Source organism: Daphnia pulex, chromosome 7 (assembly GCF_021134715.1).
Source record: "Daphnia pulex isolate KAP4 chromosome 7, ASM2113471v1".
Lineage (NCBI taxonomy): Eukaryota > Metazoa > Arthropoda > Branchiopoda > Diplostraca > Daphniidae > Daphnia > Daphnia pulex.
Window position 1 is genome coordinate 4,634,591 of NC_060023.1, and position 66,240 is coordinate 4,700,830.

Below are 66,240 nucleotides of genomic sequence, written 5' to 3' on the forward strand. Positions count from 1 at the left end.
CAAACTGTAGGCAACCTGATAAACAATCGAGAGCAGTAGGATTTAGTGGGAGGGAAACGAGACCCTTTTTTCTATTAACCTACCTCCAGATGATACAAAATGGTCGAGGGTGATGCCGCTACGAAGATAGATTCCAATTCCGAAGGAGATTGGGTAGGCCCAGTTTTCTCGCTACTCGTCACTGAAGGCGAAGACGAAACGACGGGAGGAATTTGGCTAGCGGCTACAAGGCGCTCGATAGCCTGCGGATCAGCCGGCAACTGCCGTAGAAGATTGCGTGCTGCGTCACGCAACTGAGCATGCTGTAACTGTGAGCCCAGATCCGCCAATTGACACAAAAACGGATTGATGCGCTTGTCTCTCGACATTAACACTCCCGGTAGCATAATTTCGGCGGAAGCGGCTGAAATCGGATGATGCTGCTGACCTCCCAAGCTACCTTGATAACTGCTTGGCGCATGCTGAGGTGAACCACCCGTGCTACTATCACTGCTACTGTCTGGTGATCCCGCCACAGCAGTATTCGATTGCGACAGTTTAGCTGTCAACATCTAAAGAGAAATACAATGAATATTCATTCTAAGAGAAAAATTTGTTTTAAAAAACGCAAACCGTTTTATCCCTGAGTGGTAAGTCTGCCACTAAACGATATCCTTCGGAAGGTTCTATGAGTTCATTATTCAAGTAGAGATCCAGCTTGACTCCACTCTGTTGCTGCTGTACTGGCGGCTGCTGGTGGCCCACTACTTGAGGCTGAATTAAAGACGAATTTACTCCAGCAGTTGCAGACAGGGCAGCTGTCTGGTTGGTAGATTTCACTCGAGCCATGATGCGTCGCCGAACGGTGGCGAGGGTCTCGTTACTATGGGTCCATATTTCGATATCCTCCGGTTGGCGTCCTTGGTTAGGAAACCGGACAACCAGTGTAAAGCATTTCCCCCTAAGTAATGATTGGCAATGTTCAAATTCTCAAATTGACTCCCAAAAATAAAATGTGTCAATATTACCTGTGTGCTCTTCCCAGAGGGAGCAGAGTACGCTCCTCCCTCATCTGAAACTCGCAATCGTAGTCGCTAACATACTCCTGTAATAGTTTCAACAGTCTGCACATGCGTGTTGTCTCCTGTCTGCTTCGATTGGCGAAATCCTTCTCGGTCACTAAGGCTTCATGTGGCTGCTGCTGCTGCTGTTGTATCATGTACGCACGCAGAGTATCGTGTGAAGCTCGAAGTCTGTCACTACAACTGCCTATGAGATCTTCGTGAATCTCAACTTGGTTGTTGACCAATCGGGGACCTAAACTGGTGTAGGTCTCCTTCAGCAGATGAATAGCTCTACATGACAAAACATTCAAACGGTTACACAAAAGTTAAATTGAAAAGGAAAGAATAGTGATTTAGATCGTACTTTTCAGCAACTGGATCACTTCCAAACAGAATGACACGCCACAAATAATCAAGTCCGATGAGCCCCACGTCGTTCATCTTGCGTCGGGCTACTAATTTTCCTTCTTTAGCGTTGACAGCCTTAAAGAAACGATCGAAGCACTTCATCCCACTCTCAGTCATGAGACTAGGATCCAGTTGAAGAATCTGTGCCTCGAAGAACTCGCGATTTACTTCGGGATCAAGATCAGGCTCCTCGCCCATCAATTTCGAGAACCATTTGAAGCAGGCCTCTCGATCAGCAACAAATATAGCCCGTTCAACCAGGCAATGCCAGATCTGACGTGCCTGAGGCGCACAAAGCCACAACTGCCCGTCTTTCAGCAAAAATCTTAAAAAACTCAAGCGTTCTTGAACCTAAAGGGCAAATTTGATTACAAAATTAGAACCATGATTTAGAACCTCACACCATTTCAATTTACCTGAAGAACGTGGCTGTAACGACCGTCTGGCAAATGCGTGAGCGGATCGTAGTTGGCTGGACTGTCTTTTACGGTGCTTCGCACACGCTCCATGTAAGAACAGAGATTGTCAGTTATAAGAATGACTAGTGCGTGCTGCTGCTGGAGACGATTGACCACTTCTTGTCGATAAAGGACGTGCTGAGCACGAGCTGCGTGGGCGTTGGCGGCATGGTTGTAATTGGCCGGAGTCTCGGCATACAGGCAGCATATATCTCGAATTTGTTTGAGCGCCTGGAGTACCCACACGTTGTGACGAATCTCTTCGACGCAACGATCGAGCCAAACTGTTTTTTGAGTGTCACGATCTTGAGAGCAAGAATAGTCAAGGATCTTCACATGAGCATTCATGGCCTGGTCGATGATTTCATTCGGCACGTCGGGTGAGTGCGCAAGGTTCCAGAATAACGTCAACACCTTCATTTCAAACAGATGATTTAAATGATTTGGTGAAAAACATGTGAAAGGATTTTAATAAAAACGATATGTACCTTGTGAGCCATTACACCGTCTTTATCGTCCTCAGCTAAGCGGCGAATCAGCTCTAACAGCTTTTCTCGTTGTTTCTTCCCTGCAGTTGTCCAACTTGCCTGAAAATAATTTTTTTTAAATATTCATTAGTCGAATTCTTTAAATCGTCAATCCTATAAAATACCTGAAAACATTCAAATAAATGGTCCAATTGTTCGGGAGAAAAATCCCATGCTAGTTTGGCAAGCAAATCATGAACATTCTTGACTATGGCTTCGTGCTTGCCGGCTTGAGAAGCCCAAACACGGTCCAAATCTTCCAGTGTCAGTGCTTTCTCCTTAATAACAAAGCGGAGGATTTTCTCAAGTTTCTCAACATATTGAGGCTGATGCAACGAATCGGCTAGGACGATCTGTAATACCCTATGCTCTTTCAGCCATCCAGCCATCCTGGAGAATAGAATATAAAAATTAGTAAAAAAAAAAAATTCAAAAGACTCGAGTTTTTTCTACCTTTCAGCTGTAAGCCACTCTTCGTCAGTTTCGTTGGCACCCGTAACGACGCTGTTGCCCGTTGTTCGGTGGGGATACGAAGCTACACTCGCAATAACCTTATTGATCTCGTTGAGGGCGTTCATTTTGCCATTAAAAGATGAAATTTGCAATAGCCGAAGGATCATTTTAAGTCGAAACATTTCCAAATTCTGGAGCGTTTCTTCCTGACCGGGGACACGTTGCGCAAGATTCTTGAGAAATTTGACAAGTGCTGATATTAAATCATTTTTGCCTTCGTTCTTCGATTCTTTCTTAAGTTCTTCGTCGGTTAAATTATCCAAGAATGCAGGGATCACCTCAACAATAGGCAGGAAATATTTAGTAATGGTGGGGATGGTCAACATTTCATTGCAGAGTCCAAATGGCCGAATAAGAGCAAACATCACAGGCAGGCTCAAGTTTTGCTCGCTTTGAAACCGTTCCAACAACAGTTGAAATCCATTCAATTTCCCAAAGCGATTAATAAGGTCCACTAACCAGCCCCTTGGAGCTCGAATGTCGGGGGACTTTGCAAAAATTTCTTCATCACCTCCATTTGCATTCAACGGGTAGAGCTCGGAGGGCCGGGTTAAGTTGAAGGTGTGAAATTTGCATTGAGGATTCAAAACTACAGCTAGCAGCTCCAGCAAGGGAAACCAGTCTTGACTCAGCTTTGAGACACATAGTTCTATTAGTTTTTCACAATTCCTCAAGATGCAACGATGAATCTCAAACTTCCAACTGCTGACAGCATCATCAGTCAAAATCTTAGTGAAAGACTTTGTCAGGCCATCCTGGAAGAATCTCTGGCAAGCTTCACTTCTTGTATCCAGTTCTCTCCTACATAAGTTGATGGATGCATCCAGAAGGATTTCAAGCTCACACTTTGGTAGGACAGGGACTACCCAACGTGTCCTACTAATCATTTCTTCTAGCCTGGCCAGTTCACTAACTGGGAAATAAGGTTCACCTGTAGTTGGATCCAACCAGGCTTCCTCGTCATCTTCTTTCTCTTTTGCATTTTGACCATTTGTGTTTCCATCTATATTTACAGCAGCAGCAGGACTGTTTTGATTTGGAGTCTGAAAAACAACATTAGATTCAGACAGTTAAACTAGCAGCAGTGAAAGTGAAATTGATTTGACTTACAGTATTTCCAATAGCAGTACTTTCTTGCATGGACTCATTTCCCACTGGAGTCCCTCCTTCTCCACTGTTTTTCATGGCTATTGTCATTTCACACTTTTCCAAATGCACAGTATGATCAATATGTCAGGTTGTTCAAAACAGCCAAACAACTCCGCTAACATGTCATGTTCTGAAAATAAATAAAATTTTATTATCACAAAACAATAAAAGCAACTAGGTTTTTAAATATACTGATAATATCAGGAGAATTATGTGATGAACAAATAATGAAAAATGCATATGAATAAATGGAAATTTAGCAAGAAAAATGCTATGTTAAACAACTCATTTGATTTAGTTACTTTAAAAGAGATGTTTGTGATAAGAAAATAAAAGGCAATACGTATCGCGGAAAATGTTTCGACAAATAAACATTCCCTGGTATCTGCAAAAAGCTTAAGGCCATGGCCCAATATGGCGGCTATCCCAACAGTGATTTGTCATACACAAATATGCCGGTAAATAAACTGGTGTCACAACTACTAACTTTTTCAGGTTTGTTTGATCATCTCTTTTCTTTGACCGAAAATTATTTTAATTCTCTATATTTTTATAATATTTACCTTATTAATTATCAATCGTGAATAGAGAAGACTCTCAGTTAAGTCAGAAAAAACGGAACAGACGACAACGATTTCTGCGTTGCCAGACGTTATTATTGAATTTAGTATATAAAGGTTGGCTGTTTGAAGTTTTGCAGCCATTGATCCTGAGAAGAATCATATTATGTAACACGAATCTTATTTTTCTTCCCATTAGTTTGCAAGGTCAAGTTAGTTTTCATCAGAAAACAAATTATGTGAAACATACCAACACCGACCTGTCACCGACAGATTGACGCAGCAGTTTCAGTCAGGTTTCAGTTATTATGTGTTTACGAAATGCTACTCGACTGTTCGTCCATAAAAGCCAAAAGCATCTCAGTAACTAGCCTATTTCTCTGCGTTTAATCTTAAAGTGTTACTTAAAAACCGCTGAATTCGATAGTTGAAAATTCTTCTATGATAACAATTTACGAATTAATTATCAAAATCGTTGCCCGTTAACAAACAAGCAAAGAGGTTTAGTGCCTGTGACCAAGCGCATTTTTAAGTTATACATTTGAATTCAAATTCGGACGGTTTTCCTGAATCCCGAGTATTTTGAAACATAAAAATAATATTCATCTGAAACATGAATGTAAAAAATGACAATTTTTTTATTATTATTCTAGAATAATTTGTTTCATATTAGCTCAAATATGTTATTAGTTTAGAATATTTTTGAAATGTCATGTACCGAATACGTCAATTCAATTTCAGGAGAGAACGGATTCTTCCTGGAAACCGTCGTCAGCAAAGTGTCCTAGACGCTAGGTCGTCTTGACAAGGAACAAAGGATGAACTTCACGGAAAGGAATAGCTCCACTATATCAATAGTTCAATACACGGCCAACAATGGAGGTTCAGCAAAATCTCCTCTTATCCGAAAAATGTATCTTTCCAATTCGTTTGAAACGTGTTTGAATTATTTTTGAATTGCCGACTTCATTGGAATAGCATTAGCACTTTTAGCAGACACTTAAGGCAAAGTTTATTGACCACAGAAAACCCCAAAATTCAGGAACGCGCCAGTAAAAAAATTCTCGAGATTACATCTTAAATTTACCGAGGCCATTTTTGTTTTTATGAATTTCCACCAGAAATACCTGCTTTGAACATCTATAATTATCTTAGAACAAATCCTGGCCTATCCGATTATGGGTGTTGCCTAATAACAAAATCAGCGAGGGAGGGCGACATTAGTTCACGTGTCACAGAGTGAAAAAGGCTGAGTAAGAAATAATAAAAACAAAAGTCACTTTTTTCTCAATTATCGAATGACTACGTTGTTTTCGTCATTTGGCAATGCAAGAGACATAGTACAAACAATGCGAATAGCTATGTATAAGTAATGACGAAAAAAGTCCTTAGCTGTAAAGATACAAAAGATAACAGCTTATAAGGCGTAACAGCGGTAAGGCGATGCTATGGGTTGACAAGAAAAATTTTACAACTCTATATAGAGCTAATATCATTACATACGAATTGCATACAGGAAGGACAAATGGCTGATTCAGTAAGACATATAGCTATTAGTGAGCTGAAGACGCAGATAAGTGAAGTTCATTTTCGAGAGGGCTGAGTACATATCCGGAGTACATAGACGGCAAAACGGAAATACAAAGGCGCGACAGAATATTTCGACTTCCGATATTTATCTCGGAAGTTCAAAAAAAATTCCCACACTCTGCCGACTGAATGGTTAGTGTTATCAATATTGAATTATTGAACAATACCACCTGGCGAGAATTTATTCCAATCCACTTTTCTGAGTTGTCTCCATTGAAAGCTTATACCGTTCAAAACGTCGATATAGATCTTTATGTTGGTAGGACAAAATTAACGTTTCAAAACATTACTAACTGTGTTAAAACAAATTTAATTTTAAATTAGGAGAACGCAGTGAACGACCGTATTTTTCTAGCGGAGCCACACTCCAGAGATTACCGGATTCGCCAACGTTCTCCAGCTGCTCGTTTACACAGTAGACTACACACCCACGACGCTCAAGCCGAAAATTATTGTATCATGGTATCATGTTCGTAAAAATAAAACAAATAAAGAAATGATATAATATTCTTCCGCTTAAACTAGAAAATGTATTTTTTTAAAAAGTTAACTAGTTAACTAGAATGAACGAGTGCAAATAGTGTTGACGTCAATGACGTGATCCGAGCTTATATAAGGGCGCATGAATTTGATCATGATAGGAATAAGTTTCAGTTCCAATTCAGTGTTATAATAAGTGTTTCTTGAAAATTCGAAACGAAACTCTGCTGTTGTCAATCCGTGTACACTCAAAACAACGCTACATACGCAAATAAATTGTTATTTTGAACATATGACATTCGGACTGCGGGCGAGTCATCGGACTCGGTGGAACTAATATCAAGACACTCGAAGTATGAAGTAAGTTTCCTCAAGGAAAATCTTCATATCACCGAAGTACATCTACTTCGGTGTACTTCGCTTGTAGCGACGTTATTAAAAATCTACCTGTACCGATCGAATGCAGGAAACTGGATCTCACTAGTAAGAACGTTTTTTTCCAGCAGTTATTTTTTTTCTTCAACAGCTCATAAGCTGTTGAAGGTATAGCTTCAAACACAATGTGCGCATCCATCGCCCATCTCCCGAAAACAAATTCGTTGCCATCTGAGAGACTTAAGACATGTGCCGTACAGTGTACCAAATACTTCAAGCCGGATCTCGATAGCTTTTCCTTTTTTTTTTAAATTAAAGTTAAATGATGATTGCTGGACGGTCAGCCTTGCCATCGGTAGTTGTTGTCTTTGCATGACGCGCTCCCTCCTCGCGACAATCCGAAGGAATCGGTGAATGAACCCCGTCAACGGAATTGCTGCTGGTCACTGGTGTGTGCGTGCGGACTTCCTAAATTCTTGGCGCTGTATGAGTTGCGTTGTATGGGAAAACACGAAAGTGTCGAACCATTAAACTCCTCTACGGTCAAAGGACTAGGTCGTCTTCACTCTATTCCGGTGTTTACAGGTTTACAGGTGACTACCTTGAAGGGGGGATACCCTAAAATGAGTCCATCAGTTCTCGACGTGCGTTGCGGTGGAGACAGCCGAGCAAGTTATTGGCGATTATCGATTGTAGGGCTGGTCCAGTTTCTTTTTGTTTTTGCTTTCTTTCTCTTTTTCATCATTTCTTTAACTTGTTTTGTCATTCATTTTTTCCGATTTTTTCTCTACGAAGCGGAAGAAAATAACAAATTCCTAACTGATTTATCGATGAATACTAAAAAAAAAATGGTACACAGGAAACTTAAGGTTTTTCTATTCAACTATTTTGGTTTTGTTCATACAGAGATTATGCAAGATGTCATCCGGTCGAATAGGAAGGCTTCAGGAACTGGAGGAGGGACAGACTGGCGTATTCTTTTGGTAGATCAACTGTCCATGAGAATGGTTTCAGCGTGTTGCAAGATGCATGAAATCGCAAGTGAAGGAATCACATGTAAGTTCATTGCTCCATTCATGTAAAAGTTGTGAACTAATAAATTGGTATTGTAGTGGTGGAAGATCTAAACAAAAAGCGGGAGCCTTTGCCTGCCATGGAAGCTATCTATCTTATTACTCCATGTGATAGTTCTGTAAGGGGATTGATGAATGATTTCCTTTCCCCTAGCCGTGCCAAATACAAGTGTGCCCATGTTTTCTTCACTGAAGGTAATAGTTAATATCATCGTCAAAGTTGAATGAACATTGTTGTCTAATTGTCCAATTTTTTTAAGCCTGTGCCGAAGAATTATTTAATGAAGTTTGCAAGCATCCAGTGTCCAAGTTTATATTTTTTTTAAATAATTCACGACACTGAAGTGTAGACATCGATTAACCGATTTATTTATCCGTAAAAATCCCAACAAATGAGATCATCTGAAATACGAAACACTATATTGGATTGAGAAAACGCAGGTGACATTCGATCTGTTATTTCAGTCGTTAGGTTAGATATAAAAAGAATACTACGTAATTCGATAACTTTTTTATCAGTGCCATAATTATCAATCAGCAAATTCATTCCGCTATCGCTATTACAGACTAATTATTATAGATGAACAACACAAAATTCTAGTTAAAACCAGTTAAACAAATGGTTGTTGGGTAATGAAGAAACTGAATATTAATTTTTGGTTATTTCGATTAATTCTTCAAATAGTCGCTTGGCTGGTGGCACAAAATGGGTCAAGGCAGCCATGTCGAGCCAAAATAATAAATGAACAAATCAGAATTTGTAATTAGCTTCATAACAATTAATAAACTCGATCGAACGATCCTGAAAGGATAAATGGTTTCAAAAGGCACACATTTAAAAATTTGAAACTCTTAAAACGAAACTGTAGGTCTATCCACCTAGGCGTTTCTAAGGATGGTGAAGTTTAATCAAATAAAAAATAGAACTCCACGATAGACTGATTCTTCAAGAAACAGCTATTTGGAGATGAGAAGAAAGGGGTCGAGCAGTATAAATAAATATCGGCTCCATGCTCGGGGTTACAATATTAACGCTATATTTATGAAGATCTCAGAACTATTGTTTATTTAATGAGGTTTCAACTGGTTTGATAGCTGCACAAGCGCCTAATTTTTTTTTTTTTTTTTTCGATTACAGATTACCTAACAATATATAAACGAAATTTTAGAAGCGCTATTAAGTTTTGGAGGGTAAGGCATGGCTTAATGTGCTCCAAATATGCGACAGCATGTCTGCTGTCCGCTGGCTTATTAAGCTGCCTGATTCAATCCATAGCACCCCAATATCAAGCCATAAATTAGAACAAGGTATTTTAAAATGTCTATGTTGAATTCTTTACGTGTAAAAAGTTGCAAAGTCTACTTCATTTTCTTTATACTCACGAAAATAGCACTTTTAAAAATCAATAAAAATGATAGCCGACGTATATCAAAATACGAAATGATATTCCGATATAGTTTCCACATTTTGTGCATGACACTGCAAGACAGGCTGGTTACGAATGCCAAAAACGTAAAAAGGTCTTTGTCATAGTCACGTCTTGAGGTGAAATAGCTATACCTAGTTATAATGCGTCTCAGAAAATCAGGTGTTGGCATGCATTGTGATAAATTAGTGCACGGTACATTAGCTACGGATCATCGTCTTCTGTTATATATACTAGTTGACTTGACTCGGGCAGACAAAGTCTTTAAATAGCCAACTCGACTCTTCTCAGTCGACACTATATAGGAATTGGATCCCGAAACGGAACATAGTTATATAATGGCGCCGGTCAATAATTCAACCAGGTCCGCTTGGAACTCGAGTGATGAAGTGAAACAACAGGACGAAGAATTGCTCTGCGTTGACGGAATCATTCTTCCGGCCTGGATGCCGCTGCAGAACGTGAGCACGGGCGTTCTGGCATTTCGCGGAATAGTGTATATCGCTTCGCTGATTTACCTGTTTGTCGGAGTGGCCATTTTGGCCGACAAATTCATGGCTTCCATCGAGATGATTACGTCGAAGAAGAAAGTAGTCAAAGTCAAAGATGAAAATGGCAAGACCCAAACGGTGGTGGTCCGGGTGTGGAACGAAACGGTCGCCAATTTGACGCTGATGGCCCTCGGTTGTTCCTGCCCGGAGATTCTTTTGTCCAGCATCGAAATTATCGGTAAAGGCTTCGAAGCAGGTGAAATGGGTCCGGGATCGACAGTGGGCAGTGCGGCTTTTAACCTGTTCGTCATTATAGGCGTTTGCAATTGGGCCATTCCGGACGGCCAGGTGATTCATTTGAAAAATTATTTGATGACTGCAAATAATCTTTTGATGTGTTATTGTTAACAAGCAGGTGCGTAAAGTCAAGCGGGTATCTGTGTTTTTAGTCACGGCAGCTTGGTCGATTTTCGCCTATCTGTGGCTCTACTTGATCACGGCCGTCATCTCGCCGGGCGTGATCGAAGTCTGGGAGGCACTCGTCACTTTCGCTTTCTTCCCCATGACGGTCCTCTCCGCCTACGTGGCCGACCGACACGTCCACATTTACGACTACATTTCAAAGACTTACCGTATGGGTCGAAACGGCGTCATCGTCGAAATGACCACCGACGAGGCCGAAGTCGTCAACTCGGAACCCAACGACCGAATCAGCAATTGCTTCAAAAAATTCGCCGAAGAGACTGAAAACGAAGAAATTCGTGAATTCGAGAATCACCGACGGGCGTTCATCATTCTTCTGAAGAATTTGCGGCGCAAGTATCCCATGCTGAAATCCAATCAGCTCGAATTAATGGCCACCAAAGAGATGCTCAATCGAGGATCCAAGAGCAAAGCTTTCTACCAAGTGCTGGCCTCCAAGATGCTCACCGGTCGTGTAGTCGAGCACTCATCCCGCCGACCCAAATTGAATCTGACGGAACTCTTTCAAGAATTCCATCCGTCCAGCACCTCGCCGGCCGTTCAGCCGCGGAATATTGACCGGCAAATAACCAAAGTCTTTTTCAGTCCCGCTCACTACACCGTCATGGAAAATGTCGGCCAGTTCGACGTGACGGTTGTCAGGGAGGACGGCGATTTGGAGAGACTCGTGTTCGTCGATTACACGACGGAAGATGGCGAAGCCACGGCGGGAAAGGACTTTGAAGTCAACCGTGGAACCATTTGTTTTGAACCAGGAGTTACTTCACAGACCATCTCCATCCGAATTATTGATGATGATCTCTACGAAGTAATATAAGCCAAATATTTTCGCTGTTATCATGATTCTTATTTTGATTTAATTTTGTTTTTCTACAACATTTAGGAAGATCAACATTTTTACATTCGGCTGTTAAACATTAGGACAGGCAACCGGTTCGAATACCTTTGCGGGAAAGGTGAAATTGCGGACGACGCTTATTTGACAACGGTCGAGATTCACGGCGAGATTGCGCCATCCTATTCCATGACGTTGGATGTTGAAAATTTCGGAGATACGGCTCCGCCCCGATATTCTGTCACTGCTCGCGAAATCCTCAGCGCTTTGAAGTCAAATAAAAACCTGAGAAGACCTTCGTGGTTTCATTACGACGAGAGCGACGGGGAACTCTCCACAACGGGAGATGACGACGTTTTCGTCGATGCCGTGTCTCAATTCGACACCAGCACCATCGACGAAAATGATCAGGTTTTTCAGGGAAATCGAGTTAAATGCTCCGATTCAAATAAGGGAATAGCCAATAATGATGCGATGACTTTGTCACCGTCTCAAACGACTTTGGTGACTTCCGTTTCATATTCATCCGGACGCGTTAGCCTTACCAAACTGAAATCCGATAAAACTGATCGTAAAAGATCTGTAGAATTTTTCTCGGAACGCGAGTCCTCCAATAATTCAGACAGCGAAGATGATTCGTGTACTGACGTCCAAACAAGAGGCAATCAAATAGGAGAACATTCCCATTTACGTTTAATTTGTCCTTCAATGGCCACAGGTAATAAATTCACAAACTCGATTCAAAGTCTAATCAAATCATTTCTATTCAATTCTTTAACTCAAATGTAAAAGTGATGATACTGGATGACGACCATCGCGGAATCTTTAGTCTCTCGGAGCGCAGTGTTTCCCTCACGGAAACGGTTGGAACTCACGTGATGTTGATTGTCCGAATCGGAGGATCTCGCTGCCGAGTGGCAATAACTTATCGAACAGAAGAAGGTACAGCTAAGCCAAATAGAGATTACCTGCACTCTCAAGGTGAAATCATCTTCGAAGATGGCGAAACCGAGTATTTCATTTCTCTATTTATAATGATTTTCTTTTAAATAAAGCATTCTGAAATATTCTTGTATTTTATTAACAAATTACAGGAGACATGTACTAATTCAAATTATAGGAGAAAGCCTGTACGAAAAAAATGTTTTTTTCTATTTCACCATTGGAGAGCCAAAATCAATCAAAGGTACACAATTAATAAAACGCACTAAAAGTGTAAACACTTACAAAAATTTCTAAAACCATATTTTTGTCAGGTACAACATTTCCCAGCATTTCCCCCCTTGTAACGTAATATTGTCTCCAGATTATTGATTTTTATTTATTGAGGTTTTGGGCGATTAGATTTAGTTATCTTGTCTGATCGACAATAACATAAATAAGGGAGATTAAGACATATTTTAAAATATCAAACGCTCAGATTGCGTAACCGTTCTGCGAAATGCGACGTAGTAAAACTCTGGAGTCAGGTGCTTCTGCTGGCAATACTTGGAGAGAAACTAGTAGAGTAACGAGATATCTACAATTTGATGCTAACGGATATGTTTATGTAACCAGACGGAGACTCCGACGAGAGTATTGATGACTTGGAGGAACTCAGCATGCGTGAATACAGCCAACTTTCCGAACAACAACGAATTGCGCTAAGAGGTCGCGCCCAACTCGGAGAAGTTACCACGACAGTTATCCATCTCAAAGAAAGTAAACAATTCAAAGTGGGTTTAAAACAAGATAATTTCGTTTTGCTTATTATTGATTACCTAAGCCAATGCATAGTGCACCCGTGGACAATTAACATAATAAGAGTGCGGTAAGAGGAACTTTTAAAAGATTGGTAAAAATTCTGATGAGTTTTTTTAGACTTGATTAGTAAGGCAATTATAAATATGGAATGATTTTTTTCTATCAATATGAAGAGCTATTATATGGGTTTCAAATTTTTAATTAATGAAAACTAAAAATTTTAATGTCTTACTGTAAATGTTAAATGTTCACGACAAGGCATTGGCATGGAAATGAATTTGTCATCAAAGCTTTCTAATTTTCCTAGAAAACTGTTGACAAAATGGTGTCGAAGGCTAACAAATCTTTAAAACGCGGAACGTCTTCTTGGCTACAACAGTTTATCGATGCCGTCCATATGGAGGAAGGTAACAATTCGACTAACATATTATAAATTCAGTCTAATTAAGTTAAAGAGAAACAAAAAGCAATGGTATATCGCCAAAAAATTTGCCATTTAATAATTATTGTTGGACCTTGGACTTGGCACTTTAGAAAATGAAGAAGCTGCTGGTGATGGAACTGCCGTCGCAGAAGTGGCAACTGTTAAAAAGAATAAATGGAAAGAGTACACTACCCATGCAATTACAGTATTTTGGCGATTGGTCTTTGCTGTAATTCCTCCTGAATGTAATAATCTTTGCCGAAACCGAATCATGTTTGATGATACATTTGATTTTGATTGAATTGAAATTTCAGGTATGGGTGGTGGTTACCCGTGCTTTTTCTCGTCGGTGGTCTGCATTGGAATAATGACGGCGTTGATTGGTGATGTTGCTTCTCATCTGGGTTGCACAGTTGGACTTAAGGACAGTGTTACCGCTCTGGCTTTCGTTTCTTTAGGAACCAGTCTCCCAGGTCAGTTTTGATTATCTCTCACAAGGGGTCCGCAACTCAAATTTACTTTTTATTTTTTTTACTTTTTCCTTGCTTTATTTTTCCTTTTTTACTTTTGAGATAGGCTTTCCTTCAAGCGAAAATAAAAGGGTAGGGAGGGGATGGGGAGGAGGGGGGGTTCGTTCGCGCGCGCCCTTCTTTTAGCACGTAAAGTAAATTTCCTTTTTTTTTTCCTTTTTTCACTTTTTTTTGCTTTTTTACCTTTTTAATTGTAGTAAATTTGAGTTGCGGACCCCTTGATCTCTCATTGGCGTCATTACCCGTAAATTATAGCAAGATTGACGCTTACTTTCGGAATCGTATAATAAGATTTGTCTTTCATATTATTCTGTAGTAGTTAACTTGAGTCATTCTATGGTTACGTCTCTAATCATGCATATACTTTTAGATTTGTTTGCTAGCAAAGTGTCGGCCGTGCAAGATGAACATGCCGATGCGTCAATTTCCAACGTGACAGGAGCAAATGCCGTTAACGTTTTTCTTGGCATAGGAGTCGCTTGGTCACTTGCAGCATTCCACCACTCATACAACGGCACAGTATTTCATGTCGAAGCTGGAACGTGAGTCAAAGTTGTCCCTCAATCAATGAAAAAGCTACTAAATATTTTTAAAAATAATTTCTTTCAATTAGAAATCGAAGAATTTTGCTCTTAATACTTTTATAGTTGTTGTTTTTTTTAGTTCAATCAACATCTTTTCTTTGCATGATCGCATTTTATTTCGATAATAAAAAAAAAATATTTGACAAATTAAATAGTGTAGGAATATTAATTTTGGTTTTGTTTTCTCATAAAAAATAGATTGGCGTTTTCTGTCACGCTCTACTGTGTTATGGCAATAATTGCAATCGTACTGCTGTCCGTTCGGCGCTGTGATGCTGTTGGAGGAGAATTAGGTGGCCCCATGAAATACAAACTGCCCACTACAGCTCTTTTGATCGGGTGTTTTATTCTTTACATCCTTCTTTCATCGATGGAATCCTATGAAATAATTAACGGATTTTAAAGCCTGTTATTATTTTTTTTTTCATTATTTTTTTCAATTTTGTTAAGTAGTACGTTGACCGTTTGTTATTTTTTAATCTGTTGCTATAAAAATTGGGGTCGTTGGACCGTGGATTGGGCTCTGAAAATGTACTTTATGACACGATTTTGAAATGACAAAGCTTGAAGATAACATTTGACGGTTCAGCCTGATAACCGAAAGATAAAATATTATTACGCAATGATTGACTGATGGTATTTCCAGTTGTTCACAAAAGAACGTACATGTTCACAACCTATATTATACACTGATGTAATTAAAAAAAAACTATTCCAGCTGTAGACAATTTCCTTTGCTATTAGAACTTTACAGTTTTATACCTGTGATATGGTATGATGATATACTGTGCGGTACATACACACACGTCTACCCGAATGTTGCAATGTTCACATTTTATTAGTAGTACGTTACTCGTATCTTATCTTACCAATGCCAAGTCTCAGTGAAAAGCAATAGTACACGTAGAAAGTATAGGATATATGATAAAGAAACGCAGCAATAAAAGGGGGGCGTTTTCGCTGGGCATTTACCGCAAGAAAGAAACAGAAAATCCGCTCATTTTTCGCCGAAAAGGTCGAGGGAACATTTCTATTTTTTTAAGCCCCACATTGAAACAGGTGCTATTTTAAGAAAATACCTCCATGACCATGAAACCCAAGACTAAATTAAATAGTACGTTATTATTAGAATGCAAAACTATTTAATATTTAACTGAAAATGTTTTTTTTTTAAATAATTTGGAAAAAAAATTAGTTGAGTTATTGCAACCCAGATGACGTTCAATCTTGCATTTCGCTTCACCTTCGGATAGATCAAGGCCGATCTCGTTTTTCTCTGGTTTTCAATGGCGAGCCATGTAGTGTAGTTCGCCATACTTCCGTTGGGAGGATTGTTTTGGAGTTTGACGTATTTTGACTTTTGTATTTCTTTGTCGGTAAAACCAATAAATCATCGTTTTTTTTAAATAAACAATAACTACGATAGCGATTGCTTATTAAGGTTACACTTAACTTGCGATAGTATAAGTATATAATCTCTTGGTAATTTTCATTGTTATATTTAACACACAAAGGTTTGGAACTTAAAAGGTTCTTGCTTGTGTATTCTTGTTGTGTAAAACTCTGAGACTGATTGAGAGACTGTAGACACTAAGTGTATTTTCATTAAAATAAATGTAAGTTGATTACTTTTGTGGTTGAGGCTGTAGATCTCGCAGAAGGAGTCAGCCTTCCCAATAAAAAAAATGGTATGTTGTGGGCTACAATAAAATTGTGATTTAAATTTGTTTTAAACCTTCTGTCATTTGTATTTCCAGGAAATTTTTACAAGAGATGAATTCACAGATGAGTTGTAGAGAGTGAGTTCACATTTGAGCAGTCAGGTCCAAATGAGATTTTCACTTTGGTCTCCAGAATGAGACCTTTGAAAATGCTTCAACAAATTATGCCAATCTGAAACAATTAGTAAAATTTTCTAGAGTTTGTTTTATAACTTTACTGGATACTGATTCTTTACTTTTTTACATTATTAAATGTTACATATTTGATGAATCTCGATTGCCATCACCGATACGTTCTCGTCAAACGAAAGAGATGGAATTCACACGCATTTTGATGAATATGAATTTATATGCTGTAATGCACGGTAAATAAAAGTTATTGATTCAATATGAAACATGAATGAAGACTGGTCTAAAAATGATGTGTATTTGCCCCCCTGTAGGCCTATTGCAAAGCTATACCATCAAGTCTCATTCCAGTTAATAATAATGCTTATTGACTACATCATTATTTTTGGGTTACAGATTATAGTTGTAATTTTTGAGATGCAGTTAAACGAAATAATGGGATCCCAGTTCTCTATTTTTTATTGATCCGATCTTGTTTTTCCACACTTTTTACGAATGAAGTGTCAAAGACTCAAAGTATAGAGTTAACTGATCAGGTGAATTCTGTGCGCAATATGAAATTGGTTTTCCTATCCTCTTAAAACGAAATATCAAAGTTACCATAAAAAAGAAGGAAGAAAGACGAAAGTCGAATTACAACCGAACAAATGCGCCATATTTAATCCAATTCATCGGTCATATTTCTTATTATTTCGTAATCTGGCAATTTTGTCGTGATAAAGTTCTTTTCTGTATCTAATATAGGTTCATGGGATGTCAAGTTATATATTCTCAAAATAAACTAAATTGTACTTTGTAATTCGTCTATTATATCTTATTTCAAGCCACGCTGGCAATCGGAAATTGCTCACTCAAGCAGCCATAGACCTCTGGCTCCACTCCAAAAGAGAATTACTTCAAATTAGTCTCAAGTTCTAAGAAACGTTTAGTAGCGCAAACTTAATTTGATGTTTTGTTATTTAATTTGATGTTATCTGTTATTCCTGTATTATTTATTTTTAACTGTAATTCATTTGAACTGGATTGTATGTAAGGAAATGTGTCAAAAAGGAGTTGCGAGGCCTTGCCGGGAGATGGGAGACATCGGCTTATCGGAGATGCGAGTTTCTTGTCACAAGTAATTTCCAGCCTAACCTATTTACTCCCGCTGCTACAGCTACAGCTGCTCAAGGTATATTGCAACTGGATGCCTTAAACCGATCTTAAATTCTGATTAATCAACATGAGGTAAAACCCTATTTCTGTTGGGCGGGTTATACTATTTAACCAACAAAAGCTTTCAAAAGGCTCTAAGCATTACGCCGAAATATTTCTAAAAATGCAACCTCTCCTCCTCCCCACCCCCTGAATTTTGTTAGAAGGGAAAAGATTGGAGGGTGGGGGGGCTTCATTTCAAGCCTTCTCGTTCTAACGTTCACCACCAGTCGTATTTGTTGGTCGAATCTTGAAATTTTCCATCCATTTTTCAATCACAATCTATGGTGTGTCACTCACATTGATTTTCTTCAAAGTGAACGTCAAGTTCAACTCAAGTGTTTACCGACGGGCAACGAAAAACTTATTTCATTTGTGACGGTGTAAATTTGACAGTGGTATCATGTTTGTGTCGTCGTCGTCGTCGTCGAATGGCGAGCATCAGATCAGATAGTGTTGTTTGGATTCCGTCATATTGTTTTTTCGATTGCAATTAACAATAGCGTTGATTACCAAAATATAGCATCAAATTACTCAAAACTATTTCGATAGACATCATCTTCAGGTAAATGTTGGTGGCAGTCATTTTCCCGTATTTCTGGTATTAACGGCGATTTAAAAATTAAAAAAGAATACTTTAGTACGAGGTGTACTACTAGAAAAAGTCGTAGCAGCTGAAAACTCTTTGGCTTTTCTCCTCCCCCCCCTCCCATCCCCCTCCTGTGAGTCGGTGTGGCAGTGAGAGACTCTTGACAGCCATCTTGGATCGGTTTTTTTTTCGCTCGCTGGCGCTGGCTATGTTGTATGCTTTAGTCCGTCGTCGTTTTTGGTCGCCGTTTCGTGCCACTCGTTACTTTTGCTCGTGTGTTGGCTTTTAAATTGTCGCAAAACAACAGCGAAAACGCAGTTTTGAGCAACCTTATCTCTCTCTGATTGACTATTGATCACGTTCAACCATTTTGTGTCAAGTGAATTTTTACCACTAGTTTAAACCGGTTATTTTCCCTTTTGAACAACTTGTGGTGGTGGTGAAGAAAAAAAAGGAAAGGCAGTTTGTGTCTCATATTCAGTCCATGTTTCGTTGTTGGATGTGAAAGAATTATCGCAGTTAACCGGGGGGGAAGAAATAATCATAGATTGCCATGTTTCCAATGGTCGCCACTCAACGTCAGTTTTGAACTGTGCAAGAGAGAGAGAGAGAGAGAGTTGTGTGGATATTTTGGACTCGTCGATATCGAAAATGTAAGTTTCCAACGTTGGTGAACCGATGGATATTGTTTCAAGACTTTTAATTAGTGTGATGCGTGGGTCGCCGACCTGGAACTTCTCCTTGGTTACAAAAAGAAAAGAAGGAAAAAAAAGAGAGGCATAAAGAGCTGCTCTCCTCTGCGCGTTGTGGATTGGGAACCAACCCATCGTTTGGTGGGTGGAATCAGTAGGGTTGGGAGGAGGAGGAAAGTAACGACTATGAGAAGGGGAAAGATGGAGGAAAAGAGGGTGGTGCAGGAGGGTGGGTATAGAAGGTATAGTCTTTATGGATATGGGGAGGCTGGGAGATTGGGAGGTGGGGTGGCCGGTCAGCCGCCGGTGTGTAAGTTCGACATCTCCCAACCCCCCTACCACCACCCACCCACCACCTTCCTCCCGGACGGTGAAAAGCTCGTTTTGCGTTTACCACCCACTTTACTTCCCACTGCCTCCCCCCCCCTTCTTCTTTCTGCCTCCCGTTCATTAGTAGTGCCTCGATATGTATAGTGCATCTCCTTCCGCCCTACTTCCCCCCTTTCTCCACGTCAAACCGTCCTGGGTTTCATTTCATTGACACGTTTCCATCATCCCGGCCGCAAGTGACGTTGGGCAATTCGTGATTCGGGAAACAAGGGACTACTACCCTTGTCTTTCACGCCATCTTGGTCTCGGTGCGCTCCATTCGTTCGTGACCCCCTTTCCCCCCCATACAACTTGTTTGTGGATGTGTTTAGATTACTTATTTCTCTCTTTTGCTTTTTTAATTGCAGAAAAACAAGTCTAGCGTGATAAAAACAAAACAAGCAAAAACCATGGAAGCAGAAGAAGATTCACCGGTTGTCGACCTTTCCGTCAGGTAAATTTTTTTATTATTATGAAATGCAAATGGACAAAATGGCCATAACTGCTGATTATCATAGTAGGAAACCGGCAGAGGCGATGAATCAACACCGTGAACAACAGCCGTTCAAGTTTGATTTGGCTGACCTCCCCCAGGACTTGTCCGTCCATCGCAGCCATTTCAGCGCTCTGGCTGGTATCAATCCAACACCTGCTCACGGAGGGGCTGGATTCAGTGGCAACGGTAACGGCGTTGGCCGCAGCGCTTTGAGTCCTCTACCTGTTCAGGCTCATATGCAATCCCCTTTCATTCCACTTCACCATCGATCTGGAGGAGTCACACCGACTAGCAAAAATCCCTGGCCAAAAGATGAAATTCAGGTTAGACAAATCTCAATTGGTCTCCCGTCAAAACAGCGTCAAGACAACACGACAACGTATGCTCATTTCTCTTTATTTCTTTTATCTTCTAGGTAACGCGAATCGAAAAGCCTAAAGAGCGTGACGCCAATAAGGAAATGGATCGGCCGATCAAAGATGAAATTGAAGTGGTTCACCTGAAGGATGGATCGCGTTCATCGAACCGGCGGTCGTTCCGCCCACTCTCGATACGCCCGGATAACAACCAAGTTGTCTACACGATTAAAAACTCTGAAGAAGGACGCGTCAACGGCTACAGCAATGGTTACGGCAGTGCCAGCGATATGGAAATCAACGATGAACTACCCGATGATGAAGCGGATGATCTAAGTGATGATGCCCAGGGTGAAAATCTGGAAGATTTACCCATGCCTCCCTCTCCGGTTAGAAAGGTAAACATTTCTTTCCTTTTTTTTCTAATGTTGGATCATTCATCTTTCATGTCGGTTTGTTATTTGCAGGAAATGACCGAGACGGAACGGTTAGAGAATCAACTACTTATACAAAGGCTGCAAGCCGAGTTGAGGACAGAAGAGATGCGATTGGTACTGCTCAAAAAGATTCGACAAACTCAGCTTTTAGCTGCCCAACAACAACAGCAACAACAACAACAGCAGCAGCAGCAACAGCTCCATCAGCAGCAGCAACAACAGCAACAACAACAACAGACAAATTTGACAGTTGCCTCAAACTCTCACGACGTCAAAACAGGTTTTTTCGCACTCAATAATCATTTTGCCTGCTGGATCTGTAACGTTGTTTTTTAAAAGGACCACCAGCTACCAGTACGAAGCAGCCTCATCCTGCCCACTTATCGATTTCGTCACCTCAGCAGCAGCAGCAGCAACAACAGCAGCAGCAGCAGCAGCTTCATCACCACCATGGGGGACAGCACGTGAAATCGAGCAGTAAAAACAACAACAACCACATGAGCTCGTCGCCGTCTTCCCGAAATAGTTCAAACTCGCAAAATTCATCACGCCATTCGACCAATGTTGCCAACATGGCCATGAATTTACTTCATCAACAACAGCAACAGGGACATCGCAATTCCAATAGTAACGTTTTATCGCCGTTAATGCAGCATCAGCAACTTCAGCAACACCAGCAACAATTGCTGAGAGGATCGGCTGGTAAATCATTCAGGATAATTCAATTGAATTTACCAATTCTTAATGTGCATTCTTCAATAGGACTTTTGGCGCACAGCAGAGCACCTATTACGACACCCCCGAATGTAGTGATGGGACTAGCTATCGGCTCTGGTGCTCCATCGCCTTCGTCTCCAAGCATCCAGGGGCATGACAAACGCGACCACATGCGAACAAGCACCTCGTCGCCCAATGTTGCCCAGTCTGGCTCGTCCAGCACGCTCGGTCTCCATCATCACACAAGTGCTTCTAGCTCCCGGCAAGTTGAAGATCCTCAGACAGCTGCCCAAAGACAAGCAGCCGCCAAATTAGCTTTAAGGAAGCAATTGGAGAAAACTTTACTTCAGGTATTTCATTTCTTGGCCATGCCTTAATTAAGTCAAAATTAAATTCACGTTGTATTGACAGATCCCACCACCTAAACCTCCTCCACCTGAAATGCATTTCATCCCCAACCCGAACAATACCGAATTCATCTACTTGTTGGGCTTGGAGGCCGTCGTCGATCGACTAACTCAGGGTGCAGACCATCCAACTCCGCCCATCCCGTTCATCTGCTCCCAGTGCGGCACAGACTTTTCGTCGCTGTGGAAATGGGACAAAGCCGCAACACGTAAGGCTAATTGATTGTTTGTCATACGACCGACCGAGTGATGGCTAATGGATTTCTTGTTTAATAGTAGAGAAACCAGCAGTGATGTGTGATCAGTGTGTGACCAACAACGTCAAAAAGGCCCTGAAAGCGGAGCACACGAACCGACTGAAGACTGCTTTCGTGCGAGCTTTGCAGCAGGAGCAGGAAATCGAACAACGTCTGGCGCAAGGTGGCAACATCAGTCCGCCTATTCCTCCACATCATCCGATGCCAGCTCCGTCCCACGCCAGCGCCAGCGTCCATTCCAAAGCGTATGACTCGCTACCGGCCTCTACTCAAATTATCCCCTTCTCCACAAAGTCCATCAACAGTGGAACGCCAGCTCCCGCTCACAGCCCATTAGTCGGATCACACTCGGCCGTGAGCTTGAGCATAGCCGTTGGCAAGGATCGAATGGAGCGAGAGCGCGACAGAGAGCGCGAGAGGGAGCGTGAAAGGGAACGAGAAATTCGTGAACATCGTGAAAGGGAACGCGAGAGAGAAAGGGATCGTGAAAGGGAAAGAGAACGGGAGCGTGAACGAAACGAGAACCGCGAACGTGAAAAGGAGAGACAGGCGAACGCAGCGGCGGCCGCTGCTGCCGCCGCCGCCGCATCGGCTAGCTTCGATTTCTCGAAAATGCCCGACCCGACCAAGCTCTTTGGTCACCAAATGTCTGCAATGCAAAATGCTCTGCAAGCCCAGCTGCTGAGAGGCATGGGATTGCCTTCGGGATCGGCGTCCATGTCGAGTCACGCTCACAACCCTCTCATGAATCCCTTCTCTTCACTGCTGTACCCTTATCAGCTGGCCATGGCCGCTTCGGCTGCTCAAGCAGCAGCTCAGGGCAGAGGCAATAGCGGCGGTGGTGGATCCGGAGGAGCTGGAGGCAGCGGAAACAGCAGTCGAGACAATAGCGCCGCTGCCTTTACCGCCGCCAGTTTGGCCGAACTGCAACGGCAATATCTGCTGGACATGCTCCCACACCTGCCCAACATGGCCGCTGCCGCCGCCAGCAGTGCCGGCTCCCGCTCGTCACAGGGCCAAAGCCAGGGTCATGGCGATGGTCGTCAAAATTGGAAATCTTGAGCAAGTAGACATCCCCCTCAAAATGTGTCTTTGTGTTGTCAACTCCGCTCTGATGGGCATTTGCATCCGCCGGCAGCAGCTGACTTGCCTGAGCCAAGACGTTCTTTTTTTTTCTTTATTATTAATAATTATTTTCAATATTTCTTGCGGTCTCGTTATGAATATTCACCTCTCCCCATTTCTCTGTTGACTTTCGATTTAATAAGCGAACTGGTTCCATGCGTATGTCAAATCACTAACGATTAACTAAAAACAAAAAGGGAGGCTGTTCGAGATCTCACGATCGTCTTTGCTTCATTCAGTTTAGTGAACCAGTAAGAAATTTTGTCTCGATTTTCCATCGTGGTTCATCACACTCCAGGCAGGGTACGACTGTCGTTACGTGCGCCCTGATTTGCCTTATGAACTCAAGCTAAAAAGACACCCAACAACCACGACAAATCCATATTTGATATAGGACAAATGCAGCGATGTTATCTTTTGTTTCTTATTATTAGAGAGGTAGCAAAGCGTAGAACTGCAGTGACACAGAAGGGACTCATCAGCACATATTCTCTGTGATGGGCCGGATGCTGGAACGCTCAAATGTTGCATGTGGAATATTATGACATATAACCCTCCCCCCTCCTCCTGAAAGGCAAATTTGGCCATGTACTGCTTTTCATCCTCTATACTGTTGTTTAGATGCACTGACTCGTGATTTTTTCAAAACTTCATCTGGCGAGTGCACCTTCTCTTGTTGCAGATCTGATCATCAGCACAACCCTACCCTCCTGACATGAATTTTCCCCCACCCCGTTTTCCTATAATTTCCATGTGTCTTTACTTCCCTCTTTGTTTCTCGTGATCTATTAAACTTACGTCAAGACAACGGACATGACTGTCTCATTTGGCATGGTGATGAAAATGCGGGATTGCAGGCTGACATTCTGGTATCCTCGAGTGTATGTGTGTTTGTATCTGTCTTGAGAGAAGTGAACAAGAAACGTGTTTCCCAATCGTTTTACTTATCTTGAATCAAGTCTTTATATAATTAATCGGATACCTATACATAGCTAGTTATCAGTATACAAAGTAATCCTTCAAGTGGGTAGTGTGATGAAGTATAAATCTGCGAGATATAAACTTTCTATTAGCTTTAGTTTAATTGCGTACTCAAATTTATGAATTATTTGGTTCGTTTTATCACTTCTTTTTCTTCGAGTTTCCGTAGACTTCAACCAATGTTATAAGGTGCCTAATATATAATAAACAAAGAACATTTTGTTTAATTTGAAATGATTTTAAATGTAAATAAAACTTGATTAACGAAAGATTACAATTTTTGAAAATTCTTTTTTATTTAATTTTTTTCAAAATTGTGAAATTTCTTTCGCCATCTAGCGTTCGTACTCAACGACGTTTCACATAACAGAACGTATCGAGTACTCAAAGTTGACTGAAAGTTGATTTGATCGAGTAAACGAAAACATCCGCTGCGGTCTTTTGTCGTTAAATCTTCTGGACAATCAACCTGAACTTATCGGTCCGCAGTTACCAAATTATATTAAAAAACTGAAGATGGTATACGTTTGTTATTTGTTATCAATATCACATTTTTTTGGAATGCTCATAAATTTTGCTTTATCTTGAAACGTTCGTTTTTATTGTTGCCTATTGTCTTTACATGGGACGTTTTCATACGTGATATGATGAAATTTTTCAAAATATAGAACCATATTAATTGCAACAAATATTTCCTATAGATGTTGAGAGTTCAATCTCCAGAAGGTACTCGGCGTGTGGATGTTGACAATGTCACCGTAACCAGGGAACTGTTTGAAAAGGTATAGAAGAATTGACCCCATAATTAATACAATGCAAAACCCACAAATAATTTTGTAATTTTTTTCTTAGGTCCTCAATACCTTTGGAAATATAGGTTATTCTTTTGCCTTGTACTGCAAACGTGATAAATCTCAAGAAATTGTTTCATCGAATGCAAAGACTATGGCAAGTTATGGGCTTCAGCATGGTGATATGATATACTTGTCACCTATTGCTGGTGCAGTTCAGCACGGTGAACAGGATGCTTCTGTGCTTAAAGTAAAAAATGGAGTGAGCACTGCTTCATCGACAACCTTCCTTCCATCAACTAGTAGCATGCATGGATCCAAAATACCTATTCGATCTAATGTAGAGGAAGATCAAGTTGATGTAATTCTACAGAAAATGGATGGAACTGTCAAGAGAAAACGTGATCCCAAAAAGTGAGTTTTTACAGTGCACGTATTGGACTAATATTGTAATCAGTTGTGTTCTAATTTTATTTGAAAGCTTCCTTAGAATAAGCAATAGTCTAATATAATGTAATCTAAATTATGCAGAGACATTGTGGCTAATATGTAAGGATTATAGTAAAAAGCGGTGTATTATAAAATAACCGATATTCATCCGACATGAAAAATAACAGCATTTATTTTTAATGATAGTTGTCTCCATGGAGAAAATTCGTCTTGCATTCATTGTCTACCATTGGAACCATACGACGCTTCGTACCTAAAGGAGCTGAACGTCAAACATATGTCGTTTCACGCTTACTTACGGAAACTGTCTAGTGGGTTAGACGGAGGAAAATATGCTAATTTGGATAACATAAGTTGTCGGATTAAACCTGGTTGCACTGGTCATCCGCCATGGCCCAAAGGTGTGTGCTCTAAATGCCAACCGAAAGCCATTACTCTGAACAGTCAAGTAATATTCCATTTGCCGCTCCAACATGTAAACCATATTAATCTTTGTTTCAAATCCTACAGGCTTACAGACACGTTGACAACGTTGTCTTTGAAAATCCAAACCTAGTCGAACAATTTCTTCATTACTGGCGTGTAACCGGGCGACAGCGAATCGGATTCCTCTATGGAAGGTAAAAATGAAATTCGAAGTTGATCAATTTATTTCTCCAAAATCAAACTAAAATGTTCAATTCTACCAGATTTGACATTCATTTGGATGTGCCACTTGGAATCAAAGGAATAGTCGCAGCAATTTATGAGCCTCCACAGGTACGTCAAGTATTCACATCCGAAACATGTAAAGAATGTAATCTGATGGAATGGATTAATTTTTAGGAATCGACACGTGATTCTGTTCGCTTGCTGCTTCCGGACAACCGGCAATCTGTTGTCGACCGTGTGGCTGCCAAGCTTGGACTTCAGTGTATTGGATGGATTTTTACCGACTTGGTGGCAGAAGATGTGTCCAAAGGAACTGTTCGCCATTTCCGCAATGCAGAAACGCACTTTCTCTCTGCGCAAGAATGCATCATGGCTGGCCATTTCCAGTCACTTCATCCGAACCCATGCCGCTTGTCGTCTGATGGCTACTTTGGCTCTAAATTCGTCACTGTTTGTGTTACCGGTAAACATTTGCTAAAAATTTAATTCAAACTAATCGGAAACTTACAACGGACATAATCTGTTTGCAGGTGACTCGCAGAATCAGGTGCACATGGAAGGTTATCAGGTTTCCAATCAATGCCAAGCCTTAGTTCGAGATGAGTGCTTAGTGCCTACCAAAGACGCTCCAGAGTTAGCATACGCCCGCCAGTCTACAGCCGAAAAGTACATCCCAGATGTTTACTATAAGGTCAGTGCTTTTAATTATTATTATTTTATTTTTATTTTTTTAGTATTTATCCGAAAAGAATGCGAGCAAAAGGAGTAGGGTCGACAGCGATCGTTACGTGTATTTCAGCGTTCAGGTTTCCCTTTCAAATTCCACTGTGGATGGAGTGTTTTTTTTTTTTTCTTTTTTACTCTTTAGTTTACAGGTATTAGAAGAATTAGGAAGGAGCTAGAGAAAGTTTTAGTCCGTAACAACCACGATAAACTCGAGACATTAATAAATTCCGATACGCCGAAAAAGAGGGAAGGGGTAAAGGTAACAAGCCGAGGAAGGTGCGACATAAGCGAAAACCAAAAGGCACTCCGTATTTTTCCCGACACATACGCGCACACGCACACACTGACAGACTAGACATGTCGACGTGTTGTAACAACCTAAAAAATTCGTTGGACAAAAAAAAAGTAGCATTTTTTTTTTTTTTGCCTTCCACACGATGTTAATAAAGACTAAATGAAATATTTTTTTTTTCAACGTTTACGCCAAAAACACAAAACGTAGGCACCATAACACAACGGTGGAGGGGGGCGGGAGCTAAAGTTTGGTAGAGGAGGAAAAAAAAAAGTGGGACAATTTTTCAAATGCTTGATCCGAACTTCACGAATGGGGGCGACGAAATGTAGCGGAAATAGAAAGAGGGTAATAATAACTAAATCGACGACAGAAAAAAAAGAAGTACGACAAAGAAATAACAACAATTCTTGCTATTTACCAAACAACATGTGGCAGTATTGAAACTGGGCGATGCAATAATTTGTATCGGTCGTCAAAAGAAAAGGGTCAGATGTAGAGCCAAGTTGTTACATTTCACTACGTGAAAAAAAAACTCGTTGCTTTCGAAGGGTTAGGAGAAAAATATTAGGTTCTTTCGGGTGCATCCCGATGCCTCTTGCATTTTTTTCTTTTTTGTTGTTGTTGTTGTTTTTTTTTGAGAAGAAAAGCAGCAAACACAGAAAAGTCGCGAAACGTTGTCTTCTAACTGAGCAATCCACAATTGGCCACGGTGATGAGTTTGCGAGGGAAGCCTTGATGATCGCCCAGAAAAGAAACGCGTTCCACCAATTCCAATCCGTGGATGACGTGGCCAAAGACACCAGTGAAGAAGGGCATGTCTCGAAGTAGAATACGGAATTGGGATCCCACTAGCCCTTGGCTGTGATGCTTTTTTTGCGTTCGTCTCATGCCGATCGCCGCTCGAATGCAGGGCAGCTTGCTGTCGTCGGGCATGAAGAAGGGTTCTTCCGCGTAGATGGATCGTCCCCCACGCCCGGAATTGCATTCAAAGTCACCGGCGATGCACGACTCTCCTCCCCAACATTGGAAAACTTGACATCCCTTGTAGCCAAATCCTTTCTCACCCATGCAAAGCGATGCGAAATTCTTGGCCATCTTGGGCGCCACATCTGGTCGGGTTTCCAATACTACGCGGCCTTCAACGATTCCGTCGACTTCCAAATCTAGGAAAAAACGAGGGAAAGACGAGTGCAGAGGAGAACTAGGGGAGAGGACGCTGGCCATCGAGTTGCTCTTGTTGGGGGAAGTCGAAGTCAGTAGAGAGCTGGCCAAAAGTTGTTTCGTGTACAGCCGAGCGTTGCAGACGTTGGCCAAAAGGGCCACAGGATCGGGTTGGGTGGGTGGAGACTGCAGCAGTTCCATAGTAGACGGACCACGATTGCCAGAGTATCGTAAGTTTTGAACCGCCTGACGGAACGTATGCAAGTCCAGTACTTGGTTGCTGGAACCAATGACACGATTCAAAGTCAGCTGCATGGCCAGTTGTTGTTGCTTGGTCTGAAGGCGAATCCGTTCCGATTGTAGAGATCTGAGCATTTCAGCTGCCTCGTCGGGGCCTGAAAGTCCAGCTAGTTGAAAAGTAACTTTGTTTAGCAGAAACTGGGTAGTGTCTTCTTCGTTCAAGCCATTGGACACAGCAGAACTGCTCTGTTTGTTGAGACTGCTCAGTTCTTCTCGCATGAGGTTTTCCAAGCTAGTGCAGGCTTCCATCACTAAACAGAGAAATTCTCTGTGGCTCCCAGTCAAAAGTTTGTTGTCGCTGTGAATCTTCTTAACCGCTTGAACTTCCACTTGGAGCTGAGACAGGAGGAGGCTTTGAGCTTCATTCAAAGGCCCGGTCCTGTGTCCTGTCAGCATCGAGTGTTGCTGACTGGTACAGATCAGACATGCAGGAGTCATGCATGTGTAGCACCAGTAGAGGCAGGCGGAGTGATGCAAGGGGCATTCTGATGCATCACCAATAGATTTTGGTAGAAAGACTTCTGGTGATGAGTGCAGAGAAGAGTTGACGGGGCTAGCCATTGAGGTGGGTATAGACTGGTAGTTCCCCAGCTGTACCATTGAAAAATTAGTAGCCATCTCATTTAAATCCAGGATCAAATCATCTTTGTATTGGAGATTGTGGATGCAGTTTAAGCAGATCTTTTCTGCGCTTGTCCAGTCGAATTCCAGTACGTTGTTGCACGTCGGGCATGCATCATTGAGAGGCGTGGTCAAATCTGCCTGAGTCTCCATTTCTCTACAAGAGATTTTGTATCTAAAACAATACAAAAGAAAGCACTTGAATTAGTAAACGTGAGCAGTGAGAAGATTGGTTAGTGCAGCGTGGCGCATGGAGGCATATCGGTTGGAAGGAAAATGGCAGCAACACGCAACAGCGGGACAACCGCGTGATACGTCTGCTGCCGAATTCCTGTCAATAATTCCAGTCTCTAAGAATAGCAAGTGTATACTTTTTGATCAAAATATTTTCTCGGCTTAACACCCGTCTGTTATGAATCGTTAGATATTTTCTAGCTTAAAGGGAAATTAGGAAAAAACGATAGAATTTGTGCCTACTTTTGCACGTGCGTCACGTGGCTTATCAAGCCGGCTCGTGTGGAGAACTGTGGGGAAGGGCGATCCGAGCCAGTTTCTCTCCACTCCACTAAAAGAGCCACAACGTGGTGTACGTTCATGAGCACTCTACCGGCCACGATGTCGGTCCCGCAGTCGCATGCGCCCCTACCGGCAGCACGCTCAAACATATTTCTTATTGATAATATTATATTTTTAACGATATTATCATTATATTAACTATATATTCTTTTATCTGCTACTTGAGTAATCTTCTTTTGTTATGAAGTTAACCAATAACATTTGTGTTTTTATTAAAATCTTCTTTAAAATATTCGACATACGTGGAACTGTAGTGCTGCAAACTTGAAAGCAAACGTCGCTCATTTGTAAGACAGTTTGATGAAAACTTATTGGGGGTAGGACTGGAAAAATATGCTTTGACTTCTCGAGTAATTGTCTGGGTTGTGATCAGTTTATTTTAAATCATATTAGCCAAATTGTTGTAAAATCCTTCACGAAATGAGTGCCCTTAGTGGGCAGGCCTTGTTTTTAGTCTGCCTTGGCTTACTGGCTTCGCTGTGATTGGTTTAGACCATATTTCCGTATGGACAGCGTGGCAAATGCGCTGTCGCCGTTTCAACAATTCAGTTTTCGTTCATTTCTCCAACACGCGGGATTTGCGATGCGTGTAAAAAAAAAAGATCAATATTTAAAAATAAATCGAAGTAAAATTATATCATGTTGCAATTTGAAAAAATGGATCTCACAATTTATGAACATTTAGCAATCTGTTTAAGTAAATTATAATTAAAATTTGTTTCCATTAATTCGGATTTTTATTTTAATGTCTGAAATGATTTTGAATTTTTTTAATAACAGGAAAAGGATTCATATGGAAATGAAGTGACTCGAGATGCTCGTCCCCTTCCAGTTGAATATTTGTTGGTCGATGTTCCCGTCTCTACTCCGTTGGAACCCATATTTACTTTTTCAGTCGGCTCACGTAAACCGTTTCCCATTGAAAATCGGTATTAACATTTATTAAAACTATATTGTTCTTCAATTCAAAACTTTTAAAATTTTCTAGTCTTATCGATGGTCATCTTCAAGATTTGTCAGCTTTGGATTCTTACTTGAAACAAAATCGTCAGAATTTTCTCGAAGCCGCGTCAGATTTCCATTTTCTGATATACGTCGCTACAATGGATATGCTTCCGCTCATGGCAAGTTTTTTGTATTGCTATTATTTTGATTTTGTTTTACTTATTCATTTTACAAAACCAACAGGAAAGTATGGATCCAATATTAGAAGCTGTTCGTTCGAAAAATGCGGAGGCTGCAAATCAATGGGCATCTGGTGAACAATGGAGCACTGTCCGTCAGCTCCTGGCTCACGCTGATCAAATGTCGACACCAGGGCAACCGATGGAAGAAGGTGCTACCGGAGATGCCGCTGGCAAATCCTGGACCTGTCTTCACTGCACTTTCATCAATATGCCTAATTTATCTTCGTGTGAGATTTGCAATTTGCCACACTAAATTTAAAAATTGTCACCGGCCAATCAAACTGTTAAAAGTGTGCTTAGAGTCAGTGATGTAACTAAGGTGAATTGAATACATGGATGAAGCAAAATTTCAGTAGACTTCAATGTGAATAAAGCAAAGTAAGTAGTTAAATAATTACTATGTATTTTTCTTGAAATTACTAGCTAGTATAAACATTTCAGCTGAATCCTGTCTACTACTAGGTGGTTTCACAACTTTGACTTGAGAATAGTGTAATGCAATCTCATTCTCCAGTTGTTTGATTCTTCCTCCTGCCCATAATTTTATCAATAGCGTAGCTCCGTCCATAGAGATTTGTTGCGCGTAACGCAGCACTGAATATGCTAATTCTAATATCCTATCTTGATCCAAATCTCGTATACCCGATGCTGCAGGAGCCTAAATTTAATTAGCAAATATTAATTGAAATAATTTAAGGTAAAAAAAAACTGAAATAAAATCAGCCCTACCATATCACTTAGGACTGCATTAGCAAGTTGCCCACCAAGTATTTCTGTTATTCTGGTCTGGGACAAACTTTTTGTGAAATCTAATGGAGCCAAGATTACAGCTCCTTCAATTGGGTACCTGAAAGAATAAAATTGAATAATGTTAGTGAACTAAGGGTACCAAAACTTTGCAGCCCTTTTACATTGGTTGAAGATCAACTGCTACATGCTTTCCTTTAAGCTGAGAAGACACTGCATGAAATCCATAAACATTCTAGTGTCATTTTAATTAGGCTAAATAGTTAAACAATTCAATCTACCTTTTCCTGTTGCATTAATTCGTTTTACACATACTTGTGTCCAAGCACCAGGTGCAGCGCCACATTCTACAACCACATCTCCAGGTTTAAGGAATTTGTGTTTGTCATCAATTTCAATCAATTTAAAGGCACTTCTAGCTCTTTCTTGGTTAATAAGAAGTAGTAAATATTAGACAACAATTAAACTGAAGCTATAGCCTGTTAATTGAAAATATTGAAATCATAATTTTTATTTGAAAATTACTACCTATAATTTTCCATTTTGGCTTTAAGAACATACTCGTCATTCATTTGCCGAGTTAGCCATTCTTGAGAACTTTTACTGCGGCCCTTTAGCCGATCGGGCACTTTTTTAAAGCATGTTGAAGACGAACAAAACTGTCTTACTGAACAAACGGCAATGTTCATAGCAAAAACTTTGTTGAAACGGATATTTTAATATGGATCAAATAAATTCTTCAGGTGAAAAGCGATAAACAACTTGAAAGTATTAATGAAACAGCAATATAACATCACCTAATAAGATCAAGTAGACTATGATATTTTGTCAACAAACAAGCAGCCACGAAAATTGAAATTTCCGCTATCGACATTCGGCAGCACAGGTCATAGTTACCGCCGTAACCATGGCCATTGCAGTATGGTGTAAAACCGAAGCAGCAGACGACAGATTAGAAATATTTCAAAAAAGTACTCGTTACGAGTTCTGACTGTTAGTTGAAATCCTTCTGAATCCTACACACAATTACGATTTGTGACGTGATTTTCACGCATTTTACAGAATGCTTGAACCTATTGTAATAATAATTTCGAATTGTTCATGGTATACATATTTGTAACCAAACTTTCTTTGTTTTAGGGAATACAAGATCCTCTATTTGCATACAACAAAGATGTTGGGCATTCTTGGGGTTATGGTAACAGCTTGGCTGTATTTCCAACAGAATTTTCCAAGTCGATCACCTCTGGTAAGTTCTTTCTGGAAGTTAGCCAAAAAACTCCTACTAAGTTTTTCTCAATGACAGGTCCAGTTAGTCCCCAGACTTGTAAGAAGAAGCTTTATACAATTTCTTGGGAGCGAACCTTGTACAATCCTTTTGTTCGCAAGCTGGTCAATGAATCCTGTGGAGCATTTACTTCTTTACAAATTAAGGCTGGCACAGATGGCCAAATCAGCTCATCTGAGTTAATTAAATCCAGTCATCAGTATCGTTGTATAATGAATGCATGCATTGAAGATTTGAACCAAGCAGCAGATCTTGCTAACAGTGTTGAATCTAATCAAGCACTTCAAGAAATGAGTGAAATATTTTACAAAGCTGAGTTGGTGTGGAATTTGTGTGAAATTCTGTATCTTGAGAACCCACTTGGAATTCTGCCACACCTATTAGAATGGATTCGTATTCATTTTCCAAATGCAGTAGAAGAAACTGGTACAGTTTTAGCATCACCAAATCCTGGACTCCATGAAAGCTATTGGAAAGCTCTCTATGGACTAGTGTTTCAGTTACGCTTAGAAAGTGCTACCAAACTGTTAAGAATTCATCCTGATTTCCAGAGTGAAGCTTTTCAGAGTGCATATGAGTTGCTGAAGAAAATGCCAGTCTTTAGTGTAAGAAAGTTCTTGTAATTTAGATAGATTAACAATTTTTCTATCTCCTAAGTATTTCTGTTCTATTTAGGCCAACTCAACTGTTTCTGCTCCAGAGTTTACCTTCAGATGGAATCATTGGAAAGAAGAATGTGAGGCTCGCACTCAAGCTGGAGATTTCTTCGAATCAAAAGATTTAGAACTTCTAATGGAGGTATATAATGTTTTATATATAATGATCTCTTAATTCCCATTTTTATTTTCATTAGTTTATGTTGTATGTCTTTTGTCTAACTTACATAAACTTTCTATTTACTTACGATAAAGATACTATGTGGCAAAGAAGAAGCATTTGAAAAAGTTGGCGATCATTTCGAAACTTGGTATCAACGAATGATTACTCAGTTAACGTTCACGCAACCCACAATTGGAACGTTATCTTTGGGAGATGAAGCCGAACAGTTTTTTGCTTCCTTAATCGGATTAGATGATTTGACGTCACTAGATGCAACACTTTTGGCCGTTCTTCGTCGCGACACGCGTAAAGTGAGTATCGCTGTTATCAATGGATAAGAGTTTTAAGCAAGTTTGATAAGAGTTCATGCAAGTATCAAGACACTACCAACATAATTAACTGGAAACGTTTTATATCTGTTCAAATTTGTTGTCACAGGTGATTGGAGAAATGCAAGGAGTATTGGATAATTCTTGGTTTACGGCACATCTCGCTGATTTATTGTATCACGCCGGAGCACTTCAGTCGTTCGAAGACATTAACTCACTACAGCTGAGAGAAACTTTGCTTCGTGACTACTCGATTTGCTTATTTAGCCACCAATCCTTGTGGTCGGTTGGTGTTCTCTATCTTGACCATTGCCCTAATGTTGGTTCTGCGACTCTGGAACACTTGCTCACTCGACTTCCGTGCCAGTCGGAAATGAAGGCAACCAAAATAATTTCACTTGCCGAGCGAAGAAAACTAACATCAGTGGTAACTTCCGTCTGTCGTGTAATGGGTCGACGGGCCTTGGCCAATGGACGACTTGGTGCGGCAGTCGCTTGGGCTGTTAAGGCGCAAGACGCTCCTCTTGCTACCTATGCCGCCGATGCTGTTCTGAAGAGTTACCTTCAAGATTCAGATTTTACTTCGACGGACTTGCTAGACTCACTGGGTGCTGGACTTCTTGCCAGCGATCGATTGGCTTTCCTTGGGAAATATCGCGAGTTTCATCGTCTTTACAATTCAAACGATTTTCATTCAGCAGCTGGCCTTTTGATCTCTTTAATCTCATCACGGATTGCACCGAAATAGTAAGTAGCCTAACCACTAACCATGTTATCATAATTGCAGCTGCCTAATAATTATTGAAATTTCGTTTTCAGCTTTTGGACCGTTTTGCTCATGGACGCACTACCATTATTAGAAACAAATCCGCCAGTTTTCACTTCAGAACAAACTTACGAATTAATGCAAAGTCTACAGGAGTTGACGTCTTCGTTTCAAGATGATGCTGAAATCAACCCCCATCCAAACTGCCAACTCAATTCTGATAAAACAATGTTAATAACTTTAGCATTAAGTCGAAATTTGGCGAAATGTTTTGTACAACAAACTGTTTGTGATTAATGGGATGAAATTGTCTTTTCCACTTCGAATTTACTGCGTGGTATTAATCCACTTTAAGAGGGAAATTTGAATACATCCATATTGTGTTTCTTCTTTAAATAGTTTTCCAACAAATTTTCTGGCTGTCGTTCGTGTACCAAATTAAATGTTTTGTTTTTTTTTGTTTTTTTTATGACTGGACTTGATAAGGACTGTATAGCACAGTTTCTTTTTTTAATTTCATACCGTGCAAATTGAATTATGTAATTTGAGTGTGGTTAGAGTAAGAAAAAAAAAACAATCACGGAAACGTGAAAGTAACGCAGCAGATTCTGAGCAAAATATTGCTCATGACTGGACCTACAGTATATATAAGCAAGTAAAATGAATTGGCGATCGAAACTAAAGGTTGGTAATGCCTCGCGTAGTGATGGACTGATGGCTCGCTTGACGTTGCATACTTTAACGCCAGTTTTATTGATTTATTGTCTAGTTTTAGGCATGACTAAATGCATGACTCATAAAAAACAACACGGATCATATGAGAACCAACAATTTCAAAAAGAAACAAATCTATTAAATAGAAGAAAAAATGTAATGGCATTCCTTGACAAACAATTGACTTGAAACAAAGACAACACAGAAACATGAATGGGATAAGATCGATCAAGGATAATATTGCATTTCATCAACTAAACTTCCTTTATTTATGGAATGTTCGACCCACTCTAATCGGACCAATTTGAACTTGACTTCCCGCTGATGGTTGGTTGTTTTCCAGTCAATCGCGCGGTGAGGATATGAAACCGGATCGCATACTACGTGAGTGACAGATGAGTCCATGCGATTCAAAACTTGGGCACCATAGATACGAAGATCAAAAGAAATTATTTCTAGCTCTCGAGAAATCACTTGACTGTTCGGATCAGATATAGTCTCAAATAAATCGACGTAAACGACGCAAGTTCGAAATACACCATATTTAGGTAGTTGTCCAAATATATCATACTCCAGATTTGCAATTTCATACATGCTTAATGGCGTTGGATGTTCCTGTAATAAAAAAAAACAAATATTTGTTATAGCAACTATAATATCCATTATTAAAATGCCAAACTACGTATATCATACCAAATCTTGGACACGCTGAAGGATTAAAGCAACATCTTCAACTGAAGTAGGTTCTCTCAAGCTATTGCCAAATTTATCATAGTTTTGCATCATTTTTTCCTCCGTGGCTCGGGTGGCGATCATTAAGTCTTCAGGCCGGAAAGGAAAAAGACGATCAAAATTTAAGCAACGAAGTAACCATGGTGGACGAACAATATCCCATTTCGGTCTATTCTTGAGACTTTTAACCCGCATATCATCTTTAAAAGCAACGATACAAAACGTTACATGCCCTAAGGGAAAAAAAGTTATTTAAAAAGAAAAACAATGAATGAGTTAATTTACTGATGAAATTTGTAAAGGCACATCGAAAAATTACTTACCTGGATTCTGGACAACAGTACCGCCTCCCGAAACTACCTTTCGTTCTAGTTCCTGTTTCGTTAGAGAGTCAGAGCCATTCAAAACGCAAATCTCTTTTTTAGAAAAACAACTGGATGATTTTTTGACATCAGATGTATCTGCTGATTGGAATGGAGCTGCAACGACTGCAGTCAAGCCTGCTAATTTAATCCGTTTGCTAGCAGGTGTATCTTCTATAACCCCAAAATAAATAAAAATAAGGCTGTTGCAAAATCAAAACAATCTCTCCAGTGTAATACCTGTAAAGCTACAGTGTCGAGTGGCAAGCTTCCCTGAAGCATATTTCCTCATTTCGATTACTTCGCTTAGAGTCATACAGGAATCCCAAGCTCGGTCTTCACGAATACGCTGCACTCTCGGAAATCGTAAAGTCATTCCAGCCTTATAAGAATTGCTTAAGACAATTTCCGATGCTTTAATCTGTAGCCGAATAATGAAAATCTTTAGACTTGTTTTTTTTTTTCTAAATTGAACGTGTAAAACGAAGAGAATAAACCTCAAGTATTGCTGATGACGACGGATTGATCCATACATCCGGTTTTTCTCTTCCAAAGTGAATCATTGGCGGAGGAGCGTTTTTATCCCACTTTTGCCAATAGGGATCCAGCTTTCCGAGCAAACCCATTAGTTGTTCATCCGAAAATCCCGATCCTACCCTGGCAAACGAAGAAAATTCCAATTGGTTCCCTTCAATGGACGGAACAGCCAGGCCAAGCAAAAACATCGAAATCAGATTTCTTCTTCTTCCCTGTCCGTGATAACCACCCAGAATAATCACATCTAAACAATAAAAAAAAAATACATATACAGCATTAAAATAGGAGAAGAAAGAAATTAATTTGCGGAAACGTTATTTTTATTTTTTTAAGCTCAAACCTAAATGATCCATCATGTCGCCTACATATTCTGGCTTGACCTTGAAAAAAATTTGTGGGTCAAATCAGTTTCAAGAATCTCAAATTTAATATATATATATTTAGTATACTTTCACCCATCCTCCTTTACGTTCATTCGGTTTGTAGATTGAATCTGGACTTTTTAAAACGATTCCTTCTTCCCGTTGATCGATTGCTTCATTGAGCAAGTTTTCCACTTCCGCTTTGGTAGAAACTAGCTTACGGTTGGGAAAATGAAGAACGCTTTCTTTTACCTTTACTGTCGATTCTAAGAATTTCAATCGCTCCTATTGAAATTCAAGATTGATCAATGATTCATTCAATCAATGTTTTATTCAAAGCACAATAAAAAAAAATAATCTAAAAGCACCTTATATGGTAGATTGGATAGGACTTCATCATTCAGTAGAAGAATATCAAAGGCGACGAAACATGGAACTAGTTCTCCTGTAGGAGACATTGACTTGACATCAGTATTTGCACCCTTAGATACGATAAAGGATCCGTTAACATTCCAAGCCACCATCTCTCCATCTAGAATACAACTGGTCACAGATTCGGGAAAACAGTCGTGTAGACGCGGAGTAAAGTTTCCAGTCGAGGGATCAGTTCCATAGCTTGACGTGTAATCAAATCCACGTCGAGTATAGAAACCGTATCTAATTTAATGGAAAGCTCTAGTGTACATAACTTAATAAGAATTTTATTCTAAATACAAGTAATTTTTACCTTTTTCCTCGTTTATGAATTTGAGTCCTTTCTCCATCTAATTTTGTTTCGACGTAGAACGGCTTGTTATTCATTTTCGTAAGAATTTTAGATATCGAAAGTCTATCCGCTAACATGGGACGAAATGGATTAAAAAGCGAAATTTCTATTCCAGAAGTTCTATTTAACGGGTCGATCAATGTTGCACAGACTTTCTCAAGGTCATTAGATACATCATACAATTCTTTAGCATCTGGATGATAGGTAGATAGGACAGCCTTTTCACTCATCCCAGTCAATTTAACATTCCTAAGAATTACTCTTATTAGCCACTTTTGTTCTAGAGCAGATAACTTCATCAAAATTGGCTTGAGAATTCTTTCTGTATTTTCTGTCTTTTTTGATGATGTCTTTGACAAATTGTCCAAAAACAGATTGATGTCAGCAATAGTCCCAGAACTAATACTTGAACCACAACGATCCTTTAGAATGTCATAACAGACATCAGAAAAATCTTTGGCAATTCTTTGGGTTGTCTTGGTAACTCTAATGTAGAAAGAAATACACCATACATTTTTTATAGAAAAAAATAAAACTATATATTGATCATGCTTACTTGTATTTTAGCAATCTAATCGCATCCACCCCATCCTTTGGAAGACTAAATATGTTTATGTATAATTTTGCTAAAGATGCCTCTTTAATACCATATGCTCCTCTTGAACGATCGAGATGAGGAAGGAGAAGGCACATCACAGAGTACATAGTGAAGTTTGAATCTTTCAAAACAATCTCCCTACATTTGCTTAGAAACTTTCTAAGACTCTCCTGTTTGTCACTTCTTTTGCTTGAACTAATTTCTTCACACGCATTGCAAAATTCAGAAAATAACATTATGATTCTATACTCCTATACTACTCCGGAAAGATCGAAGAAAATCAAGCATACTTTTCGACAGCTTTTTGTTTAGAATGGTATCCATTCACTCCTTCATCTCATCTGTAATTATTGTTTTTCAATTTTCATTCACGTATGAAAGGACACTAATAAAGAACGAGAACTGAGATTTCGTTCAAATTTGAAAGGAAACGAAGAAAAGAAAAACAATGACGTTTTAGTGGCGCCACTAACGGATAGTTTTGCAACACTATAAAATAAATAAAAATATTGTAAATTTTTAGAAGTGAACAAATTGTTTAATCACCAGCAAGCCATTTGGCATTTTCACAACTTTCAAAGATAACGCAAGTGGAAATTTGATTTTAGAGAGTGCTAATGGTTTTATCAAATCCCTCGTTATTACTCGTCAGCGGCGCTAGCTACTTGCCATTGATTTTTTATTTTAGATGATTCGATGCCTCGGTCTTGATTTTGGGATTTTGGGGCCTACGATACTAGGCCTACCGCCTACTATGTAAGTTACAGTGTTACACACTTACACTTACACATACATTGTGCCGTAGCAGACGAACCGAACCGCTTGGTCGTTGGTTCCTGACATTGACAGATAATTATTGCTTATTGGCTTGACAGAGAAGGAGTATGGCTGAAAATTTAATGAAAGTTCCAGTGAAAGGAATATTAAAAAATTCTACTAGTTTTGAAGGATCTTCCTCTACTAAAGGGTAAATTAAATTTTTGTATTAATGTACTGAAGAAGTGGATAATTAAATACCGAAAATATCTTATTTGATTACATGTTCAGGTCTGCCAACAGAGGTGCAAAATGGGATGAAATGAATATTTTAGCTACACATCATCCACCTGATAAAGATTATGGTCACATGAAGATTGAAGAGCCAAAAACACCATTTAGTTATCATGGAGAAGATTCTGGGGATGAGGGAGATAATCATGAAATAGATAGTAAACTTCTAACTGAAAGGCAATTATCCTATGTAAAATGTTATAAAATAATTAAGATCTATCATTATCTATTATAGATTGTTGGCTGATAAAGAGAAACTTGAAATTCAAAATGAAACTGTTGTATCTGATGATGAGGGAGAGGAGGAAGATGAAGAAACTCCAAATGATAAAGGTAGCTGCTAGTCAATCAAAATCAAATTTAAGAGTTTTCTGTACATGGTATTTTTTTGTAGCTAAAAGGAGATCTTTTGAACACAAACGTAAATCACATTATAATGAATTCATGGCTGTGAAATTAGCTAGACAGCTTATGCAAAAGGATGAAGAAGAAGTTGAAAACAATGAAGAAGACAGACTACCTGAAAAGGACTCTTGTGTCGAAGTGGAGGAAACTGAAGTTGATGATGTAGAAGGTTTTTGAATGATTTTAATATGAAACAATTGTTTGATTGATTTAAAATTTAAGCTTACAATGCAGGTATGGACATAATTGATCAATCACAGAGTTCCAGTTGAATGCACATGAGAAAAATGTTGAGTATAAAAGATAAACAAACTGGACAGTGCGGCAACGCAGGATAGCCAGGAAAGAAGAGAGGGGGAGAAGGACCTACCCAGACAAAGGAATAAGAGAGGGGGACTCAGTGCTGTTGACGATTGTGGCTAGGCGAGTAGCAATACAAAGCGTTCTTTGCAGCAAACAGGTTCACGTGTTAATTTCTATATCAACAGGTTATGGGCCCAGCTGTACGCACAGCTAACAGCTACTCTGTCTGAACAATTATTTTTTTTTGTGTGTGTCCCCGGCTAACTGTTCCCAAGAAATTAGAAATTCTTTTCTGGAGTGATGGAGAAAGATGGCCGCCGCCATGTTGTATGGTGTCTGAATGGGAAAAACTACGCGTCTTGGAAATTTGGAATGAAGCTGGCGTTACAAAGTGTTGAGCTTTGGGAAGTCGTGAACGGGACTCAACGGCAACCTGCTGAAGTAAGTTTATTGATGATTTATTGTTTTCTTTATGTGTGTGATCCGTGCCTGACAACAACGCGATATGAGATGCCTATCTGTGGCGTGGTACCAACTATTAAATTGACAAACTTAGATCCCGGCGTGAGTGCTTAATCTCTGCCACTTGATTTTGTTTTTTGTGTGTTTGTGTTTGCTGGACATTTCTCTTTTTTGTGTTTCTTTCTCAATCTGTTTGGTCACTCTGGCTAAATTCCATCATATGATGGTGGACAAGTGTGTGCTAGAGTTGCAAGCATCTAGGAGACAGCTGAGTGTTTTTCCACATCGAGATGATGTGAGGGAGATTCCACATTGAGATAATGTGAGAGGTATTCCACATCGAGATGATGTGAGGGAGATTCCACATTGAGATAATGTGAGAGGTATTCCACATCGAGATGATGTGAGGGAGATTCCACATTGAGATAATGTGAGGCTGCCATGGATATCACAAACCTAACCATCTTCTCGTTTTGTTACCACAATCAGAGACGCAATGCTGACCAGGTGATTGAAAATGCAGCTGATATAACCAACTGGAACAAGAGAAATACCACGGCAATGCAGAACATATTTGGCGCCATCAAAGAAGACCAATCAAGGATCCTGATGTCTTGTAGCACAGCCCAAGAGATGTGGATGAAATTGGAGACTGAGTATGAAGAAGATGCCGCAGACAATGCACCTCTATTGTGGACAAAGTTCTATGGATGCACATTTCGACCAAGCCAAAGTGTATCAAGCTTCCTGACTGAGTTGGAACAGATAGCATTCCGTCTGAAGAGCCTCAACATAGCTATTGATGATAATCAAATAATGGCAAAGATACTCATGTCGCTTCCTCCAGAGTTCCGTGTTTTTGCCTTTGCATGGGACAGCACGCCTGTTGCAGAGAAAACTCTCAAGAAACTGACTACTCGCCTTATAGCATTGGACAAGAGCCTGCGCAACGACGAAGAAGCAAAATCGACATCTGATACTGCCTATCTCAGTAAGCCGAACAGAGATGAATCACAGCACAAAGAGCAAGCACTTCCTGCCCAGTACGGTCAGAACAAAGGAAAAAGCCACCCTTCCAGTCAACATGCTGGTATACCGAGAACATGCTGGGAGTGCAACTCCACTACGCATGTTAGAGCTCAATGCCGTCAATACAAACGCCGGCGTGAGAGAGAAGGAGAAGAAGCGGACAGAAAAAGGAAGCGTTACGATCGACATGACAGAAGAGATGATAAACTATGTAAGCTCCCAGGAGCAACTGGCCGATGCACTCACGAAACCCCTGGCTGCTCCACGCTTCAAGTATCTCCGTGACAAGATTGGCGTTCGGGGTGTAGGGGAGGTGTAACTGAAGAGTTAAAGGAGGCTGATATTTCTTTTCTTATTATTTGTCTTGTGACACTGAACCTAGTATTTATGTCTGATTCAAATATGCTGTGTATTCTGTGCTCATGTTTATTTTTGGGGGTCCAGTTTGAGGGGAGGTGTTGAGTATAAAAGATAAACAAACTGGACAGTGCGGCAACGCAGGATAGCCAGGAAAGAAGAGAGGGGGAGAAGGACCTACCCAGACAAAGGAATAAGAGAGGGGGACTCAGTGCTGTTGACGATTGTGGCTAGGCGAGTAGCAATACAAAGCGTTCTTTGCAGCAAACAGGTTCACGTGTTAATTTCTATATCAACAAAAAACTGGGGCTACATGATTCATTTGCAGCAATTTTGCCCATCAACCTAATTGAATTTTATTTCTTATTGCTAATTTTTTCAATTTTTTAAAGAATTATCTAAGGATTGTACCAAAAATATTCAGTATTAGGAAGGCTTTGTTTGCTAGAAATCTAGAATACCTTCATACCATCAGTTAAGATTTCACTTAAATGTTTCAGATGCTTCAAGTTCAAATTCAACACATTTGAACCTCATATTTGTTCTAACTTGTGGTTTGTCTTTATTACAATTGAATCTTAATCATTTATTTGTTTAAGTAGTTGAAATATTTTTTTTATGTTGCACATTTGAAGTGTGAAACATATTGGAATAGAGGATTTGATATATTTTACTTTAGTTCTTAAATAACAGTACATACGTAATGGTTTAATTTGTGTTTTGTACAAAGGGTAATAGTTTTTTTGAGGATACACATTGGGTGTTGTAATGAAACAACAGTAGTTTGTACTCACTTTATATTTTACATACTAGCTTTCAATATAGAAAATCAAACACAATCAAATTTGCTGCAATCTTGTCCTTGTATCATGCTTGATTTGGCAGCTTCATAAAAACCCTTCCAAACTTCAGGCACTAGTGGTTCTGCAGCACTGTTTTTATTTAAAGTAATGAATGTTTAATCAAATGTTTAAGAAAACTAAACCAGCACTTACACAACAGCTATATCTCTTCCTTGTACATGTGGTACTAAAGTTCCTGCTAAGCAAGCAGCTTTCAGATCACATCCGTCACGTCCTAGTGCAGCTCCTAGAAATACCACACTAGTTGTAAGAAATGAACTTATTTCATCACTCAGATAGTTTGTTAATCCAGATGTCAGATTGTCTTTTTGAAGAAGTGTCGGAGCATTAAATGATGTTGAGTTTACATCTAAATAATAATAGGATAATAATAGAATTTAAAATATTTTATTAAAGTAAAAAATTTATTTCTATTTTAGTGTTTCTTACTTTCAGGTAGATTTGTTAGAATTTCAGGTTTAGGAGAAACAACTTCAAACCCATCAAGTTTATCTTTGGCAGGTAACTGAGAACTTTGTGAAACATCCTTATTAGGTGTAGGTGTGTTTGAAGTGGCTTGACTGTCAGTTTCCTTAGTTTCACTTAGTGGCCATCCAAAGAAAGAACTCTGAGGAGATTGATTAGAAGGTGTGCAGATAAAGGAAATGAAAACTAGGCAGGAAACCAAATATCGCCACATGTTCTATGGAAAAACAAAAATGATCATTATCACTCATGCCTTTTTAGTTCCTAAATATCACACATATTATTCTTAAAAAAGCCAATTTTTGAAGAACTTTTTATCCTAATTCATTTCAATTACTAAATAGAACAGAATTCAATGACCAACTGAGCAAATTTCTCTAGTTAAAACAAAAAGTATTATAATATATAACTACGGAAATTACTAATAAGATTTCTTTGAAAGTTGCTTCAAGATGAAGAAATAAACAAAAAGTAATTGAAGTGGGTTGTTAACTAGTAAACGTGTACAACACAACTAGGGTGAAATCGAAAATGTACTTAAATTCATGAACTCTTTCCATCTGGGATCTAGCCAACGGGCAACGGGGTATTTTTTGGGCATAGAAAGACTACACCCTGTTTTGGGGGTAAAGTAAAAGTCGAATCATCGATACGATCATACGATACTCGACATTCAAATTCAAACCAGAAAATCGGGATGGCGACACTAGAAGGCGACAGTAGTACGGCCAACATTTCAGGACGCTTACGCAACATCAAGTAGGCCTATTAACGACACAAGAACGGCCTCATTTTTAGCCAACACTGGGATTCTTTTTTTTTTAAATATTCGAAAATAAAAAAAAAATCTAAAACTTTTTAAGTCTGGTCATTAATGGGAACATATTCACGGCCGACTCTGGAAGAAAATTTTGTTAGTGCCGAATCTAAAATTATGGTAGCTATAGGATTACTGGTACGCGTAGATGAGAGGGCGCGGCAAGAAAACTGGAATCGTAAAAATACTAGTTGGCCCATGGTGTATTAGTATGGTGGGGGAACTTATGGTTGGAATCGGCTATCTCGGCTGAAGCCAGTGGTCGGCTATGATCAGCGCTGCCTGGTGGACAATTGGGTGAACTATGAGCTATAAACGGTTTGAACATTTTCTAAGTCCGATTGCACTTTGCTTATGTACTTATAAAGCTATAAAATCGTAAAAAATGAGTCAATAACAGTAATTAAGTATTATTTTTCCAGCTTTAATTATTTTAAAATTAATAGAAAAAAAATATGAAAAAAAAATAAGTGACAAATATAGGAATCGAACGTTAACCCTCTAGAGTCGTAGCTCGTTACTTTAACCACTGCGACAACCGGTTGATGTCTGAACTTAAAGAAGTTAAATATATATACTATTTTACAGACGAATTATTTTACAAAAGATATGTATTTTGGTTCATAGAGGGCACTGACAATAGCCGACCAGCCCTGCAATTGGCTGTTAAGAATTTTTACTTTTGCACTAAGCTCCGCCTCTTGTCCGGAAACTGGCTTCATTCGAGATAGCCGATTCCAACCAAAGTTCCCCCACCATACTAATACACCATGGTTGGCCTAGTTTAACATGGGGTCTTATGGGACTACCCCCTTTGAAGCCCTACATTTATGTGTTTAAAAAAAATTTTCAACTTGTAACATTTTTGTGTGTAGAATATTTTTTTATGCAAAATTCATGTAATTAATTTTAAGAAAAAAATGCCGAAGAATTTTTTAAAAAATAAAGAAAGTGGCGAAATCGCCGCACCCAAGAAAAAAAGGGGGGGGGGTGGACTTCCTAGTCATTTTGAATCCAGAATCAGGCACTGCGCAGTGCGCACTGCCCGAATACGCCTATGTTTGGGGGTCCTTTCCATTAAGCAGTCAAGGAAGGAAAGAATAGAGTGGCGAAGAAAGGGGTCGCCTCTTTTTTTCGCTCTCTTTTTGTATTTTTATTCGTACCCCCGGTACCCCTTGCTAAAGGAAAAAAACAAAACATGCCAATGTTTTGGGGCTGTGGCTGCACCAAAGGTGGGAAAGCGACCATCCAAAATTTCGCGTTTGCCTGGCGGGAACGTTTGAATGTTTAAAAGTCCGCTTGACTGTATAATCATTTTTTTAGCATAATGAAATGCGTTGATTGGCTGATTGGATTTATCTATCAGAACATGTTGTCAAAAGGATAAGCTATTGTTTTAAGACAAATCGCGACAAAATCGAAGGTACGTTACACCAATCTGTGGCGTGAAATTCAAAAAGTGAAAAAACGAATGTGTATTTGAGCAGAAGAAAAATTAGGTTGATCTCGACGCAGATTTGAAAAAAATGAGGATATGTCAGCGAGGCTATTAGTCAGGGTTGTTTATATCGGTAGCGGAATCGATACCGATAGTATCGCCGCTAGCGATACTCAGTATCGCCGCTAGCGATACTCAGTATCGGGTCAGTATCGGCGGTACTTTTAAAAAAGGGGTATCGGAAGGGTATCGAAGCAGTATCGATCGATACTCCGAAAGCGATACTTCGTCTGTCGTTAGTCTTTGGTGTACAACAAAAAATGACGTCACGAATGTTTTTCTGGAAAACTTTTTAAAAAATATTTTGGCCCAGCCTCAAAAAGTGGAAACTCTTTATTCCAGTGCATGATGTGTCAACCGAATTTTTTAAATAAAAAAGGGAAATGAAAAAATGAATTGCATGAAATTTGTAATTTTATGAAATTAAATGTTTCAAAAGTATCGGTACCGGTATCGGTATCGCGATACTTTCGAAACCAGTACCGGTAACGGTATCGCCGATAGAAAAAAAGTCGAGTAACGGCATCTGTAGTATCCAGCAATATGGTAACGTCATGGCCCTAGCGGCTAGCGAAGGGCAGTTGGAATAGAGCTATACCAGAATAAATAACAAGTTCGTTATCTTCAGTCATCGTTATTCTAGTGTTATTCCTCTACAATCAGATCTGAGCTGGGACATTACATTGGTGACGAGATTTAAAGAACCCTAACTGCGTGCAACTATCTGTTGAGGAATTTCTGTGGTGTGAGTGAAGAAAGCTGTCCACAGCCGTTTGTGGTATGTCTCGCAACGTGGTAATCAACATGGCGTCATCTCTACCATCCTTTCCTCCATTCGACGTGGACGAAGACCAATCCTCCATAGGACTTCGCTGGTCCAAATAGGTAAACCGTTTTAAGCAGCAAGACGTGCTCTGAATGACCACTTCACACCTCGTGTGAACACAGACTTTGAAATGTTCCCATTCAGACAATCCAGGTAGCTACATGGAGAATCTTTTGAGGCATTTCACACTCGGCTGCAACAATCAGCTAAAAACTGTGGCTTCACTGACAAAGACAGAGAAATCAAGGCCCGATTAACAATTGGATGTACTTCAACCGAGCTCAGAAGGAAAATTCTAGAAAAACCAGCAATGACTCTAGACGCCGTACTGAACAAAGCAAGAGCCTTAGAGGCCGCAGCAACTCAGGCGACCAAAATGGAGAAATAAACCGAGCAAACAGACCTGGCGATGCGGCACAACAAACCAACTCGAGACATGTCCAAACGACAGGACAAAGATAATCAACACGAGACAGTCGGTCAGTCAAAACATCCCAGAGACAGAAGAAACTGCTCGTTCTGTGGAGATCAATTTCCCCAACGATTAGCAGCATGCCCGGCCCGCTTTCATCAGTGCAGCAGGTGTCTCAATATTCATCACTTCTAGCAATTCAACCGCTCACCTCGAAGAGAAAGACCTAACCATAGCAGCAATTACAACAGCGGCATTCTAAAGCAGCAAACTAAAGCATACCGCCCCGTAAAACAAAAGGGAAGAACAAACGTGACCATCGTGGAGAAATCAGACTCTGAGTCTGTTAAGTTAACAATCCTCCGCTAGGGGGACTATCCTCGATTATGCACAACGACTCTCAATCGTTGTCATCGTCTTTCTGACGTTCTATTACGTGTGTGTGTCTTCTCTTTCTTATGGTGAACACTTTGTTCGTTCAGCATCCCACCTAGATTATTATCTTACAAGTGTTTCTGTATTCTGTGCTAGTGGACTGCGATCAAAGGTAATATGTTATATCAATCTACCCTCTTTACAATAAGAGATGGCAGCCCTCTTGATGTCAAGAGACGGCATGTTTCCTCAATGTTGAGATGGTAATAAACAAGATCAAAAGTAATGTCTATCCCTTGATCATAATCTAACAGAGTCTGATGACGAAAGCTCATTTCAAATCTCGACCAAGGGACTTCAAAACGCTCGATACGAGGTATCCGTAAACGACGTCAAAATTTCGATCATCGCTGATTCTGGCTCCACGGTGACTCTCTTGGATCGCAACGCGTACAGCAGCCTGGGAAAACCCAAGCTAACGGCAACATCAGTCAAGATTTACACGTATAACTCAAAGGATCCTCTGCCACATCAAGGTTCCATAAAAGTCAACATCTCACACAATGGCCACACCGTCACAGGAACGGCTTACGTGTGTTAACGGGAGACGGTGGAAACTTATTAAGTGGAAAATTGGCCACCAGACTTGGACTTATGCATTTGACAAGACATCTTCATTCTTCAAGCCATACAACTGCGGTGATCCAGTAACTCTAGAAAGTGATGCTGTTCGAGCCCCAATCCCGCCTGCTCTCCAAATTCCACATCACCAGCCGCCACCAGATGCGGACAACGTCTCATTGGATGAACATGATGCGCAACAACCCACACCACCAGACGGAGATAATTTTCACGGTTGGCTGGAAGCCGAGGTGCAAAACCCAGCACCACACGAGAACGAGCCACTTGATGCAGACAACTTTCCTCCTATCACATCCGATGAAGAAGAAGATGAACTGCAGAACCCTGGGGCTCCGGAGCGTCGGGGATCACGGCAAGAAGACGCCCAGTTCCTCTTCACTTTGTAGGGAAGGGAATACAGGGCAAGAAACAAGAAAACAACTAACGTGCTTAATCAAATGTATTCCTAAAAAATGTAGCCTAACACCCTACTACACCACACGTTACCTACTATGCAATGGCAGACCGGTTTCGTACCGCAAAAACCCCGTAATTCAGATATTCACAACAAATTGTAATTTATCACTTCATGTATACTCTGTGTCTCTATCTAAAGTAGGGAGAAATGTAGTATCCAGCAATATGGCAATTTCGTGGCCCTTCCGGCTAGCGAAGGGCAGTTGGAATAGAGCTATCCCAGAATAAACAAGTTCGTTATCTTCAGTCATCGTTATTCTAGTGTTACTTCTCTACAATGAGATCTGAGCTGGGACATTACAGGCTTTATCGCCGATATTATTTTAAAGTATCGTTAACAACCCTGCTATTAGTAATGCGTAGCAAAAATTTCCAAATCCTAGCTTAAGTTTAAAATACTGTTATTCAATGTTAAATGTACAAAAAAGCGTTTATTGTCTAAAATCTCTAGTCTAAAAAGTCTAACAAATTGAATTATCGACCAAACGAAATTCTTTAATTTTTTCAGGGTAGGAAGCTTCTTATTTTTCGTTTATCAAAACAAATAATAAGGATTCTGCAATTTTTGGATTAGAAAATACCCTGCTAGCAATTTTACGTCGCCAGGACGGACTGTGTGTGTCCTTTCCGGACGATGGGATATCCCATCGGTCCGTCCTGAGTCCGTACGCGGGACATCCAAATGTCGCGCCCAAGGATGTCCCTCCGTGGACAGTCAATGGACGTCACCAAAGGACATAGTAGGGAAAGAAAATTTTGGGGATTGAAGAAAAGAAATTGGCGCGGGTGAGTCGGGTCACCCATCCAACTACTTCTTTCACCGATGCTGCTGCATTTTTATTTCTTTGCCACGTCTTCATCTGATGTGGCATATTTCCTCCTTTCTTATATTTGCACTTAGCAATAAACTTTTAGATTGAATTATTGCAACAATATTTTAAGGAGGAGAGAATATTAAATATGGAATAAAGCGAAGATTTTATTTCAATTTAATATTTACAAAAAATAATGTATTTTTTATAATTACAAAGAAATCATATCGTAGCTTTACAGATAATTAAGTTAAAATAATGTTTTATTACACCGCTCATCTCCAATATGATATTTATAGACTTTATCATGTATGGATTATATACGGTGGGAACTGGGAAGGTAGATGGATGTCAACAGGACATTCAATATTTATTGTCCTAAATGAGTCCAACTTTTCCATCCTTCGGACGTAAAAATTGGACGTCTATTTGACGACCAAAAAAAATTATCCTATGGATATCCCTAGTTGTTCCCAAAAGGGCGAGACGTCCCTTGGATGAAGGGACTAACATAGGATTTCCTATGGATATCTTGTGCTAGCAGGGTACTTCACATTTTGAACCAGCGATTTTTTACTCAACAACTATCAAATTTTCCCCCACAATAATCAGCAAACATGGCTTTTTGCATTTAACAAGCGATCTCCCACTTAACCGGACCGAAAAACCCTCTTTTTCCGGAGGTCATTTTCAGATCGTAATCGGGAAAGGGAATCTAAAATCCGAACTAGGTCTCTTCTGCTCAGAATCGCAAGGCAATTCCAACAGAATAAAGTCTGGATTTTTATCTTGTTTCGTTCCTGAGATAATCGGGATTAAAAATCGTGAAATATCACGAAAACCCAAAGTCTCCTATGTGCTTTTCGCCCCCTTTTCTGACCACTCCTTGGCTTTTTCCCTGTTTCCTATGTATCATTGACTTGCATATCGATACAGATGGGACTTGATATACATGGGAAACAATGAAAAAAGCGAAGAAGTGGGGGCGAAGTTACATATACAGAAATCGGCAACGCCGAATAAAATGCCCGAAAAATTTGTCAAAATTGGGGTATCATGAAAATTGTGATATCTCGGACATCTTAAAGAATTATTAAAATTCCTTTTGGAATCTTCAAGAGGGATGAAAGGGCTAAATTCTGTATTAACCTTTACACAGTGGTGCCATGATCGAACTCAAACTCAAACTAAAAAAATAATCGATCAATCAAATCTTTTTGAGATGAGTTTGAACTCGAACTGGATTTTGCACTTAAAATATCCCGTTCTGCGCAATCTAAGTAATCGATATCTAGAAAATTCTCTGTTTTTTTCCGCTAGACAGCAAATTTAGTTAATCTAAAAGATGAGTTTGATTGAAATCAAACTCATTTTGAATCGATTTGATCGATCATCGTCGATGATTTTCAGTTCGATAAAACTAAAAAAAAAATGATTGAACGACAATACTGCCGTTACAGTCCACTATTGGTCGAAAAAATTTAAAATGGTTTCAAGAGTTTTAAACACGATTTCTTTTGAATAAAAAAAACGCTAAAATAGCGGATGAGCGCGCGATGCCAGAAATAAGTTGAAATGAATATAATCAAATAATTTTAAACTCCGCTATTTTAGTGGTTATTCCCGCATGTCTTTTTTCTAGCACTATGTGCGCGTCCGTCCACTTTTGTGGCCCTTGGCGCCGCTCGTCCACTCTTCTAGCGGGCTAATTTAAGAGCGCTTAGGGGAAATAAATAATGAATGCGTATCTAAAAAATATAGTTTTTTATAAATTCTTGGGAAATGTAGAAATATTGTACTTGAATTGACGGAAGGTATACCAAAAAAACACACCTAACTAAAACATGTAGACCAATTTGCCTGCTTAAGACACTTTCACGGATGACTGTCGGTGTGTAAAAAGATTGATGGTTGCGTAAGATGTTTTATTTCATTTTTCAAAATAGCCACCAGCCAGAAATCTTTAAAAAAAATTTAGATAAGTTGGATAGATCGAAGAAGCGATAGAGATCAAAAGAAAGCGCGAAATTTTTTAGTAGTTTCGACGGACTTTGATCTACAGGGAGCTTTTTGGATTGGGTAAAAGAGAAGAACGGGAAGTGTCCTGTTCAGCATTAATAGTTCATTCGTTCGTGGCAAAGCTCCTTTCCGACCAACGCTTCTTATGAATTAATTTTGATTCCGTTGGGGCACTTTTTCGAACAACAGGAGAACGAAAAGTGGCCTGTGGCTATTCAGGTGGCCATTCATCCGTGGCAAAGCTCCTTTCCGCCCGACGCTCCTTATTGATTTTGATTCCGATCTGGGTGCCGCGCGACTTCAGTATCCGCGATGCCTCAAATAAAAAAAATAAAAAAAATAAGGTTCGCCCTGTTTTTAATTTTCTTTATTTCTTTGTTGACGGCCAATAGAAGTGAATTTGAAGCGGTGGGTGGATAGATTTTGAAGAAGAAAAGAGGCAAAACTAATGGCGCGAAACGTTCTTAGTAGTTTCGACGGAAATTCGTTCTACGGGGAGCTTTTCTGGAATAGAGAGAAGACGAAGAACAGGAAGTGTCCGGTTCGGCGTTAGTAGTTCATTCCTCCATGGAAAAGCTCCTTTCCGCCCGACGCCCCTTATTTATTTTTCTTCCGATCTGGGTGCCACATGACTCAAGTGTTCATGATGCCTCAAATAAAAAAAAAGAAGGTTCGTCCTGTTTTTTGACGGCCGAAAGTAGTGAATTTGAAGCAGTGGTTGGATAGATCGAAGAAACGAAAGAGGCGAAAAGGAAACACGAAATTTCTAAAGTAGCTTCGACGGAAAACTTCGTTCTACGGGGAGCTCTTTTGGGATGGGCGAAAACGGAAAAAATCGGGAAGTGTCCGGTTTTTTTGCGGCAGTAGTTCATTCCTCCTTGGCAAAGCCCCTTTCTGTCCAACGCTTCTCATAAATTGATTATTAAGCTGTTGAGGCACTATTTAGAACGAAAGGATAACGAAATAGCGGCCGAAAGAAATCCGAAGCGGTGGAAAGCTAGATCGAAGGGGAGGCGAAGAAAACTGAAGTGTCGGTTCCTATTCGTTTCAAAACTTCGTTCTACGAGGAGCTCGTGGAAAGGCTCTCCTTTCTGACCGCCGTTTCACATGGATTTAGATCCCGATTGAGCACTTCTTGTTAGATTGGTGCTCGTGTAATTAAATGTTACACAAAGCCTCTTGCACTTTCTTATTCGTGCGTTGATCACTGCTGTCCCGCAAGGTCACTCCTGTGACAGCGGTGAAAGGCTCTGGATAAGAATCAGCCCCGGTAACTCTTGCATTTGCATGCTTTTCCCCTGCATGGTAGAAATAAAACGGTCGATTAATGCTTAGGACGTAAGACTAATCGTTATCCTTTTGGCAAATTCACAAAGACTAATCTTGCCTTTTTTTTCGATTCTGTATTTTCAGATTGATTAAAAATGGCGACAAACTATTAAAAGAAGAAGAAAGACCCAAGAACTGTGACGTCAAGAGCAGTTAAAAAATCTGCCAAGAAAGCCGCTAAAACCTCTGCATTAAAGAGGAGGCAGCAGAAAGAAGAAGAAGAAAGACAAGCTGGGAATCAAGAGCCGGTCATCGATTTTGATCCAATAGGAGATGTGGTGAGAAGGCTAAAGAATCAGAAACAGTTTTTTTTTTAAACTTTCCCATCCCCCAAAGAAATTTTAACCCAGAAGACTTATTGGTAAGTGTTTTGCTTCAGGCATTTTTATTAAAAAACAACAACATATCAACATGATAAGCACTTAGCCTGCTTCTTTGATTTCAAAAAAGATCACCAGTGGCAGAAAAAAGCATCTCAGATGGAACGGAAGTGGCGGAAATACAAAAAAATTGTTTGACCACGTCGATAAAGGGCTGGATACTTCCGGAACTTTTTTCTGAAAGCCAATAATGCAACGGATCTGTAGACCATGGGAGATATGCCTTTTTTAGGCAATCCTTGATGTTGACAATGATGCAAGTGGTCGCGTCGGAAGACTCTCCAGTTCGTTCACCATTTACTTCCTCTATCATGGTGTCGTGAAAAGATTTACACGAATTTTGAGTCGTTGTAATTGGGGAAGGTACAGTACCCTACAAAAAAATCCGAACGGTGATTTTTTGTTTTGAGCCACCTATCCAAATTTCGGGAAACCTTTGGCTTTAGACCCAAATTCGGGAGGAAAGGAACACACAGCGAATGGTAGGAACTGGGAAGAAAGAAAAATAAGAGTAATAGGCTCAATTACCCCGTGGTCATGTCTCCCCCCCCCCATCTCCCCAAAATATGAACCAAATCAGACAGACTGTCTGGAGTTTTCATGGCGCGAAAAAATGAATAACCGCCTTAAACTCGTTTTCGACTTTTTGACAAGTTCCTTTGAAATTTTCCCGCTTTATGTGCAAGATTTTGGCAGGTTTTAGGTTTTCTCGTCACTTGTCCAAAAATTGACAACGAGCCTAAAGCTATTCCAGTCATTACTTTCTTCCCACCTTTCGCTTTGTTCCTATCCCCCTAAATTTAAGTCAAAAGCCAAACACAGTTTCCCGATGTATGGATAGGTGGCTTTAAACAAAACAAAATTCCTTTTCGGATTTTTTTTTGTAGGATACTGTACCACATTCCTGTTGGATGTAGACTGAAAGGCGATTGCTCGCCTTAACTCAAATTCAACTCTTATCTCGGCTCTCTCTCCACCACCGCCAGCACCAGTAGACCGATAGATCCCTTTTTTCTTGAACCTTAATGACATTTTGGAAAATTATAAGTACATAAATCTCCCGAGGATAAGTATTACCTTGGATCTAGAAATGTAGAAATAAGATGGGCCCTGCTCGTTTCCATGGTTTCATTAAATCGTTGCGTAATATTTCTCAAGAGGTGAGTTTTAAGTTCGAAAAGCGTCAAAATTGAGCAATTATTATCAAAACGCATTTCTCCAAGAAGACGCTGAAGAATTCGGATTGATGCAATGACCTTGGAAATGGATGAATAATTTTGGGAACTGAGATCTCTGGTTACTTCATCAAAAGGTTTTAATATTTTGGCCACTCCCGTCAAGATACTCCACTCATTGGGGGTAAATAAAAGGTTGGAGCTGACCATGACCTTTAGTGCATCATTCACAGCGTCTTTCAAAGTAAAAAGATTTTGGATCATCAGAAATGTTGAGTTCCATCGAGTAGCGACGTCTTGTGTCAGCTTACATTTTGCCTCAGTACAGAGGGCATTGAGTTTGACGGTAGCGGGATTACTATGATGAAAGTAAGTCACAATGTCACGGCATTTGGTGAGAATGGGGGCAAAATCTTTATTTTGAAGGATTGTTCCTTTAACCGCTAAACTCAGTGTATGGGCGAAGCAGGAAATATGCCTCCAATTGTTTTAAGTTATAGCCTTAAAAAAACAGAAAAGTTATAAATTTAGTAACGTAAAATTAATATTGTAAATTACATTTTTTATATTTGCCGCATTATCGGTAACTACTGCCGCAATTATTTCCGTCAAATTCCAATCGCTCACAGTTTTTTATAGCATATCGGCCAAGTTTACTGAGGTGTTACTTTCCTCTACCAGGATTGTGTTCAGCACACGGGAAATAATTTTTTTTCTCCGATATATAATGAACAGTAACAGTCATGTAACCTTCATTGTTTATCAAAGTCCAGCAGTCAGTAACCGGGAATGATAGGGCGACATATTTGACTCTGGCCAACTCTGTCAATAACTTTCCCTTTGCCTCCCTAAATGAGAAAATATAAATGAAAAAATCTACAATATAGAACATATCTACTTAAGAACATAAAATTCTTTAATAAATAAGCATAATTGGGGCAAAATGGTATGTGTATTATGTGTACTAAATATCTCTCTCCTTCCAGACACACCCGAACTGAAATTTCTCCATAACTTGATGTTTAACAGTCTGACTTGACAGGGACTATTTTTCTATTACAATTTTTTTTACTTGATGTATTACGTAACACATTTAAATTTTGAATGAGCATTAGTCAGCGTCCTAAATATACCATGAAATCAGATGTAAACTAACAAATACGGAAAGATTAAAGGGACTGAAGGTAGTTATAATCGTGATTGTGCCACTACTCTGTTCGAATTTTCTCAACCTGATTTTCCATTGACATATTATTACATTACATTATTAATATAATTACCATTTAAGTAACAAAAAAAAAGAAATACACCGTGGTCTGCTACGCCTAAATAATCCAGTTCATTGGTCTAAAATTTTATTAAACACTCGAATAATGGTACATTGATCGACATGGATGCAAATAGTCAATCTTGGCTCATCACTAAACCCTCTCCTTCCCGGTAAACCCCAACTGAAATTTATTTTTCATTCACTCTAACCTTATGTTTCAATCTTTTCCTACATTTACAAAGTCAATCAAGTTTTATAGCACTAGGCTAATTGCCTTCTTGCCTTTTATTTTTGAATTGATAATGAACACTCACAAACGTCTTATAACGCTATGAAATCTGACATCAAATATCTTCTGGGAAAAGGATTGAGCGGCTGAAGGAAGCCCACAACATGAACACCACGTCATTCTATTCTTTACTAAAGTACGATTAATATTTTGGAAGTTTTCCAATTTAAGTAAACGAAATCGTACTTCTTCAAAACAGTGATAGTAGAAAAAAGTTCTCGGGAAAAATGTACTTTCTTCTCGATCTCTTCATCCAAACCTGTATTTAAAAACAGTACGACATTAAGCTTAATGAAATCAGATAAAACCAATAATTATTTAAATATTAGGAGCAACAGGTTAAACGAGTGGTTATAATTCATCCGTGCTAACACACTAAATATTGTTGAGTTTCTAATCAAGAGGCCATGATATAAATTTACAGAGGTCCGATACGTCTTAATTATTCAGTTCATTTGTCTAAACTTTCATTGGACACTCGAATAATGGTGCATGAATGTAAATAGTCAAAATTGGATCACCACTTATATCTTTCTCCTTCCGGACACGCACCCCAACTAAAACTTACCCTCGGTCCGCTCTTATCATGTGTTTCAATCCCTTCTCATATAATCTTTAAAAAAAAAAAGAAACAACATTTTTGTCTTTGACTTTCCGACTCTCACGACTGACGCAGTCGAGCTGCTCAACACGGGAGGAGAGCCGAGTATTAGCTCTCCGGCGTCCTTCACAAACACACAGCCAAACACTAACAGCTTGTTTTCCAGATTAGACCGCCCGCTTTCCCTCCTTTTTGTATCCCCCTGTTCTGCCCAGCTCACGATGGCCCATCACCAAATGACGGTGATGGGAGTCCATATAATATCTAGACTAACGCCTCAGCGTGTGTGTGACGCGCGACCGCGCTCTAACTTTAAAACCAACACCGAATTTCTCCCGCTGATTCTGTGTTAATTTGGGCTTCTGCTCCTGCTGCTTCCAAACTCTACACCACGGTGATCTTATTCCTTCCTCTCCGTGTTTGGGTTTTTCCTTTCTTGGCTGTTTTTGCATTTACGACTGACTGACTCATATACATATCTTCGAAACCTCAACGTAAAGATGTATAGGACAAGCCCGGTAAGATAAACTAAACACATCTATAACTTGCCATAATATATCTGCAGTATAGACCAGGCAGCAGAGAGATTGAGTCGATACTAGATTTCGTTTAAAAAAATGTAGAACCCCCAGCCGCTCTAGCTCCAGCAGTGTGTAGCAGCAGTGCTCTGCTCGGGTGATGATTGCCAAATTTGATTTTAACAAAATGAATCAACAATGTAACAAAATTCTGTTACCTGTTTGACCGTGGATTGCCAATGCATTTGGCGGAATCGGTTGATTAGGAACAGCTAGCCCACGTCCACCACGTCTACTTCTGCCTCGCACAACCCGCCCAGAATCACCAGAAACCTCAACATCAACTCCTCCATCAAATACGCCACGTCTACCTCTGCCTGGCACAACCCGCCCAGAATCACAAGAAACCTCAACATCAACTCCTTCATCAAATCCACCACGTCTACTGCTGTCTCGCACAACCCACCAAGAATCAACAGAAACCTCAACATCAACTCCTCCATCAAATCCACCACGTCTACCTCTGCCTCGCTCAAAATCTGCAAACCGGCTGGAATTTTCTTAAAGTGCCGTCCACTGGAAAACCATCCGGTCGATGGTAAAGACCTCATAGTAAGGCTCCCTGCCTTTCCTTCTGCCAGATGAATGAGAGACAAGCCCGCCTGACGGGACACAAGAGGGACAGGAAACGGCAAAAGTCTCTCGGGACAAATATGACGAAAACAACTCGAGCCGTTTGTCGGGACAAAAAATTGAACAAGTTGTGGCTGCTTGCAACTGTCGGGACAAATTTGTTGTCCCGCTAGACGGCTCGATTTGAAAAAAGTGTCTCTTTTTAGAGACTATGTCCGCCTGAAGAGACATTCCTGTCGGGACAACGGTGGCCGAAACCCGGTTAGGCCGGAAAAAATCGGATATTCCGATTTTTTTTAATGAGTGGTCTTAGGACCACTCAATGATATTTTGATCGAGCATTGAATCGAATCCACCCATCAGTTTCGTGCCGGCCGATAAAGGGTTATCATCTCGAAATGATGATACTAATCGTATTTCTTTCTTCGCTGCAAAGCGTTGAAGAGGTCGTTTAAATGGTAGTGGTACTGGATTAGGAAGATGCAACCCTAGAAGTTGGCTTCGAGTGAGGTGACAGTAGTACAGGCATAGGAAATATTAGCTCTGAGGCAAGAAATGTGTATACTTTAGTCTACTGCTACCAGTAAACGTATTATATGCCCTGAAAGCCAAATCCAACCCACCAGAGGTATTAGCTTGATAAATACAATTTTAATGCAGTTGTCTTTTTTTGATTTACTCATTTACATTCTTTTAATACTACTTCTTCAACGAAGGGACGCTTCCAGCTTCCACCACAGAACTTCAGCAAGCCCCTCTCGTAAGTTTTAGAAATGGTCAGTGGTAAATTATCTGCACACCCGCGTTTTTTCTTTTTCTTTGAACTTTTAGCAGTATACATCGATTAAAGATTTAAATTTCGCAAAGTCAAATCACCATATGCTATGATAGAGATATTGTGATTTTTTAACGTTGTTTGTTGGAGCACAGGTTTCCAATTCAATTTACAAGCTGTTAATCATGTTCATAATCCTATAAATTAAACAAACGCTTACATTGTACACAGATAATCGCAACAATATTGAAAGAATGCTTGTACCACTTTGTGTTTGTACCACGCTGCGTGTTCTCTTTAATAAACTCAGTCCTCATTTGGCACACATATCTGTAACAAACTCTGTTTTAGCTCTGTTTCCCAAACAATGGGAAAAACATACGAAAAACATGTCTGTAACAGACCTTGATTGTCGACATAAACAGCTCTGTTCTCTGTTCTGGCAGCATTGACTGTTTGCTAAAACTTTTTAAGCCCTCATATCCAAAAATCAACCTGAAACGCCGGGGATAATTTGGACACAATTATTACGCAGAAAAACCAACCGATTTTGAAAACAGTTTACTGATATCCCGTACTGAACGGAGATGTGCATTGCTGTGTGAGCTTAACGGTCAGAATTATTACATACCACAGGAAACTCATTTTAGTGTAATACTCCCAACTGGTACCAGCTTCTTTCCTTCATTATTTTGTTGTACCAATCGATCTTCTATATTTAACATTTTTGTACATTTAAGCATTTATACACCGTCAAACAATTTTAAACACAAATTTATTGATGAGATTTATCTTGATTGGTATGACGAATGATAAATTCATCTTGATTTATGAGGAACTTTTTAGTTTTTTATGACGCTACACTACACTACGCCATACACTACACTATATCAGGGGACGAACAAATTAAAAAAAAAAACGGTTTCACTATACTATACTACACTACACTACGCCATACACTACACTATGTGGGAGACAGGCAAGTGTAATCGGGATTTTACCATACTAAACCACACTACACTACGCCATCCACTACACTTCACGGTGGCTGGTGTAGGAGCATCCCCTATCCGGTAGTTACACATACGCTCACTAGGTGGTGCCACGGCATTTCAAAGTCAGCCAGGGGTAGTGAGCCAAATGGTGCGTCGTAGTTTTTACTTCTCCAAATCATTTTTTTCAATCGAACTTTTTAGATTTTTTTATGAGCAAGTTGAAATTCAAGAAAATAAGTTCTTCTCTCTTTAAATCGAGTTCTTCTTCAATTGGTAGGTCTACTTTATTTTCTTAATAAACAATTGAAAGAAGTGTAACTGCGAAAAGCGATTTTGCAAAATTCTGAATAACAGACCTGACACAGAACTGCCCCAGACCTGACATAGAATTGCCCCAGACCTTCTCCAGAATAATCCAGAGTGCCTCGAATCGTGGATTTCGAAAGTTGTCAGGGATTTGGATGAAATCAGGCTCACATTTACGGAATTCTTTCTGCACAAAAATTTTTTACAATTTTTTAATGCACCAGTACATCAAGAGCAGTATTTCACCTGAATTGCAACATGGCATAAGAGGATTCCTTTTTTCTCGCGACTCGGTAATTCTCTCCTTTGGAAGCCATCTTGGTTTCTTTGTTACGTCGCGACGACTTTGTCCGTGGGACGCTCGGCTCGTTATCTTTCATATCACAACTGACTTAAATGTTTGACTTATTTTCATCCACTGTACTCTGAGTGTGATCGTACATTCACTTGCCCGTGGTTATTTTTTTAAATCTTTTTCTTTGGCCGTGCAACCCCCCCCCCCCCCCCACTTGTCGGCGGCCATCTTGCCTTATCTGCGTCGTGCCTAGTGCACTGTAGTGACCGTGCCAAGTGATTCCGTGTGGTAGTGGGCGCATAGTGCCGTTTCTTCTTGTTTTATGTCTGGTCACCAGCACAACTTAAGGTCGTCTTCTCGCCCACTTTCCAACCCTGTACCACCGAAAGCATCCCGCACTCAGAAGGGAGTCATTATGTCGATGGTGTTGGATGCATTAGAAGCGGTCGCGGCTGCCAACGCAGCAGTGACGGTGACAGCCGGATGTATCGATGTAGTCGAGCAAAACCAATCCAGATGATGGTCCAGTTGGCCGGCAGTGCCCAGTAGCTTCCGGCGTTACTCGGTGGCAGCGCTGGTAGTAGTAGCAGTGGTGGTGGCGCGGGCGGCAGTGGCAGTGGCGGTGGTTCTGGTGCTGGTGGTATTGGCAGCGGTGGTGGTTCTGGCGGTAGTGGTGGTGGCAGTGGCGTCGGCGGGAGCATACAGAGACGCCAAATCAACCCATCGGGTTCAAATTGCACGCGGATATCTCTCTATCCCAGCTACGCACTTGGAGGAATCGATGGGCCGACTTTTGCCAGCTCAACCAGTTAACATCTTATCAATCCCCCTTGATCCAGCAATGCAGAAAATCGTGGTGAGCTTAGCATTCTCCCGACGACAGTGTTATCTCCAGACGACGTGCTGGACCAAATCACCGCTTATATTCGGTCGAAACGGAACATCGCCCTAGAAAGAGTGGCTTTCGAGGAGTGCGAACAAAGTGCAGGTGAAACGTTCGAAGACTTCTATATTCGTCCTAGAAGCTTGGTGGAGGCGGCTGACGTATGCGCGAGGTGCCTCGATACGCGAATGACAACCCGTGTCATGGCGGGAATCTAGAATCCGGGAATCCAACACGGCAAAGGAAGCTACTGGCTCTGAGCCCATTCCTGAAGTCCCAACAAACCATCAATATATACCAGAGCGATGAATCGGCCAAATCCAATGAATATCATTAAGCAACCCTCCGGCTGTATCTCATGTGCACATGAGGGGTTTGCGACCATTCAGACAGACAGACACAAGCAGTTGTCGGTCATGCGGGCGTTCCGCACATCGCACGGATGAACTGTGTTCGGCAATCGGGAAGCAATTCCAAAGCTGTGGCGATAGCAACCATTTTTATCCGTGTTGTCCGAAAAAAAATTGGACGCGGGGGCGGGCGGCCCTAAAAGTGGTGGTGGCGCTGGTGACAGCAGTCACAAAGGGCCCCGGCCCCGACCATTTCTCTACATTTTCGCAACCTAGCCGGCAAGTTGCTTGCTACTGTTAGCAACGCTATTCCTGACGGCGGTGCTGAAGCTACGGTTGGTGGCATGGATGTATTACAGGCATTGGGCTTATCGGAGAAGGATCTCACGTCATCCACCTTCAATCTGGTCATGGCAGATAAGGTGACGCCTCTTCTGGTTGTGGGCAAAAGGGAGTTCCTAGCCGACTACGAGGAACAATCACGCCCCGATGTTGAGGGGCTCCTACTATCTTGGTACGATGGCGTCTTCTTAGGAATCCTCCACGAAGACTACCCGCGTTCATGAAAAAAATAACGTCGCGGTACCCAAATTAATTTCCTTGGAACATTGCCTTGTAAACAACCTTATGTAGACGACGGCCTCGTTCCATTGGCTCCCACTTCAGATGACATTAAGCGCATCGAAGACGACATTGCTCGGGAGTTTACCGACGTCTTCGACCAGTCTGGCTCGTCAATTGCATGGAAGGACCAGAAATGATAATTGAGTTGAAGGACGACGCCGAGCCATATTACGTCAATGGAGCTCGACCGATCCCATTCGCTGATTGCCCGGCAGTCCAACGGTTGTAAGACGAGTATGAGGAGAAAGGTATTATAGTTCCTCTGACAGAAGCGTCCGATTGGGCAGCCTCTCTAGTTGTTACCCGTAAAGCTGACGGCTCACTACGCCTTTCTGTAGATCACACGCGATTGAATCGGCACTTACCACGACCGACAAATCCCACTCGCATACCACACGACGCAGTTGCAAAGATCCCGGAGACGCCAAATTCTTCACTTCATTCGACGCGGCGAACGGGTATTTCCAGATTCCTCTCCACACTTCTTCGCCGTACTTAACCATCTTTATGACACCGTGGGGCAGATATAAATTCCTACGAGCGTCGATGGGTCTATGCAGCTCCAGCGACGAGTATAACCGGCTGGCCGACCTGGCGTTCCAAGGAGCCCACAACGCGGTTCTAGTGGTTGATGACCCACTCCGTTTTGACAGCTTATTTTCGGAGCATGTGGAAGGTGTCTGTGCCGTGTTGTCGGCCGCTAGGAGCATGGGGATCACGTTCAGTAAGATGAAGTTAATTTCACTCGTCCGCAGGTCCAATGGGTAAGAATCAGGGTGGTGTAACGGCAAATCCAGACAAGCTTCGGACTATTTCGGATTTTCTAAGTCCAACCAATATCACGAAGCTGTGCTCCTTTATGGGGCTGGTCGAACATCTCGTCGGATTCTCCACAGCCGTCATGGCGGCAAAGGCTCCTCATCGGCACTTATTGAGAACCAGGACACTTTTTGTGTGGACTGCCGATCACGACGTCGCGTTTGTGGCCGTCAAAAACGCTTTGAGGGCTCCACCACCCTTTTGACGCCCTTTGATCCGGCGCTGGAAACATCCATACAGGTTGACGCATCTCGCAAAAAGGGAATGGGCTACGCCCTTTTCCAACTTCACGGTTCTAAATGGAAACTCTTGGACGCCAATTCCCGTTGGTGTACGGACACCGAGTCCCGGTATGCCATAGTGGGACTCGAGTTGGCTGCGGTGGAGTGGGCGATGCGGAAGTGCCGGCACTCATCGCGGCCATTATGGCTGGTTTAGCAGCCCCCCGCCATCAAACAGCATAGTACGTCCGTCAATTTTGTAATATGGATGGAGGAGCTTTCTGTTGACGACGGACTTGTTTTATTTGGACGGTGGATCGTCATCCAAAAATTTGTCCACCGCGACTTGTTGCGAAAATTACACGCCGCTCACCAGGGTTTTGTGCGGGGGAAGCGACGAGCGAGGCAGCGCGACCTCGACGCAAAAGTCCAGCCCCGATACGACGAGCGCTCGCGCCCTTTTGCTCCCTTTTCTGTGGGTGCTCTGCTATTGGGTAGGTAGGGTTGGGATCGAAGCGGCTGTTCCGCTTTGGTACAACACCGCTAGGGTGTCAACCCTGACGCACGGCAACGTCCTTGACGCGTCGTATTCCAGTTCAAATGTCGTATCTGTCTCTCTCTCTTATCTCGTCAACCACCACCCACCTACTCCAAATCGAGGTTGACTGGGTGGGTGGTGGCTGATGAGGGGGTTCGGTGGGTTGGTTCGTCACAAATTGTGATACGTTGGGAGATACCGCGTAAGTTTCTGGACCTTATTTCTTTTGTAATATGCTACACATTGTATGTTTCGTTTTAGACTACACGTCCTTTCAGTACGTTATCTTAAGATGTCGTTCGGAAATAATTTTAATTGTCTTAGTCGAAAACAGCAACCTATTTATTAAAAAAAAAAAAACAGATTACACATTTTTTTGGGGAATTCTAAATTCATTTACGAGCAGCCAGGGCTGCGATTGCCGTGGCTTTTTTTTGTCATGGCTTCATTTTTTTCCGATTTGCAATTTTGCGATACTGTCGAGGGCCTCAGCTCGTTTTTGTTTGATTTCTACAATTTTTTAAAATGATTTGGCAGCATTTTTCAGTCTTATTTGACTATCCCTATTAATAGAAACAATTGCAACGGAGTTGGTAAATTTTAAAATTAAGGGTTTACAATTTCTTTCACTGAGTCAACATCATCAGTGACCTGTTCTAATGTCACCGTGGGATTTTTTTCAGTATATTTATCATACTGTCAATGTATGGCCACCTAAGCCGTTCCTCATGATCTTTTCCAGGAACACACAACGTCAGGTAGTGTTTCTTCATATTTCTACATTTGACACTGCAATCCATAGCGGATCGCCTGCAGTACCCCTCATTTTTCATGAGTTGTGCCAACTAGTAGATAATACAATTGATTAGTTGCAAATTTTATCCATTAGGGGAAGCTTGTTGCCTGTTCCCACATTTTTTTTTTATTTTGTAATATAAATGAATTCTTCAAGCATGGTTTCCATTATGGTAAGAAGGCTTCCGATCTCGTCCGCAGTCCATATGCGATTTTCGTCGCCCTACTCCTTAGTCGCTGCATTCTTCGCTCCTTTTTTCTTTTTGGGTGGAGCTGTAATCACTTCATCTGCGGCTCTACTTTCCGATTCATTTGGCGTGACGTAGTGTTGTGCCTTTTTTACGGCCTTGCTCTTCTTCTTCATAGATGGGGCCGGTTCGTCTTTTTGCTTAGTTTCAACCCTTTTTGGGGATGTGGTTTCGGCAAGACGGTAATCTTGCCTCCCGAAACATGTACTCTAGCAGCCGCTCCAGTTTCGGAACCGGGCGGAACGTCCGATGAATCGCTATCGATTGCAATCGTTGACGACGATAACACTTCGTCATCTTCATCTAAATCCACCTAGGCTACTTCGTTGTCGTCCCATTCACGCTGGGCCCGCTCTTGCTCCTCCCATTCACGATCAGCCACTTCTCTCTAAACCCTCTCTCTCTCCAATCTCTCTCTCTCGACCTTTTTTTTTATCTCGCAGTCTTTTTCGGCCCCTTCTCTGTCGACCTGTACCGTCTTTTCACCGTGTTCTTTCTCGGCTCTCTCCGTTTTCTCATGTCCACTCAAAGCAGTTGGTTCTCCTTTCGCTTTTTGGCGGTTGAATGCCTCTTTTGCGATGCGAAAACGCTCGATACACGCGCTATAACCTGGGCCCTTTAGTCTGAATCTGTAAGCGGGAAAATAGACCATGTAAAAGAGTTTGCTTGAAAATTAAAAGAATTACCAGTTTCAAATTTTAATTTAAAATCTTCCAGCACTTGTTTGGAAATACTCCCTCACTTGGGAATTCAAATGTTAGTAATGCAATCCAGGCTTCAGTGTGTTTCAAGTTGTTGGAAGAAGAATGGCTGCTGTATCCTTCTCTGGCAAACTTTGCTGTTCGACTGACCTTTTAGTACTTACCGTCGTACCGATTTCATCTCTAAAAATTATCCTAGCCATAACCCTTTTTCGTTTATACGAAACCTGACTTTTTTTTCGTGTTTTCTAACCCATACTCCTATTTCCAATGCTGTATAAAGTGTTTGTTTCCGGTCCATACTGCATTTATGTTCTGTGATCATACCTTGATTTTATTTTATAGGTATAATTTTATATAGTTTTGATTTTGCTCTATCATTGTTGGAATTAAATATTTTAAATATATTTTTGTCATGGTAGTTTTACACGTTCCGAGTCGGTTTTGGCCCTTTCACCCTTAAATCGGCGACTATGTTCATTTCCTCTATATTCAATTTTATTACCATGGGTTGTAGTGGATCTTCATTGTGAAACAGTCATACAGCCAAGGGGTTGAACTTTCTGGCCGAGTGTACGGGATGCAAAAATCCAAAGTGATTTTCCAATCAAAAGGTGAATTTTTTTTATTTCCTAAGCAAAAAAGTGACTTTGAAATTTCCCAATCAAAAGGTGATTGTTTTATCACTTCCCCATTCAAAAATGACTTTTAGGCGAATATTTATCTCGATTATTAAAAGAAGGTTAGAAAGAACAGTTGAAAG

The 66,240-nt window shown here is 40.5% G+C and overlaps 12 protein-coding genes across 32 annotated transcripts in view; 7 read left to right on the forward strand and 5 right to left on the reverse strand.

The window, feature by feature from the left end:
* Window positions 1-4,767, reverse strand: part of LOC124198460 (probable ubiquitin carboxyl-terminal hydrolase FAF-X) — a 10,773-nt gene extending 6,006 nt beyond the window's left edge. Inside the window, exons 1-11 of one of the 4 annotated variants that reach the window (XM_046594298.1) lie at window positions 4,662-4,767; window positions 4,060-4,228; window positions 2,890-3,992; window positions 2,562-2,826; window positions 2,398-2,496; window positions 1,868-2,323; window positions 1,408-1,802; window positions 1,008-1,334; window positions 613-940; window positions 84-551; window positions 1-15 (exon numbers count right to left, since the gene is read on the reverse strand). The exon at window positions 1-15 is cut by the window's left edge and continues 140 nt beyond it. In XM_046594298.1, coding sequence (XP_046450254.1) covers window positions 1-15; window positions 84-551; window positions 613-940; window positions 1,008-1,334; window positions 1,408-1,802; window positions 1,868-2,323; window positions 2,398-2,496; window positions 2,562-2,826; window positions 2,890-3,992; window positions 4,060-4,146 — 3,543 coding nt within the window. In that variant the 5' untranslated portion in view covers window positions 4,147-4,228; window positions 4,662-4,767. The other 3 variants (XM_046594300.1, XM_046594299.1, XM_046594301.1) reach the window with 3 other exon arrangements.
* A 3,214-nt stretch (window positions 4,768-7,981) lies between these two features.
* Window positions 7,982-8,922, forward strand: LOC124197805 (protein ROP-like). The gene is made up of 4 exons (XM_046593352.1): window positions 7,982-8,159; window positions 8,216-8,371; window positions 8,437-8,485; window positions 8,862-8,922. The coding sequence occupies exons 1-4, from the start codon at window positions 8,015-8,017 to the stop codon at window positions 8,920-8,922; spliced, it is 411 nt and encodes a 136-aa protein (XP_046449308.1). The 5' UTR covers window positions 7,982-8,014.
* Window positions 8,923-9,857: 935 nt separating this feature from the next.
* Window positions 9,858-16,804, forward strand: LOC124198205 (sodium/calcium exchanger 3-like). 4 transcript variants are annotated; one of them, XM_046593913.1, is made up of 15 exons: window positions 9,894-10,442; window positions 10,510-11,385; window positions 11,461-12,130; window positions 12,205-12,424; window positions 12,507-12,598; window positions 12,970-13,127; window positions 13,463-13,562; window positions 13,690-13,824; window positions 13,894-14,052; window positions 14,480-14,651; window positions 14,892-15,807; window positions 15,889-16,175; window positions 16,336-16,381; window positions 16,451-16,598; window positions 16,726-16,804. In XM_046593913.1, the coding sequence occupies exons 1-11, from the start codon at window positions 9,942-9,944 to the stop codon at window positions 15,094-15,096; spliced, it is 3,288 nt and encodes a 1,095-aa protein (XP_046449869.1). In that variant the 5' UTR covers window positions 9,894-9,941; the 3' UTR covers window positions 15,097-15,807; window positions 15,889-16,175; window positions 16,336-16,381; window positions 16,451-16,598; window positions 16,726-16,804. The 4 variants fall into 4 exon arrangements, with proteins under 4 accessions (XP_046449867.1, XP_046449869.1, XP_046449871.1 ...); XM_046593915.1 differs by having other exon boundaries at window positions 15,889-16,069; XM_046593911.1 differs by having other exon boundaries at window positions 9,858-10,442; window positions 15,889-16,381.
* Window positions 16,805-17,656: 852 nt separating this feature from the next.
* LOC124198206 (homeobox protein B-H2-like) lies at window positions 17,657-24,119 on the forward strand. 11 transcript variants are annotated; one of them, XM_046593924.1, is made up of 9 exons: window positions 17,657-17,770; window positions 19,756-19,841; window positions 19,906-20,206; window positions 20,299-20,637; window positions 20,707-20,956; window positions 21,016-21,378; window positions 21,439-21,743; window positions 21,805-22,009; window positions 22,080-24,119. In XM_046593924.1, exons 2-9 carry the CDS (start codon window positions 19,798-19,800, stop codon window positions 23,117-23,119), a joined length of 2,847 nt encoding a protein of 948 aa, XP_046449880.1. In that variant the 5' UTR covers window positions 17,657-17,770; window positions 19,756-19,797; the 3' UTR covers window positions 23,120-24,119. The 11 variants fall into 11 exon arrangements, with proteins under 11 accessions (XP_046449880.1, XP_046449874.1, XP_046449872.1 ...); XM_046593918.1 differs by having other exon boundaries at window positions 17,660-17,770; window positions 22,077-24,119; XM_046593916.1 differs by lacking the exon at window positions 17,657-17,770 and adding an exon at window positions 17,905-18,302 and having other exon boundaries at window positions 22,077-24,119.
* Window positions 24,120-24,521: 402 nt separating this feature from the next.
* LOC124198208 (nuclear protein localization protein 4 homolog) lies at window positions 24,522-31,268 on the forward strand. The gene is made up of 11 exons (XM_046593929.1): window positions 24,522-24,682; window positions 24,865-24,945; window positions 25,016-25,368; window positions 25,591-25,852; window positions 25,915-26,024; window positions 26,094-26,163; window positions 26,230-26,518; window positions 26,586-26,746; window positions 30,515-30,663; window positions 30,723-30,858; window positions 30,923-31,268. Exons 1-11 carry the CDS (start codon window positions 24,680-24,682, stop codon window positions 31,172-31,174), a joined length of 1,866 nt encoding a protein of 621 aa, XP_046449885.1. The 5' UTR covers window positions 24,522-24,679; the 3' UTR covers window positions 31,175-31,268.
* On the reverse strand, window positions 26,822-29,838 carry LOC124198209. Of its 2 annotated transcripts, none has more exons than XM_046593930.1 (2): window positions 29,636-29,838; window positions 26,822-29,333 (listed from the first exon to the last, which is right to left on the reverse strand). In XM_046593930.1, the coding sequence occupies exons 1-2, from the start codon at window positions 29,821-29,823 to the stop codon at window positions 27,758-27,760; spliced, it is 1,764 nt and encodes a 587-aa protein (XP_046449886.1). In that variant the 5' UTR covers window positions 29,824-29,838; the 3' UTR covers window positions 26,822-27,757. The 2 variants fall into 2 exon arrangements, with proteins under 2 accessions (XP_046449886.1, XP_046449887.1); XM_046593931.1 differs by having other exon boundaries at window positions 29,530-29,668.
* Window positions 31,269-31,304: 36 nt separating the features above from the next.
* On the reverse strand, window positions 31,305-32,544 carry LOC124198210 (rRNA methyltransferase 2, mitochondrial-like). Of its 2 annotated transcripts, none has more exons than XM_046593932.1 (5): window positions 32,197-32,544; window positions 31,950-32,089; window positions 31,833-31,881; window positions 31,651-31,768; window positions 31,305-31,579 (listed from the first exon to the last, which is right to left on the reverse strand). In XM_046593932.1, exons 1-5 carry the CDS (start codon window positions 32,355-32,357, stop codon window positions 31,319-31,321), a joined length of 729 nt encoding a protein of 242 aa, XP_046449888.1. In that variant the 5' UTR covers window positions 32,358-32,544; the 3' UTR covers window positions 31,305-31,318. The 2 variants fall into 2 exon arrangements, with proteins under 2 accessions (XP_046449888.1, XP_046449889.1); XM_046593933.1 differs by having other exon boundaries at window positions 31,950-32,093; window positions 32,197-32,517.
* Window positions 32,545-32,589: 45 nt separating this feature from the next.
* On the forward strand, window positions 32,590-35,266 carry LOC124198207 (nuclear pore complex protein Nup85-like). Its single transcript, XM_046593928.1, has 7 exons — window positions 32,590-32,746; window positions 32,809-32,917; window positions 32,975-33,561; window positions 33,632-33,754; window positions 33,868-34,086; window positions 34,214-34,851; window positions 34,924-35,266. Exons 1-7 carry the CDS (start codon window positions 32,732-32,734, stop codon window positions 35,165-35,167), a joined length of 1,935 nt encoding a protein of 644 aa, XP_046449884.1. The 5' UTR covers window positions 32,590-32,731; the 3' UTR covers window positions 35,168-35,266.
* A 456-nt stretch (window positions 35,267-35,722) lies between these two features.
* On the reverse strand, window positions 35,723-39,359 carry LOC124196643 (DNA ligase 4-like). The gene is made up of 10 exons (XM_046591794.1): window positions 38,900-39,359; window positions 38,305-38,829; window positions 37,946-38,234; window positions 37,665-37,862; window positions 37,556-37,595; window positions 37,176-37,459; window positions 36,919-37,099; window positions 36,640-36,852; window positions 36,278-36,549; window positions 35,723-36,199 (listed from the first exon to the last, which is right to left on the reverse strand). The coding sequence occupies exons 1-10, from the start codon at window positions 39,175-39,177 to the stop codon at window positions 35,813-35,815; spliced, it is 2,667 nt and encodes an 888-aa protein (XP_046447750.1). The 5' UTR covers window positions 39,178-39,359; the 3' UTR covers window positions 35,723-35,812.
* A 204-nt stretch (window positions 39,360-39,563) lies between these two features.
* On the forward strand, window positions 39,564-43,132 carry LOC124196645 (protein phosphatase inhibitor 2-like). Of its 2 annotated transcripts, XM_046591796.1 has the most exons (7): window positions 39,564-39,697; window positions 39,817-39,908; window positions 39,989-40,168; window positions 40,227-40,324; window positions 40,386-40,565; window positions 40,619-40,683; window positions 42,850-43,132. In XM_046591796.1, exons 2-6 carry the CDS (start codon window positions 39,826-39,828, stop codon window positions 40,666-40,668), a joined length of 591 nt encoding a protein of 196 aa, XP_046447752.1. In that variant the 5' UTR covers window positions 39,564-39,697; window positions 39,817-39,825; the 3' UTR covers window positions 40,669-40,683; window positions 42,850-43,132. The 2 variants fall into 2 exon arrangements, with proteins under 2 accessions (XP_046447752.1, XP_046447754.1); XM_046591798.1 differs by having other exon boundaries at window positions 39,653-39,908; window positions 40,631-40,683.
* On the forward strand, window positions 40,752-42,850 carry LOC124196644. Its single transcript, XM_046591795.1, has 2 exons — window positions 40,752-41,140; window positions 41,651-42,850. Exons 1-2 carry the CDS (start codon window positions 41,000-41,002, stop codon window positions 42,473-42,475), a joined length of 966 nt encoding a protein of 321 aa, XP_046447751.1. The 5' UTR covers window positions 40,752-40,999; the 3' UTR covers window positions 42,476-42,850.
* A 67-nt stretch (window positions 43,133-43,199) lies between the features above and the next one.
* Window positions 43,200-44,515, reverse strand: LOC124196646. Of its 2 annotated transcripts, none has more exons than XM_046591799.1 (4): window positions 44,413-44,515; window positions 43,840-44,092; window positions 43,543-43,759; window positions 43,200-43,479 (listed from the first exon to the last, which is right to left on the reverse strand). In XM_046591799.1, the coding sequence occupies exons 2-4, from the start codon at window positions 44,087-44,089 to the stop codon at window positions 43,377-43,379; spliced, it is 570 nt and encodes a 189-aa protein (XP_046447755.1). In that variant the 5' UTR covers window positions 44,090-44,092; window positions 44,413-44,515; the 3' UTR covers window positions 43,200-43,376. The 2 variants fall into 2 exon arrangements, with proteins under 2 accessions (XP_046447755.1, XP_046447756.1); XM_046591800.1 differs by having other exon boundaries at window positions 44,298-44,438.
* Window positions 44,516-66,240: the final 21,725 nt, after the last annotated feature.

Coding starts and splice junctions, on each gene's coding strand:
- LOC124197805 (XM_046593352.1), top strand. CDS start 8,015: ATGCAAGATGTCATCCGGTCGAATAGGAAGGCTTCAGGAACTGGAGGA. Junction 8,160..8,215: donor CGCAAGTGAAGGAATCACAT/GTAAGTTCATTG, acceptor TTGGTATTGTAG/TGGTGGAAGATCTAAACAAA. Junction 8,486..8,861: donor TGCAAGCATCCAGTGTCCAA/GTTTATATTTTT, acceptor TTCTTCAAATAG/TCGCTTGGCTGGTGGCACAA.
- LOC124198205 (XM_046593911.1), top strand. CDS start 9,942: ATGGCGCCGGTCAATAATTCAACCAGGTCCGCTTGGAACTCGAGTGAT. Junction 11,386..11,460: donor TTGATGATGATCTCTACGAA/GTAATATAAGCC, acceptor TACAACATTTAG/GAAGATCAACATTTTTACAT. Junction 12,131..12,204: donor TTGTCCTTCAATGGCCACAG/GTAATAAATTCA, acceptor CAAATGTAAAAG/TGATGATACTGGATGACGAC.
- LOC124198206 (XM_046593918.1), top strand. CDS start 19,798: ATGGAAGCAGAAGAAGATTCACCGGTTGTCGACCTTTCCGTCAG. Junction 19,842..19,905: donor GTTGTCGACCTTTCCGTCAG/GTAAATTTTTTT, acceptor TGATTATCATAG/TAGGAAACCGGCAGAGGCGA. Junction 21,379..21,438: donor ATTGCTGAGAGGATCGGCTG/GTAAATCATTCA, acceptor ATTCTTCAATAG/GACTTTTGGCGCACAGCAGA.
- LOC124198208 (XM_046593929.1), top strand. Junction 25,369..25,590: donor AGAAAACGTGATCCCAAAAA/GTGAGTTTTTAC, acceptor TTTTAATGATAG/TTGTCTCCATGGAGAAAATT. Junction 26,025..26,093: donor ATCGGATTCCTCTATGGAAG/GTAAAAATGAAA, acceptor CAATTCTACCAG/ATTTGACATTCATTTGGATG.
- LOC124198209 (XM_046593930.1), bottom strand. CDS start 29,823: ATGTTTGAGCGTGCTGCCGGTAGGGGCGCATGCGACTGCGGGACCGAC. Junction 29,334..29,635: donor CACGTGACGCACGTGCAAAA/GTAGGCACAAAT, acceptor GTATTGTTTTAG/ATACAAAATCTCTTGTAGAG.
- LOC124198210 (XM_046593932.1), bottom strand. CDS start 32,357: ATGAACATTGCCGTTTGTTCAGTAAGACAGTTTTGTTCGTCTTCAACA. Junction 32,090..32,196: donor GCCAAAATGGAAAATTATAG/GTAGTAATTTTC, acceptor TAACCAAGAAAG/AGCTAGAAGTGCCTTTAAAT. Junction 31,769..31,832: donor GCAGTTGATCTTCAACCAAT/GTAAAAGGGCTG, acceptor TTATTCTTTCAG/GTACCCAATTGAAGGAGCTG.
- LOC124198207 (XM_046593928.1), top strand. Junction 33,562..33,631: donor AGAAAATGCCAGTCTTTAGT/GTAAGAAAGTTC, acceptor TGTTCTATTTAG/GCCAACTCAACTGTTTCTGC. Junction 33,755..33,867: donor ATTTAGAACTTCTAATGGAG/GTATATAATGTT, acceptor CTTACGATAAAG/ATACTATGTGGCAAAGAAGA.
- LOC124196643 (XM_046591794.1), bottom strand. CDS start 39,177: ATGTTATTTTCTGAATTTTGCAATGCGTGTGAAGAAATTAGTTCAAGC. Junction 37,863..37,945: donor TATCCAATCTACCATATAAG/GTGCTTTTAGAT, acceptor GAATTTCAATAG/GAGCGATTGAAATTCTTAGA. Junction 36,853..36,918: donor TCGACACTGTAGCTTTACAG/GTATTACACTGG, acceptor TTGGGGTTATAG/AAGATACACCTGCTAGCAAA.
- LOC124196645 (XM_046591796.1), top strand. CDS start 39,826: ATGGCTGAAAATTTAATGAAAGTTCCAGTGAAAGGAATATTAAAAAAT. Junction 39,909..39,988: donor GGATCTTCCTCTACTAAAGG/GTAAATTAAATT, acceptor TTACATGTTCAG/GTCTGCCAACAGAGGTGCAA. Junction 40,566..40,618: donor TGAAGTTGATGATGTAGAAG/GTTTTTGAATGA, acceptor TTAAAATTTAAG/CTTACAATGCAGGTATGGAC.
- LOC124196644 (XM_046591795.1), top strand. CDS start 41,000: ATGGAGAAAGATGGCCGCCGCCATGTTGTATGGTGTCTGAATGGGAAA. Junction 41,141..41,650: donor CTCAACGGCAACCTGCTGAA/GTAAGTTTATTG, acceptor TACCACAATCAG/AGACGCAATGCTGACCAGGT.
- LOC124196646 (XM_046591799.1), bottom strand. CDS start 44,089: ATGTGGCGATATTTGGTTTCCTGCCTAGTTTTCATTTCCTTTATCTGC. Junction 43,760..43,839: donor TCTAACAAATCTACCTGAAA/GTAAGAAACACT, acceptor ATTATTATTTAG/ATGTAAACTCAACATCATTT. Junction 43,480..43,542: donor GGAAGAGATATAGCTGTTGT/GTAAGTGCTGGT, acceptor AAATAAAAACAG/TGCTGCAGAACCACTAGTGC.